Source organism: Dendrobates tinctorius, unplaced genomic scaffold (genome assembly GCF_039654945.1).
Source record: "Dendrobates tinctorius isolate UK_male_01 unplaced genomic scaffold, ASM3965494v1 ptg000297l, whole genome shotgun sequence".
NCBI lineage: Eukaryota > Metazoa > Chordata > Amphibia > Anura > Dendrobatidae > Dendrobates > Dendrobates tinctorius.
Window position 1 is genome coordinate 3142308 of NW_027361964.1, and position 63125 is coordinate 3205432.

The window sequence follows — 63125 nt, forward strand, 5'->3', positions numbered from 1 at the left end:
GGCAGTAGCTCTGTCTTCAACCAGGGCAGATAAGGTGGCTGACGCACTGGTGACCATCTTTTCGAGAGTAGGATTTCCCAGGGAGATGCTTACCGATCAAGGGCCCCAATTCATGTCTCGCCTAATGGAGGCTCTCTGTGAGAAAATGCAGGTGACGCACCTGGTATCGAGTCCGTATCACCCACAGACTAATGGTTTGTGTGAACGTTTCAACGGTACCCTCAAACAGATGCTCCGCATACTGGTTGAGACCCAAGGGCGCGACTGGGAGCGGTACCTCCCACACCTGCTGTTCGCTTACAGAGAAGTTCCGCAGGCCTCGACCGGGTTCTCCCCCTTCGAGCTCCTGTATGGCAGGCGAGTCCGGGGACCCCTTGGGTTGATAAGAGAATCCTGGGAAGATGAGCCAAACCCCACAGAAGTGTCCATCGTGGATTATGTCATGCGCTTCCGTGACAAGATGCAGACCTTGACGCAGTTGGTGCATGACAACATGACGCAGGCTCAGGCTGACCAGAAGCACTGGTACGACCAGAACGCCCGGGAGCGGACCTACCAGGTGGGTCAAAAGGTGTGGGCGCTGGTCCCTGTACCAACGGATAAGCTTCAGGCAGCCTGGGAAGGCCCGTACGTCGTCCACCAACAGCTCAACCCGGTCACCTACGTGGTCACGCTTGACCATGCTCGGGGTAGGCGCAAGGCCTTTCACGTCAACATGCTGAAGGCGCACTACGAACGTGAAGCTTGCGTCCTACCGGTCTGCAATCTGCCAGAGGATGGGGAGGAAGATTCCCTCCTGGACATGCTGGCCCAGGCCAAGGCCAATGGGTCCATTGAGGACATGGAGATAAGTGGTTCGCTCACCGTGTCCCAGCGGTTGCAGTTGATGGCCACCCTGGAACTCTTCCGGCCCGTGTTCACCAACCGTCCTGGGAGGACGGAGTTAGCGGTTCATGAGGTGGACACCGGGAATCATGCCCCATTACGGCGAACACCTTATCGGATCTCTGAAACGGTGCAACAAGTCATGCGCCGAGAGGTCGATGAGATGTTAAGGCTGGGAGTGATTCGACGGTCAAAAGGTGCGTGGGCTTCACCTGTAGTCCTCGTGCCTAAAAAGGATCGAACCACCCGGTTCTGCGTGGACTACAGGGGGCTCAACGCCATCACAACCTCTGATGCCCACCCGATGCCGCGCATCGAGGATCTGCTCGAGCGGTTGACAAACGCCAACTACATATCCATCATGGATTTGAGTCGGGGATACTGGCAGATTCCCCTGAGCCCTGAGGCGCAGGAGAAATCCGCCTTTATCACCCCCTTTGGACTGTACGAGTCCACGGTCATGCCCTTCGGCATGAAGAATGCCCCTGCCACTTTCCAGCGGATGGTCAACCACCTGCTTCGGGGACTGGAGGAGTACGCCGTGGCGTACTTAGACGATATTGCCGTCTTCAGTTCCACCTGGGAGGAACACCTTCAGCACCTCCAGGAGGTGCTCAAGCGTCTTCACCAGGCAGGCCTGACCATCAAGCCGGGGAAGTGCCAGATAGGCATGCGCAAGGTCCACTACCTGGGGCACCGGGTAGGCGGGGGTTCCATGAGTCCGGAGCCAGGAAAAGTGGACGCAATCGTGTCCTGGCCCACCCCCAGGACCAAGAAACAGGTGAAGTCCTTCTTGGGCACTGCAGGGTACTATAGGCGGTTCGTACAGGACTATAGCGCCCTTGCCAAACCCTTGACTGACCTCACCAAGCAGAGGCTACCCCAAACAGTCAACTGGACAGATGACTGTGAGGCGGCTTTCCAAGCTTTGAAAGCAGCCCTGTGCAACTCTCCAGTGTTGAGAGCAGTCGACAGCAGTCGCCCGTTTCTGGTACAGACCGACGCCAGCGAGTTTGGCCTCGGTGCTGTGCTTAGCCAGGTCGACTCGGGGGACCAAGAGCACCCCGTGTTGTACCTTAGCCGGAAACTTTTGCCGAGGGAAGTGGCATACTCGACCATCGAGAAGGAGTGTCTGGCCATGGTGTGGGCACTGCAGCGTTTGCAGCCCTACCTGTATGGGCGCGCCTTCACGGTGGTAACCGACCACAACCCTCTGAGCTGGTTGCACACAGTGTCCGGAACCAATGGAAGATTGCTCCGCTGGAGCCTTGCCCTTCAACAGTACGATTTTACTGTAAAACACAGGAAGGGCAGTGAAAACGGCAATGCCGATGGGTTGTCCCGCCGGGGCGAACCCGCTGAGGTGCGCATGGCCGATTACCGAGAGGTAATGCCTCCTTAGCGCCCTCTTAAGGGGGGAGGTGTGATGTACAATGTCTGTGAGGTATGGGGTTTTGTCTACAAAATATGATGTTTTCTGTTGTAACTTTCCAGAAAGATCCGGCGCATATGACAATCCAGGCTGCTAGCTCTGCAGCTTCACCCCTCCTCCCTTCACACACACACAGAGCAGTGCCACCCCCCTCCTCTACAGCCTGTGTTCGCACTAGTAATAGGAGACCCCCTGCTGTTACAACCATTTGTTTCCTCTCCACAGCTGAGAGAAAAAAGTGCGGGATGGTTCTTTGTTTGAAACAAAGAGGTTTGAATAAAACTATAAGAGCCTGCCCTGCGAAAACCGTACCAAGCAGAGATATGAAAATCATATTTTTGTAACCTGAGCGGTCCCAGCTTCGATACCGCGTATCTTTCGAAGTTCTACCCTGTCCAGAACATGAGATAGGATTTGCGCCCAAATGGACGGTCATATCGCATAGATGTTTGATGTTTTCTTGATAGGCTCATTACGCTGGGAAACATGATACCACTGATGAGTCCATACCAGCTTCTCCCATAAAGTTATAGCTAATCTAAGTTTTGTAGCCAAAACATAACTTGGATAAGAGAGGTGGGATCAACCCAGAATGCACCTCTCTTTGATGTCACATAGGAAAGTCTATAAGGCATTCCCTGGCAGAACCAGCTCAGAACAGCTGCAGAATCCGTGCTGACAAGAACTCCAGATGAGTGGAGACGTGTGGCTCCTCCCCCCTTAAAGCCGCATGGTCTGCCTAAGGAACAATATGGAACTGTGAGTGTAATCTCTTTGTTTTCTCCACTTTTATTTTATACCTGTACTGTACATATTTTATGTCTCAATTTTATAGCAACTTTTATCTGTAATCACTGTCCTCTTTCGGAAAATAAATGAAATTATTTAGATCTGTCTCCATGCTCTAAGAATCGAACTATACGCCTTTGATAGATAATCGCTACTAATTCAAGGGGTTTGCCACGGACCCTCTTAATTTAACACTGTGAATTAAGTAACCGTGACTGGTGGCAGCGCGTTGTGTACGGCTATTACGGCTTGCTGGCAGTCTAGAAGGGTCTTATATTGCTGAGTAAGGGGCTTCAGCCACAGCATTGATAATTCCCTTACTGCAGAAGCCTAATTGCCGGTTCACAACAGGCAGCCCGTCCGGCGACTAATTATCCTAGGTGCAGTTCCCTGACTGACCTGAGGGTAAGGGGGGGCGCCGGAGAGCTGCGAGTTCCAAAGTGGAACTGAGAAAGTGGGATATACATAAATCCCCGCAGTACTTGGAAGATTGATAGCAGTGGTGGGGCATCCAAATTAAACTCCCCCTGCGGCAAATTGTAGAGCGAGATTAGCTTGCTGGATATTTTTGGTCACATGGTGCCAGTGTTGGGATAGCTAAGATAAGCCCCACTGCGCCTGTGATAGCCGTGTGCCGGCATTGTGTCACGCCCCTCCGTCCGCTGATACACCCGTGTCAGTGGTGGGACTGTGACATAGTGGTGACACAGGGTCCGCTGTCCGTCGCGTTTTGGTGGCAGCGGGACCCCCGTTAGTCGTCGCCCGTAAGTGGACGAACGGCCGTGGGCTGTTCGTCACAATAGTGACAGTAATGATGGTGATAGTTACAGTAATAATGATAGTTACAGTAATAATGATGGTGATAGTGACAGTAATAATGATGATAGTGACAGTAATGATGGCGATAGTGACAGTAATAATGATAGTGACAGTAATAATGATGATAGTGACAGTAATAATGATGATAGTGACAGTAATAATGAGGATGATAGTGACAGTAATAATGATGGCGATAGTGACAGTAATAATGATGATGATAGTGACAGTAATGATGATGATAGTGACAGTAATAATGATAGTGACAGTAATAATGATGATAGTGACAGTAATAATGATGTGATAGTTACAGTAATAATGATGATGATAGTGACAGTAATAATGATGGCGATAGTGACAGTAATGATGATGATAGTGACAGTAATAATGATAGTGACAGTAATAATGATGGTGATACAGTAATAATGATAGTTACAGTAATAATGATAGTTACAGTAATAATGATGGTGATAGTTACAGTAATAATGATAGTTACAGTAATAATGATGGTGATAGTTACAGTAATAATGATAGTGACAGTAATAATGATGGTGATAGTTACAGTAATAATGATGGTGATAGTGACAGTAATAATGATGATAGTGACAGTAATGATGGCGATAGTGACAGTAATAATGATAGTGACAGTAATAATGATGATAGTGACAGTAATAATGATAGTGACAGTAATAATGATGATAGTGACAGTAATAATGAGGATGATAGTGACAGTAATAATGATGGCGATAGTGACAGTAATAATGATGATGATAGTGACAGTAATGATGATGATAGTGACAGTAATAATGATAGTGACAGTAATAATGAGGATGATAGTGACAGTAATAATGATGGTGATAGTTACAGTAATAATGATGGTGACAGGAATAATGATGGTGATAGTGACAGTAATGATGGTGATAGTGACAGTAATGATGGTGATAGTGACAGTAATAATGATGGTGATAGTGACAGTAATGATGAGGATGATAGTGACAGTAATAATGAGGATGATAGTGACAGTAATGATGGTGATAGTTACAGTAATAATGATAGTTACAGTAATAATGATGGTGATAGTTACAGTAATAATGATAGTGACAGTAATAATGATGGTGATAGTTACAGTAATAATGATGGTGATAGTGACAGTAATAATGATGATAGTGACAGTAATGATGGCGATAGTGACAGTAATAATGATAGTGACAGTAATAATGATGATAGTGACAGTAATAATGATGATAGTGACAGTAATAATGAGGATGATAGTGACAGTAATAATGATGGCGATAGTGACAGTAATAATGATGATGATAGTGACAGTAATGATGATGATAGTGACAGTAATAATGATAGTGACAGTAATGATGATGATAGTGACAGTAATAATGATGATGATAGTGACAGTAATAATGATGATGATAGTGACAGTAATAATGATGGTGATAGTGACAGTAATAATGATGGTGATAGTGACAGTAATAATGATGGTGATAGTGACAGTAATGATGATGGTGATAGTGACAGTAATGATGATGGTGATAGTGACAGTAATAATGATGATGATAGTGACAGTAATAATGATGGTGATAGTGACAGTAATAATGATGATGATAGTGACAGTAATAATGATGATAGTGACAGTAATAATGATGATGGTAGTGACAGTAATGATGATGATAGTGACAGTAATAATGATGGTGATAGTGACAGTAATAATGATGATAGTGACAGTAATAATGATGGTGATAGTGACAGTAATAATGATGATAGTGACAGTAATAATGATGGTGATAGTGACAGTAATAATGATGGTGATAGTGACAGTAATAATGATGGTGATAGTGACAGTAATAATGATGATAGTGACAGTAATAATGATGGTGATAGTGACAGTAATAATGATGGTGATAGTGACAGTAATAATGATGGTGATAGTGACAGTAATAATGATGGTGATAGTGACAGTAATAATGATGATGGTAGTGACAGTAATGATGATGATAGTGACAGTAATAATGATGGTGATAGTGACAGTAATAATGATGATAGTGACAGTAATAATGAGGATGATAGTGACAGTAATGAGGATGATAGTGACAGTAATAATGATGGTGATAGTGACAGTAATGATGATGGTGATATTGACAGTAATGATGGTGATAGTGACAGTAATAATGATGATAGTGACAGTAATAATGAGGATGATAGTGACAGTAATAATGAGGATGATAGTGACAGTAATAATGAGGATGATAGTGACAGTAATGATGATGATGATAGTGACAGTAATAATGAGGATGATAGTGACAGTAATAATGATGATAGTGACAGTAATAATGAGGATGATAGTGACAGTAATGATGATGATGATAGTGACAGTAATGATGATGATGATAGTGACAGTAATAATGATGATAGTGACAGTAATAATGAGGATGATAGTGACAGTAATGATGATAGTGACAGTAATAATGATGGTGATAGTGACAGTAATGATGATGGTGATATTGACAGTAATGATGATGATAGTGACAGTAATGATGATAGTGACAGTAATAATGATGGTGATAGTGACAGTAATGATGATGGTGATATTGACAGTAATGATGATGATAGTGACAGTAATGATGGTAGTGACAGTAATGATGATGATAGTGACAGTAATGATGGAAGTGACAGGAATAATGATGGTGGTAGTGACCGTAATAATGATGGTGGTAGTGACAGTAATAATGATGATGATAGTGACAGTAATGATGATGATAGTGACAGTAATAATGATGATGATAGTGACAGTAATAATGATGATGATGATAGTGACAGTAATAATGGTGATGTGCGGGGAGCCAGAGCCGTAGTTGTGGCTGACATAGATTTCTCAAACACGCCCCGGTCTCCCGCCACATACTTACAATGTCCCCTTTGCAGCGTACCTTCTGTAAAGCCGTCGTTGCCATCAGAGTCTCTCTTGACCCGCTGGGGGTTCACTCCTATTGGTTGCACACACAGAGAGACAGAGTCCAACTTCAACTTGTAACCAACAACTTTACTCAAATCTTTTCGCACTACGTCCAGTACCGCAGCGTTTCTTCCGTCCAGCTTAACTACTTTCAGGAGTTCCCCTGTCTGTTTCATCTCAGACATACGGGCATCTGCCCACATAGTCAGCTGCCACATCTTGCTGCTGCCCTGCATTCCACTGTTGCTGAGTCCTTCACTTCCCAAGCCCTGGACAATTGCGCTTCTAGCTTTAAACGTTACGGAGTCCACTGTGTAGCCCGGGCTCTGAGCTGTCTGGGCTCCCTGGCCCTACTGAGCTATGTTCAGGAAATGCTCCTGTCTTACCCACAGCAGGCCCCTCCTAATTTAACTATTTGTTATACTAACCCCTATTCCTATCCTACTATGCCCCCCTCCAGTGGCTAACCATATACCGGCACCTTCCCTCTCTACACAATATATATACACATAGCAGCATCAGGTACATTATATATACAATTATATGAACAAGATAATATCAATATAAGGAAAGGGAGTGGAGCATTACGTGGTCCCGGTACACCCCTTACAGTGATAGTGACAGTAATACTGATAGTGCTGGTGATAGTAGTGTCTGGTGCCAGGGTCAGAGATCAGTGCGCACTTTCACCCTCTGGATTACAGTAGTATCTGTTGCCAGGATCAGGGCGCATTGGGAGACTTCACCCTCTGAATTACCCCAATGCCTGGTTGCAGAACCAGGGCGCGTTGAGCACCTTCATCCTCTGGATTACAGCATTTTTATAGGGCCAGGGTCAGGTCATGGTGGGCGGCTTCACCCTCTAGATTACCACAGTGTCTGGTGCCAGGGTCAGGACATGGTGAATGCCTTCACTCTCTGGATTACCACCGTGTCTGGTGCCAGAGCCGAGGCATGTTGATTGCCTTCACCCTCTGGATTACCAGTGTCTGGTGCCAGGGCCAGAGTGAAGTGGGCACCTTCATCCTTCAGATTACAGTAGTGTCTGGTGCCAGGGTCAGGGTGCGTTGGGCGCCTTCACCATCTGGATTACCGCAGTGTATTGTGCCAGGGCCGGGGCATGGTGGGTGTCTTCACCATCTGGATTACCACAGTGTGTTGTGCCAGGGCCGGGGCTTGGTGGGCGCCATCACCCTCTAGATTACCAAAATGTCTGGTGCCAGGACTGGGGCATGGTGGGTGCCCTCTCCCTTTGTTTTACCACAGTGTCTGGTGCCAGTGCCGGGGCAATATGGGTTTCTTCACCCTCCGAATTACCACAGTGTCTGGTACCAGGACACGGTGGGTACCTTCACCCTTTGGATTACCATAGTGTCTTGTTCCAGGGCCTGGGCACGGTGGGTGCTTTCAATCTCTGGATTACCACAGTGTCTGGTGCCAGGGCCGGGGCGCAGTGGGTGTCTTCATCCTTTGGATTACAGTAGTGTCTTGTGCCTGGGTCTGGGGGGGGGCGTTGGGTGCCTTCACCATCTGAATTACCCCAGTGCTTAGTGTCAGGACCGGGATGTTGTGGGCAACTTCACCCTCTAACTTATGATACGATACAATACACTTTATTGATCCCGAGGGAAATTATGGTATCACAGCAGTGTTACAAACAAAACATTAAGAACAGCATTACTACATTACAAACAGCATTACATAGAGTAATTACCAGACACTGATCTTGCACATGACTAACCACAATACATAACAAGCAAAGGTACACAAATCTCTGATCATTTCCATTAGTGCGCCGGCCCTAGGTCATAGCCATCTTTCACCCATTATACATCCCCATAGCAGTAGGCACAAACGATTTCCTGAATTTCTCCTTGCACCTTAGTAGGATAAGACGGCTGCTGAATGTGCTCTTCTGATTCAAAAGAACAGCTCGTATAGTGGGTGTGTATTATTGTGCATTATAGCCCTGCACTTCTTCTGAATCCTATCTTCCACTACCTCCTCAAAAGAGTCAAGATGGAGGCCAACAGCCGCACTTGCTTTCTTGATAAGTTTGTTGAGCTTATTGGCGTCAGCTACTCACACACCGCTGCTGGAGCGCCCCGGCCAGGGCTATCGGGGTACTCGGCACCAGGCCCGTTGATCTCAATGGCAGTTGTAATGTAAGCTGTGACCCCGCCCGTGGCCCTGGCGCTCCATGACAAAAGGGGGTGAACGAACAATGAAATAGAATTGATGAATAGTTTGTGACGCCACCTGTGGTGTTCGGCAAGGGAGGTGTTCAGCCGACGCTGCATGCAGATCCTCTGGGACTGATGGTGTGTTGCAGCCAAGATGGTGAAGCTCCCCACAGGTAAAGCTGTAGTCCCAGGGCAGTGTAGATGTAGGGGTAGCTGAGAGGCGCAGGCAGTGTAGAAGCTGGTACCCAGATGCAGCGGCACCAGGTGTGTTGGCGCAGGAATGAATGGAGGACACCAGGGCTTGTAGTTCCAAAGCTTTACTCACAGTCCGTAGTACACACAGGTGCCTGCCTCCGTACTGTGTCCTCCGGGTCAGGGACTCAGTCGACCTCCTGGCAAGATAGGACGCTCCCTTCCAACACTCCGCCAACATGTACCTTACTGAACGTCTCCTCTATAGCGCCTTTAAGTGTGAAGATCTCCTAGTACTGAGTTACACTGGAGTTCCTCCTGACGATATTCCCAAGAACTCTACTTGTACGGCAGACAGCTGTAGCCTGCTTCGTGGACTCTCTACTCCTGAGTCCCGGCTCACTATCCAAGTTGCTGTTGTGCCCCCAAGTCTTAGATGGGAGTAGTGCATGTACAGCCCACTACTCCACCGGTGTCTGCTGCAGTACCATTAGTGTCCATACAACCTCGGGGACCGGGCCCCGGCCTTGTGCTTAGAACTTCTAGGCAGGGTTCTTCCTCTAACCCACGTCCTCTGTTCCCTTTTACTCCTTCGTTCCATACTTGTCTTTCCTTCTTATGGAAGATCAGGTTCCTGTTCAATGTCTTTCTCCCTCTTTCCTTTCCCGTCCCAGCAGACCCAGGTCACTGAGATCTGCTGCAGCACCTCCTTCCTCCTTCCCTATTCCAGGGATCTTCTTTCCTCACTCCTCTCTGAGTGACTCTCTGACTGACTGACCCCGAACTCACTGAATTCCTAAACCTTCCCACTCTTTTATGTATTCTAAACTCCACCCGCCTCCCAGCACGTTTCGTGTTCCAAGCAGGGAGCCACCAAAGGTGCTCTGCTACTCTCTAAGCAGGGAGCCACAATGTGGCTTTGCTGAACTACTGTGTTGTGTGGGATGCAGGTGTTGGAGAGTAGTCAGGAGCCTCCAACTCACCTGGATGGTGGGGCACCACACCTCAGAAGGAGGTGCAGTACCTCTGTGGCAACTGAACACTCAGGGGCGCCATACTGCCCCAGCAGATGATAGCAAAAAAGATGGCGCTCGCTACCACGGACTGGTAGAACATTTCTAGCATTTTACTGCTCACATTGAACGACCTGAGCTTCCGCAGAAAGTGCAGTCTGCTCATTCCCTTCTTGTGAACCTTCTCTGTATGACACCTCCAATCGAGTTTGCTGTCGAGGTGAACTCCCAAATATTTGTAGCTCTCAACCCTCTCCACCTCCTGGCCAGCAGTAGTGATTGGTAAGTAAGCATCCTTTCTCCTTCTATAACTCATCACCATCTCCTTGGTTTTCTTTACATTTAGTTCTAGGCTGTTAAGGGCCCGTTACACTGGTTTTGTGACGTAGCAGCGATATCGCTACATGTGATACTTACCTCCGACCGGCTCCCCCGCTGCTCATCGCTGATCGCGCGAGAACGTCCTGGACCGTTTCTCGTCGTCAGCTTCCTGCTGGGCTTCCTGTGGAGAGACGAGCGACGTGTGGACGCGGGCGGGAGGACGTCAGGATCGCCGCGTCTGACAGGTAAGTAGCGACCCCGACCCCTGCTATGTCGCTGGTGAGATCTGCCTGTGTGGCAGCTCACTAGCGACCACTTAGCGATTCACCAGCGATCCATATCGTTGTCGGGATCGCTGGTGCATCGCTAAGTGTAACGGTACCCTTAGTCTGGCACCAATCTACAAAGTCAGAAACCACCCTTCTATATTCCTCCTCACCCCGATCCCCCACAATGCCCCCTACAATCACTGAGTCATCTGAGAATTTTTGGAGGTGACAGAGATCGGATTTATACTGAAAGTCAGCTGCATACAATGTGAAGAGGAAGGGCGACAGCACTGTACCCTGAGGGGCTCCCACACTGCTCCGTACACTGCCAGATACCACCTCTCCCATCCAGCGTCGGACTGGAGCACCTTGGGCCCACCAGAGAAAATTATTCTTGGGGCCCACTATGTAGCTACATAGAAAGAAATACAAAACCACCAATTGTGCGGTAAACACGCTAATATCAGGGTATAATATAAAGTAGTACAAATCTTAATTATGTAGCAGGAGTTGGGGTAGCCTCCCTCATAGAATATAAAGCAGCCCCCTCATAGAATATAATGCAGCCATCTCATAGAATATAGCCCTCTCATAGGGTATAATACTGCCCCCTCATAGGGTATAATGCTGCCCCCTCATAGGGTATAATGCTGCCCCCTCATAGGGAATAATGCTGCCTCCTCATAGGGTATAATGCTGCCTCCTCATAGGGTATAATGCTGCCCCCTCATAGGGTATAATGCTGCCTCCTCATAGGGTATAATGCTGCCTCCTCATAGGGTATAATGCTGCCCCCTCATAGGGTATAATGCTGCCTCCTCATAGGGTATAATGCTGCCCCCTCAAAGGGTATAATGCTGCCCCCCTCATAGGGTATAATGCTGCCCCCTCATAGGGTATAATGCTGCCTCCTCATAGGGTATAATGCTGCCCCCCTCATAGGGTATAATGCTGCCTCCCTCATAGGGTATAATGCTGCCTCCTCATAGAGTATAATGCTGCCCCCTCATAGGGTATAATGCTGCCCCCCTCATAGGGTATAATGCTGCCTCTTCATAGGGTATAATGCTGCCTCCTCATAGGGTATAATGCTGCCCCCCTCATAGGGTATAATGCTGCCCCCTCATAGGGTATAATGCTGCCCTCCTCATAGGGTATAATGCTGCCCCCTCATAGGGTATAATGCTGCCCCCTCATAGGGTATAATGCTGCCCCCTCATAGGGAATAATGCTGCCTCCTCATAGGGTATAATGCTGCCTCCTCATAGGGTATAATGCTGCCTCCTCATAGGGTATAATGCTGCCCCCTCATAGGGTATAATGCTGCCCCCTCATAGGGTATAATGCTGCCTCCTCATAGGGTATAATGCTGCCTCCTCATAGGGTATAATACTGCCCCCCTCATAGGGTATAATGCTGCCCCCTCATAGGGTATAATGCTGCCCCCTCATAGGGTATAATGCTGCCTCCTCATAGGGTATAATGCTGCCCCCTCAAAGGGTATAATGCTGCCCCCCTCATAGGGTATAATGCTGCCCCCTCATAGGGTATAATGCTGCCTCCTCATAGGGTATAATGCTGCCCCCCTCATAGGGTATAATGCTGCCTCCCTCATAGGGTATAATGCTGCCTCCTCATAGGGTATAATGCTGCCCCCTCATAGGGTATAATGCTGCCCCCCTCATAGGGTATAATGCTGCCTCTTCATAGGGTATAATGCTGCCTCCTCATAGGGTATAATGCTGCCCCCCTCATAGGGTATACTGCTGCCCCCTCATAGGGTATAATGCTGCCCTCCTCATAGGGTATAATGCTGCCCCCTCATAGGGTATAATGCTGCCCCCTCATAGGGTATAATGCTGCCTCCTCATAGGGAATAATGCTGCCTCCTCATAGGGTATAATGCTGCCTCCTCATAGGGTATAATGCTGCCCCCTCATAGGGTATAATGCTGCCCCCTCATAGGGTATAATGCTGCCTCCTCATAGGGTATAATGCTGCCCCCTCATAGGGTATAATGCTGCCCCCCTCATAGGGTATAATGCTGCCCCCCTCATAGGGTATAATGCTGCCCTCCTCATAGGGTATAATGCTGCCTCCTCATAGGGTATAATGCTGCCCCCCTCATAGGGTATAATGCTGCCCCCTCATAGGGTATAATGCTGCCCTCCTCATAGGGTATAATGCTGCCCCCTCATAGGGTATAATGCTGCCTCCTCATAGGGTATAATGCTGCCCCCCTCATAGGGTATAATGCTGCCTCCCTCATAGGGTATAATGCTGCCCCCTCATAGGGTATAATGCTGCCCCCTCATAGGGAATAATGCTGCCTCCTCATAGGGAATAATGCTGCCTCCTCATAGGGTATAATGCTGCCTCCTCATAGGGTATAATGCTGCCTCCTCATAGGGTATAATGCTGCCCCCTCATAGGGTATAATGCTGCCCCCTCATAGGGTATAATGCTGCCTCCTCATAGGGTATAATGCTGCCTCCTCATAGGGTATAATACTGCCCCCCTCATAGGGTATAATACTGCCCCCCTCATAGGGTATAATGCTGCCTCCTCATAGGGTATAATGCTGCCTCCTCATAGGGTATAATGCTGCCTCCTCATAGGGTATAATACTGCCCCCCACATAGGGTATAATGCTGCCCCCTCATAGGGTATAATACTGCCCCCCTCATAGGGTATAATGCTGCCCCCTCATAGGGTATAATACTGCCCCCTCATAGGGTATAATGCTGCCTCCTCATAGGGTATAATGCTGCCTCCTCATAGGGAATAATGCTGCCCCCTCATAGGGTATAATACTGCCCCCCTCATAGGGTATAATGCTGCCTCCTCATAGGGTATAATGCTGCCTCCTCATAGGGTATAATGCTGCCTCCTCATAGGGTATAATGGTGCCCCCCTCATAGGGTATAATGCTGCCCCCTCATAGGGTATAATGCTGCCTCCTCATAGGGTATAATACTGCCCCCCTCATAGGGTATAATGCTGCCCCCCTCATAGGGTATAATACTGCCTCCTCATAGGGTATAATACTGCCCCCCTCATAGGGTATAATGCTGCCCCCTCATAGGGTATAATACTGCCCCCTCATAGGGTATAATGCTGCCTCCTCATAGGGTATAATGCTGCCTCCTCATAGGGAATAATGCTGCCCCCTCATAGGGTATAATACTGCCCTCCTCATAGGGTATAATGCTGCCTCCTCATAGGGTATAATGCTGCCTCCTCATAGGGTATAATGCTGCCCCCCTCATAGGGTATAATGCTGCCCCCTCATAGGGTATAATGCTGCCCCCTCATAGGGTATAATACTGCCCCCCTCATAGGGTATAATGCTGCCCCCTCATAGGGTATAATGCTGCCCCCTCATAGGGTATAATGCTGCCCCCTCATAGGGTATAATGCTGCCTCCTCATAGTGTATAATGCTGCCTCCTCATAGGGTATAATGCTGCCTCCTCATAGGGTATAATACTGCCCCCCTCATAGGGTATAATGCTGCCCCCTCATAGGGTATAATGCTGCCCCCTCATAGGGTATAATGCTGCCCCCTCATAGGGTATAATGCTGCCCCCCTCATAGGGTATAATGCTGCCTCCTCATAGGGAATAATACTGCCCCCTCATAGCGAATAATGCTGCCCCCCTCATAGGGTATAATGCTGCCCCCTCATAGGGTATAATGCTGCCCCCTCATAGGGTATAATGCTGCCCCCTCATAGGGTATAATGCTGCCTCCTTATAGGGAATAATACTGCCCCCTCATAGCGAATAATGCTGCCCCCCTCATAGGGTATAATGCTGCCCCCTCATAGGGTATAATGCTGCCTCCTCATAGGGTATAATGCTGCCCCCTCATAGGGTATAATGCTGCCCCCTCATAGGGTATAATGCTGCCCCCTCATAGGGTATAATACTGCCCCCTCATAGGGTATAATACTGCCCCCCTCATAGGGTATAATGCTGCCTCCTCATAGGGTATAATGCTGCCCCCTCATAGGGTATAATGCTGCCTCCTCATAGGGTATAATGCTGCCCTCCTCATAGGGTATAATACTGCCCCCTCATAGGGTATAATGCTGCCTCCTCATAGGGTATAATGCTGCCTCCTCATAGGGTATAATGCTGCCCCCTCATAGGGTATAATGCTGCCTCCTCATAGGGTATAATACTACCCTCCTCATAGGGTATAATACTGCCCCCCTCATAGGGTATAATGCTGCCTCCTCATAGGGTATAATGCTGCCTCCTCATAGGGTATAATGCTGCCCCCTCATAGGGTATAATGCTGCCTCCTCATAGGGTATAATGCTGCCCCCTCATAGGGTATAATGCTGCCTCCTCATAGGGAATAATACTGCCCCCTCATAGCGAATAATGCTGCCCCCCTCATAGGGTATAATGCTGCCCCCCTCATAGGGTATAATGCTGCCCCCTCATAGGGTATAATGCTGCCTCCTCATAGGGTATAATGCTGCCCCCTCATAGGGTATAATGCTGCCTCCTCATAGGGAATAATACTGCCCCCTCATAGCGAATAATGCTGCCCCCCTCATAGGGTATAATACTGCCCCCCTCATAGGGTATAATGCTGCCTCCTCATAGGGTATAATGCTGCCTCCTCATAGGGTATAATGCTTCCCCCTCATAGGGTATAATGCTGCCTCCTCATAGGGTATAATGCTGCCTCCTCATAGGGTATAATGCTGCCTCCTCATAGGGTATAATGCTGCCCCCTCATAGGGTATAATGCTGCCCCCTCATAGGGTATAATGCTGCCTCCTCATAGGGTATAATGCTGCCTCCTCATAGGGTATAATGCTGCCCCCTCATAGGGTATAATGCTGCCTCCTCATAGGGAATAATACTGCCCCCTCATAGCGAATAATGCTGCCCCCCTCATAGGGTATAATGCTGCCCCCTCATAGGGTATAATGCTGCCTCCTCATAGGGTATAATGCTGCCTCCTCATAGGGTATAATGCTGCCTCCTCATAGGGAATAATGCTGCCCTCCTCATAGGGTATAATGCTGCCTCCTCATAGGGTATAATGCTGCCTCCTCATAGGGTATAATGCTGCCCTCCTCATAGGGTATAATGCTGCCTCCTCATAGGGTATAATGCACCCCGTCATAGGGTATAATGCTGCCTCCTCATAGGGTATAATGCTGCCTCCTCATAGGGTATAATGCTGCCCCCTCATAGGGTATAATGCTGCCTCCTCATAGGGTATAATGCTGCCCCCCTCATAGGGTATAATACTGCCCCCCTCATAGGGTATAATGCTGCCCCCTCATAGGGTATAATGCTGCCCTCCTCATAGGGTATAATGCTGTCTCCTCATAGGGTATAATGCTGCCTCCTCATAGGGTATAATGCTGCCTCCTCATAGGGAATAATGCTGCCTCCTCATAGGGTATAATATTGCCCCCCTCATAGGGTATAATGCTGCCCCCTCATAGGGTATAATGCTGCCTCCTCATAGGGTATAATGCTGCCCCTCATAGGGTATAATGCTGCCCCCTCATAGGGTATAATGCTGCCTCCTCATAGGGTATAATGCTGCCCCCTCATAGGGTATAATACTGCCCCCTCATAGGGTATAATGCTGCCTCCTCATAGGGTATAATACTGCCCCCTCATAGGGTATAATGCTGCCTCCTCATAGGGTATAATGCTGCCCCCCTCATAGGGTATAATGCTGCCTCCTCATAGGGTATAATGCTGCCCCCTCATAGGGTATAATACTGCCCCCTCATAGGGTATAATGCTGCCTCCTCATAGGGTATAATGCTGCCCCCCTCATAGGGTATAATGCTGCCTCCTCATAGGGTATAATGCTGCCCCCCTCATAGGGTATAATGCTGCCTCCTCATAGGGTATAATGCTGCCCCCTCATAGGGTATAATGCTGCCTCCTCATAGGGTATAATGCTGCCCCCCTCATAGGGTATAATGCACCCCCTCATAGGGTATAATGCACCCCCTCATAGGGTATAATGCACCCCCTCATAGGGTATAATGCTGCCCCCCTCATAGGGTATAATGCTGCCCCCCTCATAGGGTATAATGCTGCCTCCTCATAGGGTATAATGCTGCCCCCCTCATAGGGTATAATGCTGCCTCCTCATAGGGAATAATGCTGCCTCCTCATAGGGTATAATGCTGCCTCCTCATAGGGTATAATGCTGCCCCCTCATAGGGTATAATACTGCCCCCCTCATAGGGTATAATACTTCCCCCTCATAGGGTATAATGCTGCCCCCTCATAGGGTATAATGCTGCCTCCTCATAGGGAATAATGCACCCCCTCATAGGGTATAATGCACCCCCTCATAGGGTATAATGCTGCCCCCTCATAGGGTATAATGCTGCCCCCTCATAGGGTATAATGCTGCCTCCTCATAGGGTATAATGCTGCCCCCTCATAGGGTATAATGCTGCCTCCTCATAGGGTATAATGCTGCCCCCTCATAGGGTATAATGCTGCCTCCTCATAGGGTATAATACTGCCCCCTCATAGGGTATAATGCTGCCTCCTCATAGGGTATAATGCTGCCCCCTCATAGGGTATAATGCTGCCTCCTCATAGGGAATAATGCTGCCTCCTCATAGGGTATAATGCTGCCTCCTCATAGGGTATAATGCTGCCCTCCTCATAGGGTATAATACTGCCCCCCTCATAGGGTATAATGCTGCCCCCTCATAGGGTATAATGCTGCCCCCTCATAGGGTATAATGCTGCCCCCTCATAGGGTATAATGCTGCCTCCTCATAGGGTATAATGCTGCCTCCTCATAGGGTATAATGCTGCCTCCTCATAGGGTATAATGCTGCCTCCTCATAGGGTATAATACTGCCCCCCTCATAGGGTATAATGCTGCCCCCTCATAGGGTATAATGCTGCCCCCCTCATAGGGTATAATGCTGCCTCCTCATAGGGTATAATGCTGCCTCCTCATAGGGAATAATGCTGCCCCCTCATAGGGTATAATGCTGCCTCCTCATAGGGTATAATGCTGCCTCCTCATAGGGAATAATGCTGCCCCCTCATAGGGTATAATGCTGCCCCCTCATAGGGTATAATACTGCCTCCTCATAGGGTATAATGCTGCCTCCTCATAGGGTATAATGCAGCCCCCCTCATAGGGTATAATGCTGCCCCCTCATAGGGTATAATGCTGCCCTCCTCATAGGGTATAATGCTGCTTCCTCATAGGGTATAATGCTGCCCCCTCATAGGGTATAATACTGCCCCCCTCATAGGGAATAATGCACCCCCTCATATGGAATAATGCTGCCTCCTCATAGGGTATAATGCACCCCCTCATAGGGTATAATGCTGCCCCCCTCATAGGGTATAATGCTGCCTCCTCATAGGGTATAATGCTGCCTCCTCATAGGGTATAATGCTGCCCCCTCATAGGGTATAATACTTCCCCCTCATAGGGTATAATGCTGCCCTCCTCATAGGGTATAATGCTGCCCCCTCATAGGGTATAATGCTGCCCCCCTCATAGGGTATAATACAGCCCCCCTCATAGGGTATAATGCTGCCCCCCTCATAGGGTATAATGCTGCCCCCTCATAGGGTATAATACTGCCCCCCTCATAGGGAATAATGCACCCCCTCATAGGGTGTAATGCTGCCCCCTCATAGGGTATAATACTGCCCCCTCATAGGGTATAATGCTGCCCTCCTCATAGAGTATAATACTGCCCCCTCATAGGGTATAATGCTGCACTCCTCATAGGGTATAATACTGCCCCCTCATAGGGTATAATGCTGCCCTCCTCATAGGGTATAATGCTGCCCCCCTCATAGGGTATAATGCTGCCTCCTCATAGGGTATAATGCTGCCTCCTCATAGGGTATAATGCTGCCCCCTCATAGGGTATAATACTGCCCCCTCATAGGGTATAATACTGCCCCCTCATAGGGTATAATACTGCCCCCCTCATAGGGTATAATACTGCCCCCCTCATAGGGTATAATGCTGCCTCCTCATAGGGTATAATGCTGCCTCCTCATAGGGTATAATGCTGCCCCCTCATAGGGTATAATACTGCCCCCTCATAGGGTATAATGCTGCCTCCTCATAGGGTATAATGCTGCCTCCTCATAGGGTATAATACTGCCCCCTCATAGGGTATAATGCTGCCCTCCTCATAGGGTATAATGCTGCCCCCTCATAGGGTATAATACTGCCCCCCTCATAGGGAATAATGTTCCCCCCTCATAGGGTATAATACTGCCCCCTTATAGGGTATAATGCTGCCCTCCTCATAGGGTATAATACTGCCCCCTCATAGGGTATAATGCTGCCCCCTCATAGGGTATAATACTGCCCCCTCATAGGGTATAATGCTGCCTCCTCATAGGGTATAATGCTGCCTCCTCATAGGGTATAATGCTGCCTCCTCATAGGGTATAATACTGCCCCCCTCATAGGGAATAATGCTGCCCCCTCATAGGGTATAATGCACCCCTCATAGGGTATAATGCTGCACTCCTCATAGGGTATAATACTGCCCCCTCATAGGGTATAATGCTGCCCCCTCATAGGGTATAATACTGCCCCCTCATAGGGTATAATGCTGCCCTCCTCATAGGGTGTAATACTGCCCCCCTCATAGGGTATAATGCTGCCCCCTCATAGGGTATAATACTGCCCCCTCATAGGGTATAATGCTGCCCCCTCATAGGGTATAATACTGCCCCCTCATAGGGTATAATGCTGCCCTCCTCATAGGGTATAATACTGCCCCCTCATAGGGTATAATGCTGCCCCCTCATAGGGTATAATGCTGCCCCCTCATAGGGTATAATACTGCCCCCTCATAGGGTATAATGCTGCCTCCTCATAGGGTATAATACTGCCCCCTCATAGGGTATAATGCTGCCTCCTCATAGGGAATAATGCTGCCCCCTCATAGGGAATAATGCATCCCCTCATAGGGTATAATGCTGCCCCCCTCATAGGGTATAATGCTGCCTCCTCATAGGGTATAATACTGCCCCCCTCATAGGGTATAATGCTGCCTCCTCATAGGGTATAATGCTGCCCCCTCATAGGGTATAATGCTGCCCCCCTCATAGGGTATAATACTGCCCCCTCATAGGGTATAATGCTGCCTCCTCATAGGGTATAATGCTGCCCCCCTCATAGGGTATAATGCTGCCCCCTCATAGAATATAATACTGCCCTCCTCATAGGGTATAATGCTGCCCCCTCATAGGGTATAATGCTGTCTCCTCATAGGGTATAATGCTGCCTCCTCATAGGGTATAATGCTGCCTCCTCATAGGGTATAATGCTGCCCTCCTCATAGGGTATAATGCTGCCCTTCTCATAGGGTATAATGCTGCCCCCTCATAGGGTATAATACTGCCCCCCTCATAGGGTATAATGCTGCCCCCCTCATAGGGTATAAAGCTGCCCCCCTCATAGGGTATAATGCTGCCCTTCTCATAGGGTATAATGCTGCCCCCTCATAGGGTATAATACTGCCCCCCTCATAGGGTATAATGCTGCCCCCTCATAGGGTATAATACTGCCCCCCTCATAGGGTATAATGCTGCCCCCTCATAGGGTATAATACTGCCCCCTCATAGGGAATAATGCTGCCCTCCTCATAGGGTATAATGCTGTCCCCTCATAGGGTATAATACTGCCTCCTCATAGGGTATAATGCTGCCCCCTCATAGGGTATAATACTGCCCCCTCATAGGGTATAATGCTGCCCCCTCATAGAATATAATACTGCCCTCCTCATAGGGTATAATGCTGCCCCCTCATAGGGTATAATGCTGCCCCCTCATAGAATATAATACTGCCCTCCTCATAGGGTATAATGCTGCCTCCTCATAGGGTATAATGCTGCCCCCTCATAGGGTATAATGCTGCCCTCCTCATAGGGTATAATGCTGTCCCCTCATAGGGTATAATACTGCCTCCTCATAGGGTATAATGCTGCCCCCTCATAGGGTATAATGCTGCCTCCTCATAGGGTATAATGCTGCCCCCTCATAGGGTATAATGCTGCCCCCTCATAGGGTATAATACTGCCCCCTCATAGGGTATAATGCTGCCCCCTCATAGGGTATAATACTGCCTCCTCATAGGGTATAATGCTGCCCCCTCATAGGGTACAATACTATATAGATATAGAGTTAGATAGATATAGATAGAAAGATAGATGTAGAAATAGATATAGAGATAGATAGTAGATAATGGATAGATAGAGATAGATATAAAGATAGATATAGATGGAAATATAGATATAGAGATAGATAGAAAATAGATAATGGATAGATAGATAAACGATAGATAGATAGATAGATAGATATAGATAGATATAGACATAGATAGATAGATAATAGATAGAGATAGATAATAGAAATATAGAGATATAGTAATAACAATAATAATATAGAGATAGAGCGATAGATACATAGCATTAGATATAGAGATAGATAGATATAGAGAGAGATAGAGACAGATATAGATAGAGAGATAAATATAGAGATAAATAATGGATAGATAGATATAGAGACAGATAGATAGTTAAATAAATAATAGAGATAGATATAGATAATAGAGAAAGAGATATATATAGAGATATATAGAGATAGATAGATATAGAGATAGATATCTAGATAGACAGAGAGATAGAGATATAAAAAAACAAACCACAATACTCACCTCTCCTCCTCGCTCCCACGCTGATCCCGGCCTCAGTGTCAGGAGCTGCCCCCTCTGCCAGACACACAGCGGGTGTGTGATGTAGTGACGTCATCGCGCACTGGCTGTGAGTCAGGAGCAGAGAGGACTGAGGGCGGCGCCGGCCCTGATTTACAGCTGTAGTCTGCAGAGCTGCTTACTGGGCTGGGGGCGGGGCCTCTGGGGGTGTGGGGGGCGGGGCCTCTGGGGGTGGAGACTGTGAAATGAGATTCACTGCTTCGCAGTGAATATTCATTTCTCTTTAGCAGCGGGGACAGGGGCTCCTGCCTCCTGTCACCCGCTTCTGCTCCACTAGCAGCGGGGGCCCTAGGCAACTGCTGGCCCTGTATGCCAGCAGGTGCCAGGGCCCACCAGATGCCAGGGCCCACCGGAGAATCCACCGGTTCTCCGGTGGGCCAGTCCGACGCTGCTCCCATCCTTACAAACTGCGGCCTGTCCGTCAGGTAGTCGCTTATCCAGTTCACCATCCCCTCATCCACCGCCATATCAGTCAACTTATTTCGTAATAAGAGCGGCTGTAAGGTGTTGAAAGCACTAGAGAAGTCAAAGAACATGGCGCGCACAGCAGTTCCATCATTGTCCAAGAATGAATGTATTGTGTGTAGCAGAGACACTACAGCATCATCCACCCCCAATCTCTGCTGGTCCGCAAACTGCAGGGGGTCAGTGTAGGCCCTCACCCTCAGGCTCAAGTAGGCAGGTACTATTCTCTCCAACGACTTCATAGCTTGCGATGTTAAGGCCACTGGACGATAGTCATGTAGGGAAGTTGGAAAGGTGATCTTGGGGACCGGCACCAGGCAGGTGGTCTTCCACAGCACTGGTATTCTCTGAGATTGTAGGCTCCTGTTAAACAGGAGCTGAAAGACATTACACAGTGGGTTTGCACACACTTTTAGGACACATGGACTGAGGCCATCAGGCTCAGCTGCTTTGCCAAAGGCTAGTTTACGAAACTGTGTCCTCACATCGCTTGGGGAGACAGTGAAGGCGGACAGTTCGTCACCCAAAGTCAATGCTGCCGACCGTTCCTCAGCTCCATCCCTTATTCCTGGTGACGTAGCACATGTGTTGGTAAATCTGTTGAAGAACTCGTTGATTTCATTAGCCATGGTCAGATCCACATTCCCACGCTCTGACCTAGCCTTAAAACCACAGTGTCTGCTGCCAGGGCTAGGTCATGGTGGATGACTTCTCCCTCTCTTTTTCCAAAGTGTCTGTTGCCAGGGCCGGGGCATGGAGGGTGCCTTCATCCTCTGGATTGCCATAGTGTCTGGTGTTAGGGCCGAGGCATGTTGAGTGCCTTCACCCTTTGAATTACCACAATGTCTGTTGCCAGGACCCGGTCACGGTTGGTGCCTTCATCCTCTGGATAACCATAGTGTCTATTGCCAGGACCGGAGCATGGTGGGTGCCTTCACCATCTGGATTACCAGATTGTGTTCTGCTGGAGCCGGGGCATGGTGGGTGCCTTCACCATCTGGATTACTACAGTGTCTGGTGCCAAGGACGGGCCATGGTGGGTGCCTTCACCCTTTGGATTACCACAGTGTCTTGTTCCAGGGCCTGGGCACGGTGGGTGCTTTCAACCTCTGGATTACCACAGTGTCTGGTGCGAGGGCCGGATTGCAGTGGGTGTTTTCATTCTATGGATTACAGTAGTGTCTTGCGCCAGGGTCGGAGTGCGTTGGGTACCTTCACCATCTGAATTACCCCAGTGGTTGGTGTCAGGACCGGGGTGTTGTGGGCAACTTCACCCTCTACCTTACCACAGTGTCTGGTGCCAGGGCCGGGGCATGGTGGGTGCATTCACCCTCTGGATTACCATAGCGTCTGGTGCCAGGGCCGAGCAGTGGTGGATGCCTTCACCCTCTGAATTAGCACAGTGTCTGGTGCCAAGATATCTTGGATGCCTTCACCCTATGGATTACCACAGTGTCTGGTGCCAGGGCTGGGGCATGCTGGGTGCATTCACCCTCTGGATTACCACAGTGTCTGGTGCCAGGGCCAGGACACTGTGGGTGCCTTCACCCTTTGGATTACCACAGTGTTTGGTGCCAGGGACGGGGCACGGTGGGTGTCTTCACTCTCTGAATTGCACAGGTGAGTGGTGGTAGGACCGGGGCACGTTGGGTGCCTTTACCCTCTTAATTACATAGTTCCTAGTGCCAGGGTGCACTGGCGCTCTCACCTTTTGTATTACAGTAGTGCCTGGTGCCAGGACCAGGGTGTGTTCGGCACCTTCACATTCTGAATTACCCCAGGGCCTGGTGCTAGGGCCGGGGTGCATTGGACGCCTTCACCTTCTGGATTACCGTAATGTTGTCATGGTTTATTCAGAATGCTGGGCAGGCGGTGTAGGGGTTAATTGGTAGAGCCTCCTTCTGGGTCTGGGGAGGGTTTTTATAGCTTCAGGTGAGGACCCTCCCCTGTTGTTTATACTCCTAGTTTGAGTGTGCCCGACCCTGCTCCGTTTGTGCTCTCGCCTGTCCTGGTACGATTGTTTGGTGTATGATCTGGTTTGGCCTCGGTTTATGTCTCTTGGATTCTGATTTTGTACTCGTGTGTCCGTCCCGTGTATGACCCGTGTCCTGACCTCCCTGTGATCGCACCTCTGGTACTTCTGCCTCCATCCCATGTGTGACCCTCTGCTACGCCTGACTATTCTCTGACTCACGATTTTGTACCTCGTTTGCCCGGACTGTGTATGACCTCCGTTTTGCCTGAATCTGAGTTTTCTACCATCTCTGAGAGCAGGATGCTAAGCCCCACCCCCTTGCTGTCACATAACCGTAGGTCCTGTGCCTGCTTGCTAAAGCTTCAGCGTTCAGGTCCTGTGCATCTGTACTTTCCGGCTATTCCTGTCCCCGGGTTCCCTACAGTGCGGGTGAGTCCCTGCTCAGCGGAGGCTGCACGCCGGCGCTGTCAGGAGCCTGATAAATGCCTTGTGCCAGGGTGGGTTGGGCTCCTTCACCTTCTGGATTACAGTAGAGCCAGGTGCTAGGATGCGTTGGGTGCCTTCACCTTCTGGATTACAGTAGTATCTGTTGCCAGGGCCAGGGTGCATAAGGCACCTTCATCTTCTGAATTACCCCAGTGCCTGGTGCCAGGGCCGAAGCGGTTGGGTGCCTTCACCCTTTGAATTACCCCAGTGCCTGGTGCTAGGGCCAGGGTGCATAGGATGCCTTCACCTTCTGGATTACAGTAATGCCTGGTGCCAGGGTGGGTTTGGTGCCTTCACCTTCTGGATTACAGTAATGCCTGGCGCCAGGACCGGGGTGTGTTTGGTACCTTCACATTCTGAATTTCCCCAGGGCCTGGTGCCAGGGCATGTTGGGCACCTTCACCCTCAGAATTATCCCAGTGTATGGTGCCAGGGCCGGGGCATGGTGGGTGCCTTCACCCTCTGAATTACCCCAGTGCCTGTGCCAAGGCCTGAATGCCTTGGGCACCTTCACCCTCTGAATTAGCTCAGTGTCTGGTGCCTGGGCCATAGCTCTGTGGGCACTTTCACCCTGTGGACTACCCCAGTGCTTGGTGCCAGGGCCGGGGCGCGGTGGGCGCTTTCACCATCTGAATTACCCCAGTGTCTGGTGCCAGGGCTGGGGTGCGGTGGGTACCTTCACCCTCTTAATTACCCCAGTGTCTGGTGCCAGGGCCGGGGTGCAGTGGGTACCTTCAACTTCTAAATTACCCCAGTGTCTGGTTTCGGGGCAAGGTGGGTGCCTTCATCCTCTGAATTACCCCAGTGCCTGCTGCCAGGGCCTGAATGCCTTGGGCACCTTCACCCTCTGAATTACCCCAGTGCCTGGTGCCAGGGCCGAGGAGCATTGGGTGCCTTCACCCTCTGAATTACCCCAGTGTCTGGTGCCTGGGCTGGAGCTCTGTGGGCACTTTCACCCTGTGGACTATCTCAGTGCTTGGTGCCAGGGCTGGGGCGCGGTGGGTGCTTTTGGGTCGCCCTCACAGCCTCACAGCGGGGTACCCGGTACCGGGCCGGTGTCAGGGGGGAATGTGTCACAGCAGCAGTGACCCGGTCCGTGGCCCTGGGCGCCCAATATCAATGGCGGTGATGTTAATGGTGTTAAAGTTTATTTGAATAGTTTGTGACGCCACCCGTTGTGTTTGGCAAGGGAGATGGTAAGCCAACGCTGCATGCAGATCCGCTGGGACTGATGGTGTGGTGCAGCAAAGATGGTATAGCTCCCCACAGGTGGAGCTGTAGTCCCAGGGCAGTGTAGGTGCAATGGACGAGGAGAGGCGCAGAATGTTATAGATTCTGTTACCCAGATGTAACGGTGCTGGAGGTGTTAGCGACGAATGAATGGAGGACACCAGGGCTTGTAGTTTCAACGCTTTACTCACAGTTCGTGGTACCCACTGGTGCCTGCCTCCGTGCCATGTCCTCCGGGGTAGAGACTCAATCAACCTCCCGGGCAAGTCAGGATTCTCCTCTCCAACACTCTGCCAACATGTACCTTTCCTGAACAACTCCTCTATTGTGCCTTTTAGTGTCAAGAACTCCAGTACCGTAGTTCTCTGGAATTCCTCCTGTCAGATGTTCCTAGAACCTTACTTGTATGACAGACAGCTGTAGCCTCTATCGGGGACTCCCTTCTCAGAAGTCCTGGCTCTCTATCCAGTTGCTGTTGTGTCCCAAGTCTTAGATGGGAGTAGTGCATTTACAGCCAACTACTCCACCGGTGTCTGCTGCAGAGCCATAAGTTTCCATACAACCTCGGGGACCGGGCCCCGGCCTTGCGCTGAGAACCTATAGGCAGGGTTCCTCTTCCAACCCACAACTCCTCTCTGTTCTCCTACTCCTTCGTTCCGCGCTGTTCCTTCTCTCTCTTATGGAAGCTTAGGTTGCAGGTCTACGTCTTTCTCCTTCTCTTCTCTTTCCCGTGCCAGCTGGCTCAGATCACTGAGGCAGCTGCAGCACTCTTTCTAAACTGAACTCAAACTGAACTCGAAACTAACTTCAGAACTGATCTCCTCTCGCCAGACCTCACGTCAGACTGACCTACAATTCTCCACTTTCCCTCTCTTTTATACTAACTCCACCCACCTCCCAGCACATCTCATGTTATGAAGCAGGGTTCCACGAAGGGTGCTCTGCTACCCCCAGCCTGAAGCTGCTAGGCGGACCTACTGAACTATCCTGTGTGTGGGATGCAGATGTTGGAGTGTGGAAAGGAGTTCCCAACTTACCTAGGCGGGGGGGGCACTACACCTTAGGAGAAGGTGCAGTACCTCTGTGGCGACTGAGCCTCAGGGGCGCCACACTTTCACCATCTTAATTACCCCAGTGTCTGGTGCCAGGGCCGGGGTGCGGTGGGTACCTTCACCCTCTTAATTATCCCAGTGTCTGGTGCCTGGGCCGGGGTGTGGTGGGTACCTTCAACTTCTAAATTACCACAGTGTCTGGTGCCGGGGCAAGGTGGGTGCCTTCATCCTCTGAATTACCCCAGTGCCTACTGCCAGGGCCTGAATGCCTTGGGCACCTTCACCCTCTGAATTACCCCAGTGTCTGGTGCCAGGGCTGGGGCGCGTTGGGTGCCTTCACCCTCTGAATTACCCCAGTGTCTGGTGCCATGGCCGGGGCGCGTTGGGTGCCTTCACCCTCTGAATTACCCCAGTGCCTGGTGCGAGGGCTGTAGGTCTGTGGACGCTTTCACCCTCTGGATTACAGTACTGTCTGGTGCCAGGGCCGGGGAGCATTGGGCGCCTTCACCCTCTGAATTACCCCAGTACCTGGTGCCACGGCTGTAGGTCTGTGGGTGCTTTCACCCTCAGGAGTACAGTACTGTCTGGTGCCAGGGGCGCCTTCATCCAATAGATTACTGCAGTGTCTGGTAAAAATGGATTCCACACGGCAGCGCGTGTTCAGGTCACTCTTTATTGCAGATCATACATTATATCGGCTCCACCGTCATCCGGACGTTAGTGCTCGTGGACGGATTCTTCGTACCCGCTGGGCAGAGCGTTGCTGTGCGGGTTATGGAACAGGGTGTGATTTCCATCGCCCCATGGAAAACGCTGGAAAAAAAAACATGAAGTTGTAAGGATCATGTGACTGGTAATCAGACCTGACATCAAGGCTGGACTTAAAAAAAAAAAAAAAAGCTCAGACTGAACCAAAGACCAAGGAAAGATGGAGACCGGGACACTGAGGAGCAATGGAGTAAACCGGACTGTCACATACATTATGGAGGAGGTTCTGGGAGGTCCGGACTGTCACATACATTATAGTGGAGGTTCTGGGAGGTCCGGACTGTCGCTTACATTACGGTGGGGGGTTCTGGGTGAGGTCCGGACTGTCATCTACATATCGTGGAGGAGATTCTGGTGTTTCCCGGTCCTGTGTATTATGTTGTGGTTCTGGTGTCAGTACCAATTTGACGGCCTGTGTAGTCCTCCCTTTACCTTCGTACGTATGCGTAGATGATCGTAGGCTCGGAATTCTGGGTTCTCATGTGGGTGGTTCTGTTTCTGTAGCCAGGCGTTCAGCATGCAGACACCAACTCCCGGAAGAGCCACAAGGAAGGTCAGGATCTTCCAGGTGCGAGCTGAGCAACAGAGGAGATGGAGATGGTATTCCATGCCTCAAAGAGCTGTACACTGGGCGCAGTGATTGGAGGGTGCAGTGGCCCTTGGTGCAATGATGGAGGGTGCGGGTTCAGTAGGGACACTGAGTGTGGTGAACACAGGATGCAGGGTCACTGGGTGCAGTAATTGATGGGTGAGGGGTCACTGAGGGCATTGGGTATGCTGATCAGAGGGTGCGGTGTTACTGGAGGCACTGGGTGCGGTGATTGGAGGGTGTGGGGGCACTCAGAGTGGTGATTAATAAATGCAGGGTCACTTGGAGCATTGGGTGCGGTGATCGGCGGGTGCAGGGTCACTTGGGGCACTGGGTGCGGTCATCCGCGGGTGCAGGGTCACTTGGAGCACTGGCGGGGCTGCCACTAGGAATTTCGGGGCCCCATACTGGCAAATTATTTGCCCAGGCTCCACCCCAGCTCCATCCCCACCTTTTGAGCCTTCCACAGTCCCAAAGCCCACTCTTGGAAAAACTCAACTTCTCCACCACGTCTTCACCAATCACACATTAACGGTTCCCATCAAACACCAGATCACATTCATAACCAGTAGCTTTTGTTCTGTCCAAAAGAACCTTTAAGCCACCATGACAAGATAGATTCTGTGGGCCGGACCCTACTCTATTCTAACTTATTAAATATTTCCTAAAATATCCAATACTTTTTCTTAGGTATATTTTTATCTATTTTTCTTTAAGGGAATGAGTCACATAATTTTTTTAAAAATGACAATACCTATACAAGGGACAAATACCTCCACACCATGACCAGACCACATATTACCATAACATAGTGACCGGATACTACAATACTAATCATTAAAAAATAAACAAAAACACAACACGAAGTGTCATTATACACAGGAGCTCTGTATATAGTGTCATTGTATAGTGTATATGTAATACAGAGATCACCAGTGACATTATACACAGGACCTCTGTATATAGTGTCAGTGTATTGGTAATACAGTGATCACTGGTGACATTATACACAGGAGCTCTGTATATTGTGTACAGGTAATACAGTGATCACCAGTGACATTATACACAGGAGCTCTGTATATAGTGTCAGTGTACAGGTAATACAGTGATCACCAGTGACATTATACACAGGAGCTCTGTATATAGTGTCAGTGTACAGGTAATACAGCGATCACCAGTGACATTATACACAGGAGCTCTGTATATAGTGTCAGTGAACATGTAAAACAGTGATCACCGGTGACATTATACACAGGAGCTCTCTATATAGTGTACAGGTAATACAGTGATCACCAGTGACATTATACACAGGAGCTCTGTATATAGTGTCAGTGAAAATGTAAAACAGTGATCACCGGTGACATTATACACAGGAGCTCTGTATATAGTGTACAGGTAATACAGTGATCACCAGTGACATTATACACAGGAGCTCGGTATATAGTGTATAGTGTACAGGTAATACAGTGATTACCAGTGACATTATACACAGGAGCTCTGTATATATTGTATAGTGTACAGGTAATACAGTGATCACCAGTGACATTATACACAGGAGCTCTGTATATAGTGTATAGTGTACAGGTAATGCAGTGATCACCAGTGACATTATGCACAGGAGCTCTGTATATAGTGTCAGTGTACAGGTAATAGAGTGATCACCAGTGACATTATACACAGGAGCTCTGTATATAGTGTCAGTGTACAGGTAATACAGGGATCACCAGTGACATTATACACAGGTGCTCTGTATACAGTGTCAGTGTACAGGTAATACAGGGATCACCAGTGACATTATACACAGGAGCTCTGTATATAGTGCCAGTGTACAGATAATACAGTGATCACAAGTGACATTATACTCAGGAGCTCTGTATATAGTGTCGGTGTACAGATAATACAGTGATCACCAGTGACATTAAACACAGGAGCTCTGTATATAGTTGTCACGGGGTCCTTCTCTGGTATCACACAATCAACAGAGCAAGCAAAGTGTGAACAATTACAAGACCTTTATTCAGGCAAAAATACGAAAAGGTCCATATTCAGTCCACCACACAAAGGATAAGATAGTCCAGAATAAGAATGCAGTTCAGTAACAGTATAACATGTCCAGGGAGATGAGAGTCCAAAATCCAGCTGACAATGATAACATGTTCCATATATTCTTCTTTCTCTCCGAAGTCCTGTCTTCACACCATGCTCTGCACACAGCAACTGACTTGCCCAGCCCCTGTCCTCCCCAGACCCCTCATTATGTCCAGGGAGAGTCAAACCAGTTGGGGCAGTTTTTCAGGCCTCCCAGACTTGACAAAAGGTGCCTGGGGGATTATGACACTACAGGGGGTCATCAAGAGTCATAGATAAAAGTCAGTCTGCAGACATTCAAGGCATCAAGATTAACACTGTGCAAATCAGTGAAATAGCAATATACACAAAATGATATCCATATAGCATATCACACCATCACAACCTCTCCCCCCTCATAATAAGTGAGCACGCCATGATGTCTACACAGACCTCTGGCCTGCTCACTATAGTCCACATTGCTCAGTCGTTTATATTTCCTTGTACAGTGGCAGGAGTTGCAATAATTATAAGCACTTGATGCCCTTCCATAAATTCCCGGGTCCTGGCGTTACGGTCATACCAGGTTTCTTGACTGGACTGGGACATTTGCTGTTGATCATTAGCCACTAGCTGGGCGAGACGATCTCTGAACTCTAAAACGTAGAGAATGATGGGCATTCCAATGTCTGCGATATCTCCCTCCAATTGTTCTTTCAGAAGAGTGAGAGGCCCACGGACCTTCTGGCCAAACAGATTGCTCCTCAGTGGGGTCCGGATGTTGTAGTGCTTGAAGGGCCTGTAGTCGGGTGACTGCTCCCACAAAATGACACTAACTCCCCAATGTCGTTCCCAAGGAGGATATCTGCAGGAAGTCCTCCCATAACTCCAATCCAGCACAGTTTTTCTCCAAAACCATAATCCAAACGCACCAAAGCTCGCTGTATATATTTGCGGACACCCCCCGCCAAGACAATGGGAATTCCTGCACCCTGGTGAATTGCCTCGGGTCGAACCACACGGGTGTCAGCGATAGTCAGAAATGCCCCCGTGTCTCTAAATCCTGACACTTTGTATCCATCAATTAAGACATCCTGCAGGTGGCGTTGCCGTTGCTCTGGGTAGCCAAAGGACAGAGGCTGAAGTCCGTACACTCCAGGAGGAGTATCTATGGTGCCGTGGTCGGTGGTCCACTCTGGTGGGGATGTTGGTAGCTTTTCCTCAGGCGGGATGGAGTGCACCAGATGCACTGGACGAGGTGGGGCTGCGTGGGGCTACCTCCGAATCCTTGAGGGACATCCAAACTGCAATTGTCCAGGTTGCCCACACACATAACATCTCCTCTCTGTGATACCCCCAGGTCGTGGTCGGAACTGTTGGGGCCCAGGATTGGGAGGCGTGATAGTCAGCGGCTTGCGACTAGGTGGAAGGGCAGATATAATCTGAGGGGGACGGGGCGCGGGAGCAGGCCGTGGTTCATTGTCCAGAAGCCTCCTCCACTGCAGTCGGATAGTAAGGGCTTCATCGGCCAGGACTGCAGCTTTACCCACGGTACACGGCGTGCGCTCCCAGACCCATTCCCGTAACTCTGCGGGGCACTTGGCAAGAAATTCTTCTATAAGGAACGCCTGTATAACATCTTCCACAGTAAAGGCGTTTTCTGCTTCCAGCCATCTCCGACATGCCTCGGACATCTTATGTGCATACATCCTAAATGATCCCCCCGTGGTGCATGGGAGGTCTCGGAACTTGGCCCTGTATGAGTCTGGGGTGATAGCATGGTAATCCAGGATAATCCGCTTTACAATGTTATAATCCCGGCTCCGCAGTGCATCAATGGTTCGGTAAGCCTCCGCCACGCTTCCGTTCAGGAGCCCCACTAACAAAAGCATCCAGCTAGAGTGGGGCACCTCCATCACAGCACACTGCTGCTCAAAGTCTTTGAAGTACCCCTCCACATCTCCAGAAGCCTCATCAAATGGCTTAAACTCTGTCCGGGTGCTCCGTACAGGCTCCCGGATTGTTGGGGTTACACTCCACATTGCATTACTCCCTCTTTCAATCTCTATTGCTTCTTGTCTCCGCTGTGCCCGGCGGACAGCTTCTTCCTTATACTCCTGAGAGACTCCGGGGCCCAGAACCGCCATCTCTTCTTCGTACCACACCACTCACTGGCTTTTGGGGGTGGGTATCCCTGTCTCCAGTGCTCGTCCTTCAGACATCTGGGAGTAGGTGGTCTGACTAGCACCCACCAGTAGGTCAATTAAGGCCTCTTTAGTCAGTCCCTGGTAGTTCAGGCCCAGGTCTCTGGCTCTCTCCTGTAAACTGCATACAGTCCAATTTCTGCACTCTGTGAGTGGTTCTCCATTGGGTTATGCTCTGTTGATCCCACTGCTGCCACCAGTTGTCACGGGGTCCTTCTCTGGTATCACACAATCAACAGAGGAAGCAAAGAGTGAACAATTCCAAGACCTTTATTCAGGCAAAAATACGAAAAGGTCCATATTCAGTCCACCACACAAAGGATAAGATAGTCCAGAATAAGAATGCAGTCCAGTAACAGGATAAAATGTCCAGGGAGATGAGATTCCAAAATCCAGCTGACAATGATAACATGTTCCATATATTCTTCTTTCTCTCCGAAGTCCTGTCTTCACACCATGCTCTGCACACACCAACTGACTTGCCCAGCCCCTGTCCTTCCCAGCCCCCTCATTATGTCCAGGGAGAGTCAAACCAGTTGGGGCGGTTTTTCAGGCCTCCCAGACTTGACAAAAGGTGCCTGGGGGATTATGACACTACAGGGGGTCATCAAGAGTCATAGATAAAAGTCAGTCTGCAGACATTCAAGGCATCAAGATTAACACTATGCAAATCAGTGAAATAGCAATATACACAAAATGATATCCATATAGCATATCACACCATCACAATAGTGTATAGTGTACAGGTAATACAGTGATCACCAGTGACATTATACACAGGAGCTCTGTATATAGTGTCAGTGTACAGGTAATACAGTGATCACCAGTGACATTATACACAGGAGCTCTGTATATAGTGTACAGGTAATAGAGTGATCACCAGTGACATTATACACAGGAGCTCTGTATATAGTGTCAGTGTACAGGTAATACAGGGATCACCAGTGACATTATACACAGGAGCCCTGTATATACTGTTTCCATGTACAGGTAATACAGAGATCACCAGTGACATTATACACAGGAGCTCTGTATATAGTGTATAGTGTACAGGTAATACAGTGAACACCAGTGACATTATACACAGGAGCTCCTTGTATAGTGTATAGGTAATGCAGTGATTGCCAGTGACATTATACACAGGAGCTCTGTATATACTGTCAGTGTACAGGTAAAAAAGTGATCACCAGTGACATTATACACAGGAGCTCAGTATGCAGTGTCAGTGTACAGGTAATACAGGGATCACCAGTGACATTATACACAGGAGCCCTGTATATACTGTTTCCATGTACAGGTAATACAGAGATCACCAGTGACATTATACACAGGAGCTCTGTATATAGTGTATAGTGTACAGGTAAAATAGTGATCACCAGTGACATTATACACAGGAGCTCCTTATATAGTGTATAGGTAATGCAGTGATCTTCTGTGACATTATACACAGGAGCTCTGTATATAGTGTCGGTGTAAAGGTAATACAGTGATCACCAGTGACATTATACACAGGAGCTCTGTATATAGTGTATAGTGTACAGGTAATACAGTTATCACCAGTGACATTATACACAGGAGCTCTGTATATAGTGTATAGTGTACAGGTAATACAGTGATCACCAGTGACATTATACACAGGAGCTCTGTATATAGTGTCAATGTACAGGTAATACAGTGATCACCAGTGACATTATACACAGGAGCTCTGTATATAGTGTACAGGTAATACAGTGATCACCAGTGACATTACACAGGAGCTCCTTATATAGTGTATAGGTAATGCAGTGATCACCAGTGACATTATACACAGGAGCTCTGTATATAGTGTCAGTGTACAGGTAATACAGGGATCACCAGTGACATTATACACAGGAGCTCAGTATGCAGTGTCAGTGTACAGGTAATACATGGATCACCAGTGACATTATACACAGGAGACCTGTGTACACTGTTTCCATTTACAGGTAATACAGAGATCACCAGTGACATTATACACAGGAGCTCTGTATACAGTGTCAGTGTACAGGTAATACAGTGATCACCAGTGACATACACAGGAGATCCTTATATAGTGTATAGGTAATGCAGTGATCTTCTGTGACATTATACACAGGAGCTCTGTATATAGTGTCAGTGTACAGGTAATACAGTGATCATCAGTGACATTATACACAGGAGCTCTGTATATAGTGTCAGTGTACAGGTAATACAATGATCACCAGTGACATTATACACAGGAGCTCCTTATAAAGTGTATATATAATGCAGAGATCACCGGTGACATTATACACAGGAGTTCTGTATATAGTGTCAGTGTACAGGTAAAGCATTGATCACCAGTGACATTATACACAGGAGCTCTGTATATACTGTCAGTGTACAGGTAAAAAAGTGATCACCAGTGACATTATACACAGGAGCTCAGTATGCAGTGTCAGTGTACAGGTAATACAGGGATCACCAGTGACATTATACACAGGAGCCCTGTATATACTGTTTCCATGTACAGGTAATACAGAGATCACCAGTGACATTATACACAGGAGCTCTGTATATAGTGTATAGTGTACAGGTAAAACAGTGATCACCAGTGACATTATACACAGGAGCTCCTTATATAGTGTATAGGTAATGCAGTGATCTTCTGTGACATTATACACAGGAGCTCTGTATATAGTGTCGGTGTAAAGGTAATACAGTGATCAACAGTGACATTATACACAGGAGCTCTGTCTATAGTGTATAGTGTACAGGTAATACAGTTATCACCAGTGACATTATACACAGGAGCTCTGTATATAGTGTACAGGTAATACAGTGATCACCAGTGACATTACACAGGAGCTCCTTATATAGTGTATAGGTAATGCAGTGATCACCAGTGACATTATACACAGGAGCTCTGTATATAGTGTCAGTGTACAGGTAATACAGTGATCACCAGTGACATTATACACAGGAGCTCTGTATATAGTGTCAGTGTACAGGTAATACAGTGATCACCAGTGACATACACAGGAGATCCTTATATAGTGTAGAGGTAATGCAGTGATCTTCTGTGACATTATACACAGGAGCTCTGTATATAGTGTCAGTGTACAGGTAATACAGTGATCACCAGTGACATTATACACAGGAGCTCAGTATGCAGTGTCAGTGTACAGGTAATACATGGATCACCAGTGACATTATACACAGGAGACCTGTGTATACTGTTTCCATTTACAGGTAATACAGAGATCACCAGTGACATTATACACAGGAGCTCTGTATACAGTGTCAGTGTACAGGTAATACAGTGATCACCAGTGACATACACAGGAGATCCTTATATAGTGTATAGGTAATGCAGTGATCTTCTGTGACATTATACACAGGAGCTCTGTATATAGTGTCAGTGTACAGGTAATACAGTGATCACCAGTGACATTATACACAGGAGCTCTGTATATAGTGTCAGTGTACAGGTAATACAATGATCACCAGTGACATTATACACAGGAGCTCCTTATAAAGTGTATAGATAATGCAGAGATCACCGGTGACATTATACACAGGAGTTCTGTATATAGTGTCAGTGTACAGGTAAAGCATTGATCACCAGTGACATTATACACAGGAGCTCTGTATATAGTGTATAGTGTACAGGTAATACAGTGATCACCAGTGACACTATATACAGAGCTCCTGTGTATAATGTCAGTTTACAGGTAATGCAGTGATCACCAGTGACATTATATACAGGAGCTCTGTATATAGTGCCAGTGTACAGGTAATACAGTGATCACCAGTGACATTAAACACAGGAGCTCTGTATATAGTGTACAGGTAATACAGTGATCAACAGTGACATTATACACAGGAGCTCTGTATATAGTGTCAGTGTACAGGTAAAACAGTGATCACCAGTGACATTATACACAGGAGCTCTGTATATAGTGCCAGTGTACAGGTAAAACAGTGATCACCAGTGACATTATGCACAGGTGCTCTGTATATAGTGCCAGTGTACAGGTAATACAGTGATCACCAGTGACATTATACACAGGAGCTCTGTATATAGTGCCAGTGCACAGGTAAAACAGTGATCACCAGTGACATTATACACAGGTGCTCTGTATATAGTGTATAGTGTACAGGTAATAGTGATCACCAGTGACATTATACACAGGAGCTCTGTATATAGTGCCAGTGTACAGATAATACAGTGATCACCAGTGACATTATACACAGGAGCTCTGTATATAGTGTCGGTGTACAGGTAATGCAGTGATCACCAGTGACATTATACACAGGAACTCCTTATAAAGTGTATAGGTAATGCAGTGATCTTCTGTGACATTATACACAGGATCTCTGTATATAGTGTCGGTGTAAAGGTAATACAGTGATCACCAGTGACATTATACACAGGAGCTCTGTATATAGTGTATAGTGTACAGGTAATACAGTTATCACCAGTGACATTATACACAAGTGGTGAGTTCTCCTTCAAAGGAAGTCTTCAAACAGAGGCTGGACAGCCGTCTGACTGGGAAGATTTAGCGAATCCTGCTTTGAGCAGGGGGTTGGACCAGATGGCCCAGGAGGTCCCTTCCAACTCTACGATTCTATGATGTATATAGTGTCAGTGTACAGGTAAAACAGTGATCACCAGTGACATTATACACAGGAGCTCTGTATATAGTGTCAGTGTACAGGTAATACAGGGATCACCAGTGACCTTATACACAGGAGCTCTGCATATAGTGTCAGTGTACAGGTAATACAGTGATCACCAGTGACATTATACACAGGAGCCATGTATACAGTGTCAGTGTACAGGTAATACAGTGATCACCAGTGACATTATACACAGGAGCTCTGTATATAGTGTCAGTGTACAGGTAATACAATGATCACCAGTGACATTATACACAGGAGCCATGTATACAGTGTCAGTGTACAGGTAATACAGTGATCACCAGTGACATTATACACAGGAGCTCTGAATATAGTGTATAGTGTACAGGTAATACAGTGATCACCAGTGACATTATACACAGGAGCTCTGTATATAGTGTCAGTGTACAGGTAATACAGTGATCACCGGTGACATTATACACAAGAGCTCTGTATATAGTGTCAGTGTACAGGTAATACAGTGATCACCAGTGACATTATACACAGGAGCTCTATATATAATGTCAGTGTACTGGTAATACAGTGATCACCAGTGACATTATACACAGGAGCTCTGTATATAGTGCCAGTGTACAGGTAAAACAGTGATCACCAGTGACATTATACACAGGTGCTCTGTATATAGTGTATAGTGTACAGGTAATAGTGATCACCAGTGACATTATACACAGGAGCTCTGTATATAGTGCCAGTGTACAGATAATACAGTGATCACCAGTGACATTATACACAGGAGCTCTGTATATAGTGTCGGTGTACAGGTAATGCAGTGATCACCAGTGACATTATACACAGGAGCTCCTTATAAAGTGTATAGGTAATGCAGTGATCTTCTGTGACATTATACACAGGAGCTCTGTATATAGTGTCGGTGTAAAGGTAATACAGTGATCACCAGTGACATTATACACAGGAGCTCTGAATATAGTGTATAGTGTACAGGTAATACAGTGATCACCAGTGACATTATACACAGGAGCTCTGTATATAGTGTCAGTGTACAGGTAATACAGTGATCACCGGTGACATTATACACAAGAGCTCTGTATATAGTGTCAGTGTACAGGTAATACAGTGATCACCAGTGACATTATACACAGGAGCTCTATATATAATGTCAGTGTACTGGTAATACAGTGATCACCAGTGACATTATACACAGGAGCTCTGTATATAGTGCCAGTGTACAGGTAAAACAGTGATCACCAGTGACATTATACACAGGTGCTCTGTATATAGTGTATAGTGTACAGGTAATAGTGATCACCAGTGACATTATACACAGAAGCTCTGTATATAGTGCCAGTGTACAGATAATACAGTGATCACCAGTGACATTATACACAGGAGCTCTGTATATAGTGTCGGTGTACAGGTAATGCAGTGATCACCAGTGACATTATACACAGGAGCTCCTTATAAAGTGTATAGGTAATGCAGTGATCTTCTGTGACATTATACACAGGAGCTCTGTATATAGTGTCGGTGTAAAGGTAATACAGTGATCACCAGTGACATTATACACAGGAGCTCTGTATATAGTGTATAGTGTACAGGTAATACAGTTATCACCAGTGACATTATACACAGGAGCTCTGTATATAGTGTCAATGTACAGGTAATACAGTGATCACCAGTGACATTATACACAGGAGTTCTGTATATAGTGTACAGGTAATACAGTGATCACCAGTGACATTACACAGGAGCTCCTTATATAGTGTATAGGTAATGCAGTGATCGCCAGTGACATTATACACAGGATCTCTGTATATAGTGTCAGTGTACAGGTAATACAGGGATCACCAGTGACATTATACACAGGAGCTCAGTATGCAGTGTCAGTGTACAGGTAATACATGGATCACCAGTGACATTATACACAGGAGCTCTGTATATAGTGTCAGTGTACAGGTAATGCAGTGATCACCAGTGACATTATACACAGGAGCTCTGTATATAGTGTCAGTGTACAGGTAATGCAGTGATCACCAGTGACATTATACACAGGAGCTCTGTATATAGTGTCAGTGTACAGGTAATACAGTGATCACCAGTGACATTATACACAGGAGCTCTGTATATAGTGTCAGTGTACAGGTAATACAATGATCACCAGTGACATTATACACAGGAGCTCTGTATATAGTGTACAGGTAATACAGTGATCAACAGTGACATTATACACAGGAGCTCTGTATATAGTGCCAGTGTACAGGTAATACAGTGATCACCAGTGACATTATACACAGGAGCTCTGTATATAGTGTCAGTGTACAGGTAATACATTGATCACCAGTGACATTATACACAGGAGCTCTGTATATAGTGTGTAGTGTACAGGTAATACAGTGATCACCAGAGACATTATACACAGGAGCTCTGTATATAGTGTACAGGTAATACAGTGATCAACAGTGACATTATACTCAGGAGCTCTGTATACATTGTCAGTGTACAGGTAATGCAGTGATCACCAGTGACATTATATACAGGAGCTCTGTATATAGTGCCAGTGTACAGGTAATACAGTGATCACCAGTGACATTATACACAGGAGCTCTGTATATAGTGTCAGTGTACAGGTAATACAGTGATCACCAGTGACATTATACACAGGAGCTCTGTATATAGTGTACAGGTAATACAGTGATCAACAGTGACATTATACACCGGAGCTCTGTATATAGTGTCAGTGTACAGGTAATACAGTGATCACCAGTGACATTATACACAGGAGCTCTGTATATAGTGTCAGTGTACAGGTAAAACAGTGATCACCAGTGACATTATTCACAGGAGCTCTGTATATAGTGCCAGTGTACAGGTAAAACAGTGATCACCAGTGACATTATACACAGGTGCTCTGTATATAGTGCCAGTGTACAGGTAATACAGTGATCACCAGTGACATTATACACAGGAGCTCTGTATATAGTGCCAGTGTACAGGTAAAACGGTGATCACCAGTGACATTATACACAGGTGCTCTGTATATAGTGTATAGTGTACAGGTAATACAGTGATCACCAGTGACATTATACACCGGAGCTCTGTATATAGTGCCAGTGTACAGATAATACAGTGATCACCAGTGACATTATACACAGGAGCTCTGTATATAGTGTACAGGTAATACAGTGATCAACAGTGACATTATACACAGGAGCTCTGTATATAGTGTCAGTGTACAGGTAATGCAGTGATCACCAGTGACATTATACACAGGAGCTCTGTATATAGTGTCGGTGTACAGGTAATGCAGTGATCACCAGTGACATTATACACAGGAGCTCTGTATATAGTGTATAGTGTACAGGTAATACAGTGATCACCAGTGACATTACACTATGGAACAAGGAGGTGGAATAAGATTCTGCAGGTGAACAACTGGCTACGTCGATGGTGCCGTCAGCAACGATTTGGATTTCTGGATCACGGAGTGAACTACTTATACGATGGACTACTTGCTAGAGATAGGGTGCACCTTACGAAGACTGGAAAGCATGTATTTGGAAGTCGCCTTGCTACACTTGTAAGGAGAGCTTTAAACTAGAACAACATGGGAAGGGAAGCAAAAGACCAGAAAAAGCCATAAACCTGACAAATGCTATTGAGAACTCTGCTATTAGAAGTGGAAAGGAAGAACAAAGACGAAAGAATGTAATTAATAAAAATATTGGAGAAAGAGAAACCAATCACAAACTAAAATGTTTCTATACTAATGCACAAAGCATGGGCAACAAACAAGGAGAATTGGAACTACTAACACAGGAAAAGAAATATGATGTCATTGGAATCACTGAAACTTGGTGGGACGATACACATGATTGGAATACAAGACTAGAAGGATACAACTTATTTGCAAGAAACAGACTTGATAAACGAGGAGGAGGTGTCGCATTGTATGTTAGAAACGCGTATATCTGCACAGAGATTGAAGCTTCAGAGACTGGGAGTTCTGTGGAAACTGTTTGGGTAAGAATACAAGGACAGAACAATGGAAAGGACACCATTGTAGGCATTTACTACAGGCCGCCTCTGCAAGCTGAAGATATGGATGAACTCTTTATGCATCAAATGGCCAAGTTCTCCAAAAAATATGACATAGTTGTCATGGGAGATTTCAACTATCCAGACATTTGTTGGGAATCTCTCTCAGGCAAAACTAACAGGTCAAGGAAATTCTTATCCTCTCTTGCTGACAACTTTATCTTCCAAAAGGTAAGGGAGAAAACAAGGGGAACTGCTACCTTGGATCTAATCCTTATAAACAGGGAGGAAATGGTAGAGGAGGTAAAAGTGGCTGGGACCCTAGGAGGTAGCGACCATGCTATTTTAGAATTTTGGATAACTAGAGGCGGAAGACCTGTGAAGACTCAGACGTCAAGGTTAGATTTCAGAAAGGCAGATTTTAAGGGATTCAGAAAGAGAATTGGAGGGATCCAATGGCTGGATATCCTTAAAGACAAAAATGTCCAGGAAGGATGGGAAATCTTGAAAAATGCAATTCTCAAAGCACAATTGTTAACAATTCCGAAAAGAGGGCAGAATAGGAGGCATTTAAGGAAACCAGGATGGATGAACACAGAACTTAAGCACATGCTAAAAAGGAAGAAAAAAATGTTTATAAAATGGAAAGAGGGAGGCATATCTAAAGAAGAATATAGTGCTGTCTGCAGAACCTGCAGGGCACAAATCAGATTATCTAAAGCTGAAAATGAATTGAGGCTTGCAAGAGATGTCAAAAGCAATAATAAAGGATTTTGGGGATATGTCAAAAGTAAAAGAAAAGTCAAAGATGCTATAGGATTTTTACAGGATGAAAATGATGAAATGGTAAGACAGGATGTTGAGAAGGCTGAACTTTTAAATTCCTATTTTGCATCTGTTTTCTCTCAGAAAGGAAATGTAACATCAACTGTTATTCACTGTCCTATTAAGGGAATAGAAGAATCCAGGATATCTATAAACAGAAAGATAGTGAGGAAACACTTAGCTAACCTAAATGAATTCAAGTCTCCAGGTCCAGATGAATTACACCCCAGAGTACTGAAGGAGATAGCAGAAGAAATTTTTGAACCCCTCTCCATAATCTTTGAAAATTCTTGGAGAACAGGAGAAGTGCCAGAAGACTGGAGAAGAGCAAATGTTGTTCCTATCTTCAAAAAGGGGAAGAAGGTGGACCCAGGCAACTATAGGCCGGTGAGTCTGACTTCTATACCAGGAAAGATCTTTGAACAAATTATTAAACAACATGTATGTCAATACCTGGATAAGAATGAAGTGATTAAGCAGAGTCAGCATGGGTTTGTAACTAATAAGTCATGTCAGACTAACTTAATTTCCTTCTATGACGGTATCACTGATTGGGTGGATCAAGGAAATGCTGTAGATATAGTATATCTTGACTTCAGCAAAGCATTTGATAAAGTCTCTCATACAATCCTTATTGAAAAAATGACTAAGTATGGAATGGACAAGGCAACTGTTAGGTGGATTCATAACTGGCTTAGTGATCGGACCCAAAGAGTGGTCGTAAATGGCTGCACATCCAGTTGGAAGAATGTCTCAAGTGGGGTACCACAGGGCTCTGTCCTGGGCCCTGTATTGTTCAACATCTTTATCAATGATTTAGATGAAGGAATTGAGGGTAAACTGATTAAATTTGCTGATGACACAAAGCTAGGAGGGATAGCTAATACTAGAGAAGAGAGAGAGAGGATTCAAAAAGATTTAAATAAACTGGAGAAGTGGGCAGAAACTAACAGAATGGTTTTTAACAGGGAGAAATGCAAAGTACTACATCTGGGCAATAAAAATGAAAAAATCATATATAGAATGGGAGGAATAGGGCTAAGTGACAGCACATGTGAAAAAGACTTGGAATAGATCACAGACTGAATATGAGTCAACAGTGTGATGCAGCAGCAAAAAAGGCAAATGCAATTCTAGGATGTATTAACAGAAGCATACAGTCTAGATCACGTGAAGTCATTATTTCCCTCTACTCCTCTTTGGTCAGACCTCATCTGGAATATTGTGTCCAGTTTTGGGCACCACATTTTAAAAAAGACATCAACAAACTGGAGCAAGTTCAGAAAAGAGCGACCAGAATGGTGACCGGTCTGCAAACCCTGTCTTATGAGGAAAGGTTGCAGGATTTGGGAATGTTTAGTTTGCAAAAGAGAAGACTGAGAGGAGACTTAATAGCTGTCTACAAATATCTAAAGGGCTGTCACATTGTAGAAGGATCAACTTTATTCTCATTTGCACAAGGAAAGACTAGAAGCAATGGGATGAAACTGAATGGGAGGAGACACAGATTAGACATTAGAAAAAACTTTTTGACAGTTAGAGTGATCAATGAGTGGAACAGGCTGCCATGAGAAGTGGTGAGTTCTCCTTCAATGGAAGTCTTCAAACAGAGGCTGGACAGCCATCTGACTGGGAAGATTTAGCGAATCCTGCTTTGAGCAGGGGGTTGGACCAGATGGCCCAGGAGGTCCCTTCCAACTCTACGATTCTATGATTCTATTATTATACACAGGTGCTCTGTATATAGTGTATAGTGTACAGATAATACAGTGATCACCAGTGACATTATACACAGGAGCTCTGTATATAGTGTTGGTGTACAGGTAATGCAGTGATCACCAGTGACATTATACACAGGTGCTCTGTATATAGTGTATAGTGTACAGATAATACAGTGATCACCAGTGACATTATACACAGGAGCTCTGTATATAGTGCCAGTGTACAGGTAATGCAGTGATCACCAGTGACATTATACGGAGGAGCTCTGTATATAGTGTACAGGTAATAGTGATCACCAGTGACATTATACACAGGAGCTCTGTATATATTGTCAGTGTACAGGTAATACAGGGATCACCAGTGACCTTATACACAGGAGCTCTGCATATAGTGTCAGTGTACAGGTAATACAGTGATCACCAGTGACATTATACACAGGAGCCATGTATACAGTGTCAGTGTACAGGTAATACAGTGATCACCAGTGACATTATACACAGGAGCTCTGAATATAGTGTATAGTGTACAGGTAATACAGTGATCACCAGTGACATTATACACAGGAGCTCTGTATATAGTGTCAGTGTACAGGTAATACAGTGATCACCGGTGACATTATACACAGGAGCTCTATATATAGTGTCAGTGTACAGGTAATACAGTGATCACCGGTGACATTATACACAAGAGCTCTGTATATAGTGTCAGTGTACAGGTAATACAGTGATCACCAGTGACATTATACACAGGAGCTCTGTATATAGTGTACAGGTAATACAGTGATCAACAGTGACATTATACACAGGAGCTCTGTATATAGTGTACAGGTAATACAGTGATCAACAGTGACATTATACACAGGAGCTCTGTATATAGTGTCAGTGTACAGGTAATACAGTGATCACCAGTGACATTATACACAGGAGCTCTGTATATAGTGTCAGTGTACAGGTAATACAGTGATCACCAGTGACATTATACACAAGAGCTCTGTATATAGTGTACAGGTAATACAGTGATCACTGGCGACTTTGCTCTCCTCACCCCCACCTTCAGTTCATAATTTTCTCTCCCCACACTCCACCTACAATTCAATTGCTGTGACCATCCCTCACACTCAATTCATAATTTGCTGTCCCCATCCCCCTCTCAATTCATCATGTGCAGTCCCCTCAGATACACTTCATGATGTGCAGTCTCACCCTCAGACACACTTCATCATGTGCAGTCCCCTCCCCTCATTTCATCATTTGCAGTCCCCTCTCTTCATCATGTGCAGTCCCCCTTCCACCCACTTCACCATGTGCAGTCCCCCTCCCCCCATTTCATCATATGCAGTCCCCCTCCCCGCATTTCATCATATGCAGTCCCCCTCCCCCCATTTCATCATGTGCAGTCCCCTGCCCCATTTCATCACATGCAGTCTCCTTCCTTCCACTTCATCATGTGCAGTCTCCCCCCTCAGACACACTTCATCACGTGCAGTCCCCCTTCCCCCCACTTCATCACGTGCAGTCCCCCTTCCCCCCACTTCATCATGTGCAGTCCCCCCTCAGATACACTTCATGAGCAGTCCTCTTTCCCCCCTACTTCATCATGTGCAGTCCTCTTTCCCCCCTACTTCATCATGTGCAGTCCCCCTTCCCCCCACTTCATCATGTGCAGCCCCCCTCAGATACACTTCATGTGCAGTCCTCTTTCCCCCCAGTTCATCATGTGCAGTCCCCCCTCAGATACACTTCATGTGCAGTCCTCTTTCCACCACTTCATCATGTGCAGTCCCCCCTCAGATACACTTCATGTGCAGTCCTCTTTCCCCCTACTTCATCATGTGCAGTCCCCCTTCCCCCCACTTCATCATGTGCAGTCCCCCCTCAGATACACTTCATGTGCAGTCCTCTTCCCCCCTACTTCATTATGTGCAGTCCCCCTTCCCCCCACTTCATCATGTGCAGTCCCCCCTCAGATTCACTTCATGTGCAGTCCCCCTTCAGATACACTTCATGTGCAGTCCTCTTTCCCCCCTACTTCATCATGTGCAGTCCCTCTTCCCCCACTTCATCATGTGCAGTACCCCCTCAGATTCACTTCATGTGCAGTCCCCCTTCCCCCACTTCATCATGTGCAGTCCCCCCTCAGATACACTTCATGTGCAGTCCTCTTTCCCCCCTACTTCATCATGTGCAGTCCCCCTTCCCCCCACTTCATCATGTGCAGTCCCCCCTCAGATTCACTTCATGTGCAGTCCCCCTTCCCCCACTTCATCATGTGCAGTCCCCCCTCAGATACACTTTATGTGCAGTCCTCTTTCCCCCTACTTCATCATGTGCAGTCCCCCTTCCCCCCACTTCATCATGTGCAGTACCCCCTCAGATTCACTTCATGTGCAGTCCTCCTTCCCCCCACTTCATCATGTGCAGTCCCCCCTCAGATACACTTTATGTGCAGTCCTCTTTCCCCCTACTTCATCATGTGCAGTCCCCCTTCCCCCCACTTCATCATGTGCAGTACCCCCTCAAATTCACTTCATGTGCAGTCCCCCTCCCCCCCACTTCATCATGTGCAGTCCCCCCTCAGATACACTTTATGTGCAGTCCTCTTTCCTCCTACTTCATCATGTGCAGTCCCCCCTCAGATACACTTCATGTGTAGTCCTCTTTCCCCCCTACTTCATCATGTGCAGTCCCCCTTCCCCCCACTTCATCATGTGCAGTCCCCCTTCCCCCCACTTCATCATGTGCAGTCCCCCCTCAGATACACTTCATGTGCAGTCCTCTTTCCCCCCTACTTCATCATGTGCAGTCCCCCTTCCCTCCACTTCATCATGTGCAGTACCCCCTCAGATTCACTTCATGTGCAGTCCTCCTTCCCCCCACTTCATCATGTGCAGTCCCCCCTCAGATACACTTTATGTGCAGTCCTCTTTCCCCCTACTTCATCATGTGCAGTCCCCCTTCCCCCCACTTCATCATGTGCAGTACCCCCTCAAATTCACTTCATGTGCAGTCCCCCTCCCCCCCACTTCATCATGTGCAGTCCCCCCTCAGATACACTTTATGTGCAGTCCTCTTTCCTCCTACTTCATCATGTGCAGTCCCCCCTCAGATACACTTCATGTGCAGTCCTCTTTCCCCCCTACTTCATCATGTGCAGTCCCCCTTCCCCCCACTTCATCATGTGCAGTCCCCCTTCCCCCCACTTCATCATGTGCAGTCCCCCCTCAGATACACTTCATGTGCAGTCCTCTTTCCCCCCTACTTCATCATGTGCAGTCCCCCTTCCCTCCACTTCATCATGTGCAGTCCCCCCTCAGATACACTTCATGTGCAGTCCTCTTTCCCGCTACTTCATCATGTGCAGTCCCCCTTCCCCCCACTTCATCATGTGCAGTCCCCCCTCAGATACACTTCATGTGCAGTCCTCTTTCCCCCTACTTCATCATGTGCAGTCCCCCTTCCCCCCACTTCATTATGTGCAGTCCCCCCTCAGATACACTTCATGTGCAGTCCTCTTTCCCCCTACTTCATCATGTGCAGTCCCCCTTCCCCCCACTTCATCATGTGCAGTACCCCCTCAGATTCACTTCATGTGCAGTCCCCTTTCCCCCCACTTCATCATGTGCAGTCCCCCCTCAGATACACTTCATGTGCAGTCCTCTTTCCCCCTACTTCATCATGTGCAGTCCCCATTCCCCCACTTCATCATGTGCAGTCCCCCCTCAGATACACTTCATGTGCAGTCCTCTTTCCCCCTAATTCATCATGTGCAGTCCCCCTTCCCTCCACTTCATCATGTGCAGTCCCCCCTCAGATACACTTCATGTGCAGTCCTCTTTCCCCCTACTTCATCATGTGCAGTCCCCCTTCCCCCCACTTCATCATGTGCAGTCCCCCCTCAGATACACTTCATGTGCAGTCCTCTTTCCCCCTACTTCATCATGTGCAGTCCCCCTTCCCCCCACTTCATCATGTGCAGTCCCCCCTCAGATACACTTCATGTGCAGTCCTCTTTCCCCCTACTTCATCATGTGCAGTCCCCCTTCCCCCCACTTCATCATGTGCAGTACCCCCTCAGATTCACTTCATGTGCAGTCCTCCTTCCCCCCACTTCATCATGTGCAGTCCCCCCTCAGATACACTTTATGTGCAGTCCTCTTTCCCCCTACTTCATCATGTGCAGTCCCCCTTCCCCCCACTTCATCATGTGCAGTACCCCCTCAAATTCACTTCATGTGCAGTCCCCCTTCCCCCCACTTCATCATGTGCAGTCCCCCCTCAGATACACTTTATGTGCAGTCCTCTTTCCTCCTACTTCATCATGTGCAGTCCCCCCTCAGATACACTTCATGTGCAGTCCTCTTTCCCCCCTACTTCATCATGTGCAGTCCCCCTTCCCCCACTTCATCATGTGCAGTCCCCCTTCCCCCCACTTCATCATGTGCAGTCTCCCTTCCCCCCACTTCATCATGTGCAGTCCCCCCTCAGATACACTTCATGTGCAGTCCTCTTTCCCCCCTACTTCATCATGTGCAGTCCCCCTTCCCTCCACTTCATCATGTGCAGTCCCCCCTCAGATACACTTCATGTGCAGTCATCTTTCCCCCTACTTCATCATGTGCAGTCCCCCTTCCCCCCACTTCATCATGTGCAGTCCCCCCTCAGATACACTTCATGTGCAGTCCTCTTTCCCCCTACTTCATCATGTGCAGTCCCCCTTCCCCCCACTTCATTATGTGCAGTCCCCCCTCAGATACACTTCATGTGCAGTCCTCTTTCCCCCTACTTCATCATGTGCAGTCCCCCTTCCCCCCACTTCATCATGTGCAGTACCCCCTCAGATTCACTTCATGTGCAGTCCCCTTTCCCCCCACTTCATCATGTGCAGTCCCCCCTCAGATACACTTCATGTGCAGTCCTCTTTCCCCCTACTTCATCATGTGCAGTCCCCATTCCCCCACTTCATCATGTGCAGTCCCCCCTCAGATACACTTCATGTGCAGTCCTCTTTCCCCCCTAATTCATCATGTGCAGTCCCCCTTCCCTCCACTTCATCATGTGCAGTCCCCCCTCAGATACACTTCATGTGCAGTCCTCTTTCCCCCTACTTCATCATGTGCAGTCCCCCTTCCCCCCACTTCATCATGTGCAGTCCCCCCTCAGATACACTTCATGTGCAGTCCTCTTTCCCCCTACTTCATCATGTGCAGTCCCCCTTCCCCCCACTTCATTATGTGCAGTCCCCCCTCAGATACACTTCATGTGCAGTCCTCTTTCCCCCTACTTCATCATGTGCAGTCCCCCTTCCCCCCACTTCATTATGTGCAGTCCCCCCTCAGATACACTTCATGTGCAGTCCTCTTTCCCCCTACTTCATCATGTGCAGTCCCCATTCCCCCACTTCATCATGTGCAGTCCCCCCTCAGATACACTTCATGTGCAGTCCTCTTTCCCCCCTACTTCATCATGTGCAGTCCCCCTTCCCCACACTTCATCATGTGCAGTCCCCCCTCAGATTCACTTCATGTGCAGTCCCCCTTCCCCCACTTCATCATGTGCAGTCCCCCCTCAGATACACTTCATGTGCAGTCCTCTTTCCCCCTACTTCATCACGTGCAGTCCCCCTTCCCCCCACTTCATCATGTGCAGTCCCCCCTCAGATACACTTCATGTGCAGTCCTCTTTCCCCCTACTTCATCACGTGCAGTCCTCCTTCCCCCTACTTCATCATGTGCAGTCCCCCTTCCCCCCACTTCATCATGTGCAGTCCCCCTTCAGATACACTTCATGTGCAGTCCTCTTTCCCCCTACTTCATCATGTGCAGTCACTTCATCATGTGCAGTCCCCCCTCAGATTCACTTCATGTGCAGTCCCCCTTCCCCCACTTCATCATGTGCAGTTCCCCCTCATATACACTTCATGTGCAGTCCTCTTTCCCCCCTACTTCATCACGTGCAGTCCCCCTTGCCCCCACTTCATCATGTGCAGTCCCCCCTCAGATACACTTCATGTGCAGTCCTCTTTCCCCCTACTTCATCACGTGCAGTCCCCCTTCCCCCCCACTTCATCATGTGCAGTCCCCCTTCCCCCCACTTCATCATGTGCAGTCCCCCCTCAGATACACTTCATGTGCAGTCCTCTTTCCCCCTACTTCATCATGTACAGTCCCCCTTCCCCCCACTTCATCATGTGCAGTCCCCCCTCAGATACACTTCATGTGCAGTCCTCTTTCCCCCCTTCTTCATCATGTGCAGTCCCCCTTCCCCCCACTTCATCATGTGCAGTCCCCCCTCAGATTCACTTCATGTGCAGTCCCCCTTCCCCCACTTCATCATGTGCAGTCCCCCCTCAGATACACTTCATGTGCAGTCCTCTTTCCCCCCTACTTCATCATGTGAAGTCCCCCCTCAGATTCACTTCATGTGCAGTCCCCCTTCCCCCCACTTCATCATGTGCAGTCCCCCCTCAGATACACTTCATATGTAGTCCTCTTTCCCCCCTACTTCATCATGTGCAGTCCCCCTTCCCCCCACTTCATCATGTGCAGTCCCCCCTCAGATACACTTCATGTGTAGTCCTCTTTCCCCCCTACTTCATCATGTGCAGTCCCCCTTCCCCCCACTTCATCATGTGCAGTCCCCCCTCAGATACACTTCATATGCAGTCACTCTTCAGATACACTTCATGTGCAGTCCTCTTTCCCCCCTTCTTCATCATGTGCAGTCCCCCTTCCCCCCACTTCATCTTGTGCAGTCCCCCCTCAGATTCACTTCACGTGCAGTCCCCCTTCCCCGACTTCATCATGTGCAGTCCCCCCTCAGATACACTTCATGTGCAGTCCTCTTTCCCCCTACTTCATCATGTGCAGTCCCCCTTCCCCCACTTCATGTGCAGTCCCCCCTCAGATTCACTTCATGTGCAGTCCCCCTTCCCCCACTTCATCATGTGCAGTCCCCCCTCAGATACACTTCATGTGCAGTCCTCTTCCCCCCTACTTCATCACGTGCAGTCCCCCTTCCCCCCACTTCATCATGTGCAGTCCCCCCTCAGATACACTTCATGTGCAGTCCTCTTTCCCCCCTACTTCATCACGTGCAGTCCCCCTTCCCCCCCACTTCATCATGTGCAGTACCCCTTCCCCCCACTTCATCATGTGCATTCCCCCCTCAGATAAACTTCATGTGCAGTCCTCTTTCCCCCTACTTCATCATGTGCAGTCCCCCTTCCCCCCACTTCATCATGTGCAGTCCCCCCTCAGATACACTTCATGTGCAGTCCTCTTTCCCCCTACTTCATCATGTGCATTCCCCCTTCCCCCACTTCATCATGTGCATTCCCCCCTCAGATACACTTCATGTGCAGTCCTCTTTCCCGCCTACTTCATCATGTGCAGTCCCCCTTCCCCCCACTTCATCATGTGCAGTCCCCCCTCAGATTCACTTCATGTGCAGTCCCCCTTCCCCCACTTCATCATGTTCAGTCCCCCCTAAGATACACTTTATGTGCAGTCCCCCTTCCCCCCACTTCATCATGTGCAGTCCCCCCTCAGATACACTTCATGTGCAGTCCTCTTTCCCCCCTACTTCATTATGTGCAGTCCCCCTTCCCCCCACTTCATCATGTGCAGTCCCCCCTCAGATTCACTTCATATGCAGTCACCCTTCAGATACACTTCATGTGCAGTGCTCTTTCCCTCCTTCTTCATCATGTGCAGTCCCCCTTCCCCCCACTTCATCTTGTGCAGTCCCCCCTCAGATTCACTTCACGTGCAGTCCCTCTTCCCCGACTTCATCATGTGCAGTCCCCCCTCAGATACACTTCATGTGCAGTCCTCTTTCCCCCTACTTCATCATGTGCAGTCCCCCTTCCCCCACTTCATCATGTGCAGTCCCCCCTCAGATACACTTCATGTGCAGTCCTCTTTCCCCCCTACTTCATCATGTGCAGTCCCCCTTCCCCCACTTCATCATGTGCAGTCCCCCCTCAGATTCACTTCATGTGCAGTACCCCTTCCCCCACTTCATCATGTGCAGTCCCCCCTCAGATACACTTCATGTGCAGTCCTCTTTCCCCCCTACTTCATCACGTGCAGTCCCCCTTCCCCCCACTTCATCATGTGCAGTCCCCTCTCAGATACACTTCATGTGCAGTCCTCTTTCCCCCTACTTCATCACGTGCAGTCCCCATTCCCCCCCACTTCATCAGGTGCAGTCCCCCTTCCCCCACTTCATCATGTGCAGTCCCCCCTCAGATACACTTCATGTGCAGTCCTCTTTCCCCCTACTTCATCATGTGCAGTCCCCATTCCCCCCAATTCATCATGTGCAGTCCCCCTCAGATACACTTCATGTGCAGTCCTCTTTCCCCCCTACTTCATCATGTGCAGTCCCCCTTCCCCCACTTCATCATGTGCAGTCCCCCCTCAGATACACTTCATGTGCAGTCCTCTTTCCCCCATACTTCATCATGTGCAGTCCCCCTTCCCCCCACTTCATCATGTGCAGTACCCCCTCAGATTCACTTCATGTGCAGTCCCCCTTCCCCCCACTTCATCATGTGCAGTCCCCCCTCAGATACACTTCATGTGCAGTCCTCTTTCCCCCCACTTCATCATGTGCAGTCCTCTTTCCCCCACTTCATCATGTGCAGTCCCCCTTCCCCCACTTCATCATGTGCAGTCCCCCCTCAGATACACTTCATGTGCAGTCCTCTTTCCCCCCTACTTCATCACGTGCAGTCCCCCTTCCCCCCACTTCATCATGTGCAGTCCCCCCTCAGATACACTTCATGTGCAGTCCTATTTCCCCCTACTTCATCATGTGCAGTCCCCCTTCCCCCCACTTCATCATGTGCAGTCCCCCCTCAGATACACTTCATGTGCAGTCCTCTTTCCCCCCTACTTCATCATGTGCAGTCCCCCTTCCCCCCACTTCATCTTGTGCAGTCCCCCCTCAGATTCAGTTCATGTGCAGTCCCCCTTCCCCCACTTCATCATGTGCAGTCCCTCCTCAGATACACTTCATGTGCAGTCCTCTTTCCCCCCTACTTCATCACGTGCAGTCCCCCTTCCCCCCACTTCATTATGTGCAGTCCCCCCCTCAGATACACTTCATGTGCAGTCCTCTTTCCCCCCTACTTCATCATGTGCAGTCCCCCTTCACCCACTTCATCATGTGCATTCCCCCCTCAGATACACTTAATGTGCAGTCCTCTTTCCCCCCTACTTCATCATGTGCAGTCCCCCTTCCCCCCACTTCATCATGTGCAGTCCCCCCTCAGATTCACTTCATGTGCAGTCCCCCTTCCCCCACTTCATCATGTTCAGTCCCCCCTCAGATACACTTTATGTGCAGTCCCCCTTCCCCCCACTTCATCATGTGCAGTCCCCCCTCAGATACACTTCATGTGCAGTCCTCTTTCCCCCCTACTTCATCATGTGCAGTCCCCCTTCCCCCCCACTTCATCTTGTGCAGTCCCCCCTCAGATTCAGTTCATGTGCAGTCCCCCTTCCCCCACTTCATCATGTGCAGTCCCCCCTCAGATACACTTCATGTGCAGTCCTCTTTCCCCCCTACTTCATCACGTGCAGTCCCCCTTCCCCCCACTTCATTATGTGCAGTCCCCCCTCAGATACACTTCATGTGCAGTCCTCTTTCCCCCTACTTCATCATGTGCAGTCCCCCTTCCCCCCCACTTCATCATGTGCAGTCCCCCCTCAGATACACTTCATGTGCAGTCCTCTTTCCCCCCTACTTCATCATGTGCAGTCCCCCTTCCCCCCACTTCATCATGTGCAGTCCCCCCTCAGATTCAGTTCATGTGCAATCCCCCTTCCCCCACTTCATCATGTGCAGTCCCCCCTCAGATACACTTCATGTGCAGTCCTCTTTCCCCCCTACTTCATCACGTGCAGTCCCCCTTCCCCCCCACTTCATCATGTGCAGTCCCCCCTCAGATACACTTCATGTGCAGTCCTCTTTCCCCCCCACTTCATCATGTACAGTCCCCCTTCCCCCACTTCATCATGTGCAGTCCCCCCTCAGATTCACTTCATGTGCAGTCCCCCTTCCCCCACTTCATCATGTGCAGTCCCCCCTCAGATACACTTCATGTGCAGTCCTCTTTCCCCCCTACTTCATCATGTGCAGCCCCCTTTCCCCCACTTCATCATGTGCAGTCCCCCCTCAGATACACTTCATGTGCAGTCCTCTTTCCCCCCTACTTCATCATGTGCAGTCCCCCTTCCCCCACTTCATCATGTGCAGTCCCCCTCAGATACACTTCATGTGCAGTCCTCTTTCCCCCCTACTTCATCATGTGCAGTCCCCCTTCCCCCCACTTCATCATGTGCAGTCCCCCCCTCAGATTCACTTCATGTGCAGTCCTCTTTCCCCCCACTTCATCATGTGCAGTCCCCCTTCCCCCCCTCTTCATCATGTGCAGTCCCCCCTCAGATACACTTCATGTGCAGTCCTCTTTCCCCCCACTTCATCATGTGCAGTCCCCCTTCCCCCCACTTCATCATGTACAGTCCCCCTTCCCCCACTTCATCATGTGCAGTCCTCCACTCTCCCATTTAATGTATTTTATAAAGAAAAAAAAAAGTTTTCCATACTTCTCTCCTTGACGATCCCCTGCAGGCGCAGCTCTGCCTCTAGCGTCCGGTACATGTCGCCGTTACCTGACCGTAAGTATAGAGAAGATGGAGGGAGCAGGAGCTGCGCAGCACTTTAGTGCACAATGGGGCATGGTGAGCAGAAGAACAAGAGCGGGACACTGCAAGGTGCAAGGTCTCTGAGTGCAGTGATTGGAGGGTATAGGGTCATTAGGTGCGATGATCGGAGTGTGTAGGGTTACTGGGTGCGGTGATCAGAGGGTGTAAGGTTACTGGGTGCGGTGATCGGAAGGTGTAGGGTCACTGGGTGCGGTGAACGGAGGGTGAAGAGTCACTGGGTGCGGTGATCGGAGGGTGTAGGGTCACTGGGTGCAGTGATTGGAGGGTGCAGGGTCACTGGGTGCGGTGATTAGAGGGTGCAGGGTCACTGAGTGCGGAGAACAGAGGGTGCAGGGTCACTGGGTGCAGTGTCACTGGGTGCGGTGATTAGAGGGTGCAGTGTCACTGGGTGCGGTGAACAGAGGGTGCAGTGTCACTGGGTGCAGTGTCACTGGGTGCGGTGATTAGAGGGTGCAGTGTCACTGGGTGCGGTGAACAGAGGGTGCAGTGTCACTGGGTGCAGTGTCACTGGGTGCTGTGATTGGAGGGTGCAAGGTCACTGGGTGCGGTGTTGGGAGGGTGCAGTGATTGAGGGGTGCAGGGTCACTGGGTGCGATCATCCGAGGGTGCGGGGTGAGTTCAGACAAGCCCGTGGAGGGTGAGGAGTAAAATTTGTGTAGGACATTGGGGTAACCTTGCCTACTACTCACCACCTCCAGGCCCGTGGCCATGGGTCTCTGTTGCCAGGTGCCTCCGGAATATCTGTAGGGTCAATTGAGCCCCTAGATTTGCCATTGCGACCCCTAAACTGCAGCTGCAGAGCTTGTTGGGGTATCTGTGCACAGAGTCTGGGAAGGTCATCTGATCCTGAGAGAAATCCCAATCCAACCCTGAGTCTTGGGCCTCTGCCAGCCCCTCAGCTGTGGCCATCACTCACATATCCACAGTACAGGACAGTACAGAATGACACAGGGCTCTCCTCTCGTCTGTGAGTGATGCCCCTCACCCACTGTCCACCGTGCATGGAGCCTCCAGCCTACAGGGCACCCTCAGTGTTAGAAATGAAGTCCACAGTCACAAAGAGACCTCTTCAGGTGGCGTCCATGACACGTCATCCTGCATATCCCGTACAGTGTGACGTCATCACATTCAGAGAGAAGCGACCATATGACACGTAACCGGATGGCAGGGTTGACGTAATGTCTACACCTTTTCTCCACGTCTCCCTGCTACCCAATATTCGGCCCCATCCACTGCTCTCCAGTACGTATCTCATTCCCTGCCCACTTAGTGATCATTCCCATCCTCTGCCCCCCATTCACACTATACCCTTCCTCCTGTGTTCATCACCATCATCTCTGCCTCTTAGGGTTAGCCCCCGTCCTCTCTGCCCCTCAGAATTCGCCGATGAACTCCGCCCCCCCAAATTTCACCCCAGTCCTCTTTCCCATCAGTGTCCCCTCTGCTCCTCAGAGTTCTCCCCTGTCTCCTCTGCTCCTCAGGGTTCTCCCCATACTTTCTGCTCCTCAGGGTCCCCCCGTCCCCTCTGCTCCTCAGGGTTCTCCTCATACTCTCAGCTCCTCAGGGTCCCCCCGTCCCATCTGCTTCTCAAGGTTCTCCTCCCCATACTCTCTGCTCCTCAGGGTCCCCCCTGTTCCTCTGGGTTCTCCCCATACTCTACTCCTCAGGGTCCCCCCGTCCCCTCTGCTCCTCAGGGTCCCCCCTGTTCCCTCTGCTCCTCAGGGTCCCCCTCTGCTCCTCAGGGTCCACCCCTGTCCCCTCTGCTCCTCAGGGTTCTCCCCATACTCTCTGCTCCTCAGGGTCCCCCCTGTCCCCTCTGCTCCTCAGGGTTCACCCCTGTCCCCTCTGCTCCTCAGGGTTCTCCCCATACTCTCTGCTCATCAGGGTCCTCCCCTGTCCCATCTGCTCCTCAGGGTTCTCATAATCTCAGCTCCTCAGGGTCCCCCCCGTCCCATCTGCTTCACAGGGTTCTCCTCCCCATACTCTCTGCTCCTCAGGGTCCCCCCTGTCCCCTCTGCTCCTCAGGGTCCCCCCTGTCCCCTCTGCTCCTCAGGGTTCTTCCCATACTCTACTCCTCAGGGTTCTTCCTGTCCCCTATACTCAAGGTCCCCCCCGTCCCCTCTGCTCCTCAGGGTTCTCCCCATACTCTCTGCTCCTCAGAGTAACCCCTGTCCCCTCTGCTCCTCAGGGTTCTCCTCATAATCTCAGCTCCTCAGGGTCCCCCCCGTCCCATCTGCTTCTCAGGGTTCTCCTCCCCATACTCTCTGCTTCTCAGGGTTCTCCTCCCCATACTCTCTGCTCCTCAGGGTTCTCCCCATACTCTCTGCTCCTCAGGGTCCCCCCCGTCCCCTCTGATTCTCAGGGTTCTCCCCATACTCTCTGATCCTCAGGGTCCCCCCGTCCCATCTGCTTCTCAGGGTTCTCCCCATACTCTCTGCGCCTCAGGGTCCCTCCTGTCCCCTCTGCTCCTCAGGGTTCTCCTCATAATCTCAGCTCCTCAGGGTCCCCCCCGTCCCATCTGCTTCTCAGGGTTCTCCTCCCCATACTCTCTGCTCCTCAGGATCCCCTCTGCTCCTCAGGGTTCTCCCCATACTCTCTGCTCCTCAGGGTCCCCCCGTCCCCTTTGCTTCTCAGGGTTCTCCCCATTCTCTCTGATCCTCAGGGTCCCCCCCCGTCCCATCTGCTTCTCAGGGTTCTCCCCATACTCTCTGCTCCTCAGGGTCCCCCCTGTCCCCTCTGCTCCTCAGGGTTCTCCCCATACTCTCTGCTCCTCAGTGTCCCTCCTGTCCCCTCTTCTCCTCAGGGTCCCCCTGTCCCTTCTGCTTCTCAGGGTTCTCCCCATACTCTTTGCTCCTCAGGGTCCCTCCTGTCCCCTCTGCTACACAGGGTTTTCATACTCTCTGCTCCTCAGGGTCCTCCCTGTCCCCTCTGCTTCTCAGAGTTCTTCCCATACGCCGCTCCTCAGGGTCCCCTCTGCTCCTCAGGGTTCTCCCCATACTCTCTGCTCCTCAGGGTCCCCCCGTCCCCTCTGCTTCTCAGGGTTCTCCCCATACTCTCTGATCCTCAGAGTCCCCCCCCCCCGTCCCATCTGCTTCTCAGGGTTCTCCCCATACTCTCTGCTCCTCAGGGTCCCCCCTGTCCCCTCTGCTCCTCAGGGTTCTCCCCATACTCTCTGCTCCTCAGTGTCCCTCCTGTCCCCTCTTCTCCTCAGGGTCCCCCTGTCCCTTCTGCTTCTCAGGGTTCTCCCCATACTCTTTGCTCCTCAGGGTCCCCCCTGTCCCCTCTGCTACACAGGGTTCTCATACTCTCTGCTCCTCAGGGTCCTCCCTGTTCCCTCTGCTTCTCAGAGTTCTTCCCATACTCTGCTCCTCAGGGTCCCCTCTGCTCCTGAGGGTTCTCCCCATACTCTCTTCATTCTCATACATATCGGTAATGTGACAGGAGCTTGGCCCTTATCATGACGTCAGCAGGTGTGAAGCACGGGAGGGCTTGTGTCCTTCCCTCTGAAAGACAGTGACCGGGGTGGTCATGTGCTTCTCCCTTTATTAGAAACATGGTTCTAACCTGTGTATACGAAGAAGAGATTTATTATGCATAGAACCTTATAGGCACCAAGGTCCATGTTTACTGTTTTCCTATAATAGGTAGGTGACTCAATGTTTTCTGACAAACATATTAGATATAGGGAAAGGATAAGATTAGTACATAGGACATAGGTTAAGATTTAGCTGTAAGAAAGGATTGGGTATAGTGCAGTGGTGTACACAATAAGTTCAGGAAGCAGACAGGTTTAGGATAGAAACAGTTAATGTGTTCAGGAACAGCCCAGTGTGGGAGGGGCAGTTAACAAGAAGAACACTTCCCGGTTAGTGCAGTCAGAGTAAGGCTACTTTCACACTTGCGTTCCTTGGAGCTGCGTCGGGCTGCGCACGGCTGCCGCTAAGCTCCGCCCACAGCTGCGCCTCCTCCGGTCAGCTCCGCCTATGGGCGCGTTACGCTGCATGCGGCCTGCGTACCCTATCTTTAGCATTGGGTACGCAGGCTGTGCGCAGGTATGCGTTTGCCGGCGCATGCGTCCTTTTGACGCTGCGTCAACCTGCACCAAACACACCGTGTTGCATTTTAGTGCTCTCGGTGCAGCGTCAAAAGGACGCTCGGCGCAGCTCCAAGGAACGCAAGTGGGAAAGAGATTAAATGAAGAGAGAGCAGTAGTTGAAGGTCTGAGAGCACGAGGAGCACGGGCTGTTCAGCAGGGAGAGAACGTCAGTCATAAACTTGGAGCCGACATTCCTGGAATGTCCAGGGCCTGGGCTCCAACTGAGGCACTGTGAAGTGTGCCTCAATATCTTCCTAGGAGAGGAAGTTGGACTGGGAACCACATAAGGGAGTTGGGAAAGGACTCTTGGAAGCTGCGGAAAAGGACGGAGTATCCCAGGGTCCAGAGGTGCTAGTGAGGAAAGGGAAGGCTCAGGGCGAGCAGCCAGCGGACATCAGACGTGCTGTGGACTCTGAAAACAGAAAGGTTTGCGCCCAATGCTGCGTGTCTCAATATGATGACAATGGACAGTTATGTAAGGCTCTTCATTGTAAAACGATGTCCCCTAATGTGTACGGCGGATCCTGAAGTAGGACCAGAGACAGCAGAGGCCTGCGACCAGAACGTGAGTGTTACACACGGCACGCACAGCTCGGGACAATCAGGACACCGTTTATTTGTGGGGTCCAGGGTGTGGGAACACATCAGCCCCTCGCCCATGACTATCGCCCTGTGCACCTTACACCTCGACATTTTGCATATATTTCATACAATATTCAGGATGCACAATGAAGGGCGTTATTCCTGACGCACAGCAAGGGGCACTATGCTGGGTGCACAGCAAGGGGCACTATGCTGGGTGCACAGCAGGGGGCGTTATTCCTGACGCACAGCAAGGGGCACTATGCTGTGTGCACAGCAGGGGGCGCTATTCCTGACGCACAGCAAGGGGCACTATGCTGGGTGCACAGCAAGGGGCACTATGCTGGGTGCACAGCAGGGGGCGCTATTCCTGACGCACAGCAAGGGGCACTATGCTGAGTGCACAGCAGGGGGCGTTATTCCTGACGCACAGCAAGGGGCGCTATTCCTGACGCACAGCAAGGGGCACTATGCTGGGTGCACAGCAAGGGGCACTATGCTGGGTGCACAGCAGGGGGCGCTATTCCTGACGCACAGCAAGGGGCACTATGCTGGGTGCACAGCAAGGGGCACTATGCTGGGTGCACAGCAGGGGGCGTTATTCCTGACGCACAGCAAGGGGCACTGTGCTGGGTGCACAGCAGGGGGCGCTATGCCTGACGCATAGCAAGTGGCACTATGCTGGGTGCACAGCAGGGGGCGTTATTCCTGGTGCACAGCAGATGGCGTTATTCCTGGCGCAGAGCGAGGCGCTGAGCAGAAATCACTACACATGAGGCTCATCCAGAATTTCTGACATTTTATTTACAATGACAGCGCACGCATCGCTGAGAACGAAGGTCGCCGTCGCCCAACACTTCAACACTTCCCGGAGCAGCCTGCACAAGAGAATCAGACATGTTAGACCCCAAAATCATAGGACACCCCACAACACCCAAGGGTAACCGCACACACCCTGCTTCACATCTACACCACGTAGCGCCGTGATCCTGTGCTCTATATGCCGTATACCGCCCCGTCCTCCTCTGCTCTATATACCGTATACCGTCCCGTCCTCCTCTGCTCTATATACCGTATACCGCCCCGTCCTCCTCTGCTCTATATACCGTATACCGTCCCGTCCTCCTCTGCTCTATATACCGTATACCGCCCCGTCCTCCTCTGCTCTATATACCGTATACCGCCCCGTCCTCCTCTGCTCTATATACCGTATACCGCCCCGTCCTCCTCTGCTCTATATACCGTATACCGCCCCGTCCTCCTCTGCTTTATATACCGTATACCGCCCCGTCCTCCTCTGCTCTATATACCGTATACCGCCCCGTCCTCCTCTGCTCTATATACCGTATACCGCCCCGTCCTCCTCTGCTCTATATACCGTATACCGCCCCGTCCTCCTCTGCTCTATATACTGTATACCGTCCCGTCCTCCTCTGCTCTATATACCGTATACCGCCCCGTCCTCCTCTGCTCTATATACCGTATACCGCCCCGTCCTCCTCTGCTCTATATACCGTATACCGTCCCGTCCTCCTCTGCTTTATATACCGTATACTGCCCCGTCCTCCTGTGCTTTATATACCGTATACCGCCCCGTCCTCCTCTGCTTTATATACCGTATACCGCCCCGTCCTCCTGTGCTCTATATACCGTATACCGCCCCGTCCTCCTCTGCTCTATATACCGTATACTGCCCAGTCCTCCTCTGCTTTATATACCGTATACCGCCCAGTCCTCCTCTGCTCTATATACCGTATACCGCCCCGTCCTCCTGTGCTCTATATACCGTATACTGCCCAGTCCTCCTCTGCTCTATATACCGTATACCGCCCCGTCCTCCTGTGCTCTATATACCGTATACCGCCCCGTCCTCCTCTGCTCTATATACCGTATACCGCCCCGTCCTCCTCTGCTCTATATACCGTATACCGCCCCGTCCTCCTCTGCTCTATATACCGTATACCGCCCCGTCCTCCTCTGCTCTATATACCGTATACCGCCCCGTCCTCCTCTGCTCTATATACCGTATACCGCCCCGTCCTCCTCTGCTCTATATACCGTATACCGCCCCGTCCTCCTCTGCTCTATATACCGTATACCGCCCCGTCCTCCTCTGCTCTATATACCGTATACCGCCCCGTCCTCCTCTGCTCTATATACCGTATACCGCCCCGTCCTCCTCTGCTCTATATACCGTATACCGCCCCGTCCTCCTCTGCTCTATATACCGTATACCGCCCCGTCCTCCTCTGCTCTATATACCGTATACCGCCCCGTCCTCCTCTGCTCTATATACCGTATACCGCCATCTGGCTCCCCTCTCTATACCATATACCGCCCCCTCTATGACCAGGATCCTCTCACCTCTGTATCCGTTTCCATATTGTCCGTTCTGTGTGTAGGATGATTCCTCCGGGGCTGGAATAATAATAATTGCCCATTACTCATCTATGTTGTGTCCTGTCGCTGTGTACCCCCTTATAACGCACTGAGGACCCCAAAATCTGCTTCACAACTTCTGGAGTCTGAGTAGTATCTGCCTGTATCAGGATTGCTCCTATTATATCAGCCGCTAATGAAGGGAATCGATGACTGGCCGTGTGCAGCTAGTGATGATGATGACTGGCCGTGTGCAGCTAGTGATGATGATGACTGGCCGTGTGCAGCTAGTGATGATGATGACTGGCCGTGTGCAGCTAGTGATGATGATGACTGGCCGTGTGCAGCTAGTGATGATGATGACTGGCCGTGTGCAGCTAGTGATGATAATGACTGGCCGTGTGCAGCTAGTGATGATGATGACTGGCCGTGTGCAGCTAGTGATGATGATGACTGGTCGTGTGCAGCTAGTGATGATGATGACTGGCCTTGTGCAGCTAGCGATGATGATGACTGGCCGTGTGCAGCTAGTGATGATGATGACTGGCCGTGTGCAGCTAGCGATGATGATGACTGGTCGTGTGCAGCTAGTGATGATGATGACTGGCCGTGTGCAGCTAGCGATGATGATGACTGGTCGTGTGCAGCTAGTGATGATGATGACTGGTCGTGTGCAGCTAGCGATGATGATGACTGGCCGTGTGCAGCTAGCGATGATGATGACTGGCCGTGTGCAGCTAGCGATGATGATGACTGGCCGTGTGCAGCTAGCGATGATGATGACTGGCCGTGTGCAGCTAGCGATGATGATGACTGGCCGTGTGCAGCTAGCGATGATGATGACTGACCGTGTGCAGCTAGAGATGATGATGAATGGTTGTGTGCAGCTAGCGATGATGATGACTGGTCGTGTGCAGCTAGCGATGATAATGACTGGCCGTGTGCAGCTAGCGATGATGATGACTGGTCGTGTGCAGCTAGTGATGATGATGACTGGCCGTGTGCAGCTAGTGATGATGATGACTGGCCGTGTGCAGCTAGTGATGATGATGACTGGCCGTGTGCAGCTAGTGATGATGATGACTGGCCATGTGCAGCTAGTGATGATGATGACTGGCCGTGTGCAGCTAGTGATGATGACTGGCCGTGTGCAGCTAGTGATGATGACTGGTCGTGTGCAGCTAGTGATGATGATGACTGGTCGTGTGCAGCTAGTGATGATGATGACTGGCCGTGTGCAGCTAGTGATGATGACTGGCCGTGTGCAGCTAGTGATGATGACTGGTCGTGTGCAGCTAGTGATGATGATGACTGGTCGTGTGCAGCTAGCGATGATAATGACTGGCCGTGTGCAGCTAGCGATGATAATGACTGGCCGTGTGCAGCTAGTGATGATGATGACTGGTCGTGTGCAGCTAGTGATGATGATGACTGGCCGTGTGCAGCTAGTGATGATGATGACTGGCTGTGTGCAGCTAGTGATGATGATGACTGGTCGTGTGCAGCTAGGGATGATGATGACTGGCCGTGTGCAGCTAGGGATGATGATGACTGGCCGTGTGCAGCTAGCGATGATGAATGGTCGTGTGCAGCTAGTGATGATGATGACTGGTCGTGTGCAGCTAGGGATGATGATG

General features: G+C 49.1%; 1 protein-coding gene across 1 annotated transcript; it reads right to left on the reverse strand.

The window, feature by feature from the left end:
- Window positions 1–27502: 27502 nt before the first annotated feature.
- Window positions 27503–55286, reverse strand: LOC141073170 (cytochrome c oxidase subunit 6A, mitochondrial-like). The gene is made up of 3 exons (XM_073560557.1): window positions 55121–55286; window positions 28049–28191; window positions 27503–27661 (listed from the first exon to the last, which is right to left on the reverse strand). The coding sequence occupies exons 1-3, from the start codon at window positions 55269–55271 to the stop codon at window positions 27566–27568; spliced, it is 390 nt and encodes a 129-aa protein (XP_073416658.1). The 5' UTR covers window positions 55272–55286; the 3' UTR covers window positions 27503–27565.
- Window positions 55287–63125: the final 7839 nt, after the last annotated feature.

Coding starts and splice junctions, on each gene's coding strand:
- LOC141073170 (XM_073560557.1), bottom strand. CDS start 55,271: ATGACCTTCCCAGACTCTGTGCACAGATACCCCAACAAGCTCTGCAGC. Junction 28,192..55,120: donor TGGCCACGGGCCTGGAGGTG/GTGAGTAGTAGG, acceptor TCTGTTGCTCAG/CTCGCACCTGGAAGATCCTG. Junction 27,662..28,048: donor ATCTACGCATACGTACGAAG/GTAAAGGGAGGA, acceptor TTTTTTTTCCAG/CGTTTTCCATGGGGCGATGG.